This window comes from Anolis carolinensis, chromosome 1 (assembly GCF_035594765.1).
Source record: "Anolis carolinensis isolate JA03-04 chromosome 1, rAnoCar3.1.pri, whole genome shotgun sequence".
NCBI classification, from domain to species: Eukaryota; Metazoa; Chordata; class Lepidosauria; order Squamata; family Dactyloidae; genus Anolis; species Anolis carolinensis.
Window position 1 is genome coordinate 161,628,509 of NC_085841.1, and position 72,089 is coordinate 161,700,597.

Genomic DNA, 72,089 nt, shown 5'->3' on the forward strand with positions numbered 1-72,089 from the left:
TACAAGGCATGAATCTTATAGTCTGTCTGCAAGGAGGATAGTCTTTCTAATAAGGGGATCTAATAAGGCATAAGCTGTTATTTTTGACCCCATTTGTTTCAATAATACTGACAAAGAGTGGCTCCAAAGTTGCATGTGTATCCCCCACATCTCCCCAGTTGTTTCTGTGGCCTTGAGTTCATTCAGATTCCCAGACTGTGTCTCTCAAATTTCTTGCAAACCTGTAAAGCAGGGGTCCCCAAACTTTTTAAACTGGGGGCCAGGTCACGATTCTTCAGACTGTTGGAGGGCCGGACTATAGTTGGCCACCAAGCAATAATAATAATAATAATAATAAGGATTGGAAGAGACCCTTTGGGCCATTGAGTCCAATCCCCTTCTGCTTTTGGGCACCAAAAGCACAAGCAAAGCACCCCCTGACAGATGGCCCCCAGCCTCAATGTTAATAATAATAATAATAATTGGAAGAGAAGAAGAGAACCCTTGGGTTAGCCCAACTCCCTTCTGCCTTTGTGCCGTGGGGGCCAGATAAATGGCTTCGATGGGCCGCATGTGGCCCCCGGGCCTTAGTTTGGGGACCCCTGCTGTAAAGTGATCCCATCCTGAAAAACTTTACCACTGAGTAATATGTTGACCATGTATGAAAGAAATAATAATGATAATGATGATGATATAATCATGATTTAAATGTCATTTCAAACAGCTTCTTTTTGGTGACTATAATTTGTATGCTGAGCCCACAGTGCATCATATGCATATATAATCAAAAGGAAGTTTCATTGAATTAAATATGATGCACTCATATCTCCAGGCAAGTGTACATAGGAATGTATTAGGGAAGCTGATATACTGATTTAGAAAGTATTTTTTAATTATGGACCTTCAGTTCTATTCTGGTGGTAATCCTGTCACAGGTTTCTATCAACAAGGAGAATGTTACCATTGCCTTTTTCTGACCAAAGACCAATGTGCTATAGTGGTTTGAGTACTGGATTAGGACTTTGAAGCTATATCTACACTGATCACTTAATTTAGGGTGAAACAGAAGGAAATAGATTCATTGTGCGGATGATTATATTGCAAGTCCTGGAACCAGGTTGGAGATCAGATGGTGTCCTCAAACCAATTCCAGGATGCACATCATCCATTGCTTGATAGCCATAGAGAATGCATTTTTAAAACCCACTCAAAAGACTGCAGATGTGCAGATCAGCAGAGTACTTTGGGTGAACACACAGCAATTTGCGTTCTACACAGTTGCTTTTGCTGTGCAGTGTGGTCTATACTGGAGGATGCTGATGCACTTTAAGGGCTCTATATCAGAGTATCCATTGACTTTGCTTATGCTAGTTTAAAGAGCTTAAAGTATGCAGCAGTGTGTATTCATGGCATGCATTATGTAAACATTGCACACTCACATTGCCTTCCAACTGCATTAAATGGTCAGTGTAGATGTGCCTTGGGAGACTGGAGTGCAAATTCCCACTCAGCAATGGAAACCCATTGGGTGGTCTTGGCGATGGGATGGGGTGTGTTCACCTTCTGCCTGGGTGATTTGATTACTCTGCTTGAAAGATCCTCTAATCTTTCTGACATTTCCTAACAGAATAAACACATAGAAGGTTGGTTTTGGAAATAAACCATTTCAGAGTTCATGTTTAAATACTTTGCTTTATATGTAGAAAATTGCTCCATTAGAAAAAATACATTATAATGTTGCTCTCTTGGAGTTTTCTACATGTAAACAGTTGTTATCTAAGGGTGTGTGGGCAGAGATGGCTAAAGACCTTGTAAAACTACAACGCCCACGATTCTATAGCCATGGCAGTTGAATTAGTGTCAAATTACATTAATTCTACAGTGTACATGCACCCCTAGTCTGTATATTTCTGACTATGTTTCAAGTAGTGTGATGTGTATGAATTGGAGTCATGCTGGCAGGGTTGTAATACATCTGGATTATTCTGTATGTAAATAGGTCTCACTCTTAGACAAACTCTTCATTTACATATACATCTTTCACAAACATCTCCAGAAGAAGGCAAACAAAATATCTCATTTGGATCCCCATTCACATAGATCAAGACAATTGAGAAGTTTATGTGGAGCTATTGTTGCAATTTCATGGTTTTGTGCAGCTGAGATAACAAAGTAAAATCTGGAATGTACTCGCTCATTATTTGCTCTGCCAACTCAGGCATTTTTCCCGGCATACTCTCTATGCTCCTATCATCCTTTCCTAGCAGCTCAAGAAGAATATGAAGTACTCTAAAATGTATTTCAGTGTTCAAAATATGCGTGTTGCAAATCTTTGTGGTGTGATTTGGAGTGGAGTGGGAGAGCTCAAGCATTTAGACAGTAGCAATTCATTGTTAATCATTGTTAATCAGTTGATATAGGTGACTAATTTGGGTGGCAAGCATTTCTTTGAATATTCATCATCATTATATAAAAACTGTTACAGAGTTTTAGCCCTGTTCTCAATTTTGAACAACTGACAGTAGGCTGAAATGGGGATGTCAACACATCATTTGTAAATTGGCTCTCATTTGACTTTTGCTTCTTTTAAGTTGAAAGCTTGCATTAGTTTATATCAACTATAGCAAATATCCAGAATGGAACTAATTTTCTTTTTTCTAGGAGCTGTTAACCTATCTATCATACACTTTGCTAGGCCATCATCTGCTGTTTGCCTGTACTTTGCACACCCAACCCTATGTCTCTTCTGCCACACTTCTTTTTGTATTTATTTTTTCCCCCCACACAGCGGATCTTGGTCATGAAAGGATTATAGGGTTTCTCTGAATTGGTAAATGTTTCCATGCATTTTCTGACCTGCCTCCTTCCTTACCGTGTCCTTGTTGGTGCCACTGGCATGTGGATGGATAAACAGTTTGGAAAACAATGGGAAGGCAGCCTCAAAAATGCTCTTTCTGGTTCTCTGTATAAAACTCTACATTCCCTTTCAAAGCTTTCAACTGGGGAAAAAGTTCAACCATGATTTATTTTTATTCTTTAAAAAATGAAGCCTAGGGGCTAGTGAACTGATACTTAATTGTCCTGAAATTGTCTTCAAATGCCTCTCACAAAAACAAACAGATTACACTGGGCCAACACACATTTTGATGCCTCTAATGTTAGAAAAATGTCCGAGTATCTTTGACCACTTAGATTCCAAAAATGGCACCAGTTTCCCCCCATCAGCTCAAGTTTTTGAGATATAGAACATATGCCATCTACCAGTCCATCTGTCACCCACAGAAAACCATGATAACCATATCTAGGAAATAGAGCTGATGTGGTTTATCCAAAGCAGTTTTCTGAATCAACATCCCAAATTACCCCAGGAACAGGCCTAAAAACCAAGATAGCAAGATTTTTTGGGGTTGTGTTCTGTTATACATATTTTGTAGATGCAAGAAACATAAGAGCCTGTCATGCTGCCTAAAACCCATGATGTACCTCTTTGAATTAATGCAGTTTGAGAACATTTTAACTACCATAACCCAATGCTTTGGAATCATGAGAATTATAATTTGGTGAGGCACCATCACTCATTGGTGAAAGAGGCTAAAAAATAATAATCATAAAACCGTAACTCCCATGCTTTCATATTATTGAACCATGGCATTTAAAGTGGTGTCAAGCTGCTTTAGGTCTTCAGTATAAATGCATATCTAGTGAGACCATTGGTCAAGTTTTGTGATACCAATATAGGTTTTTTTTAGGTGAAATAGAGGACAGAACTCTTGTCCTTTTTAATACTTATGCAGAAGAGGGAATCAGAATAGGCATTACACAAGAAACCTGTTACCTCCCCCTAACTTGGAAATCCTATACTACTTGGAAAAAATCTCCAGGTGCCCATTCGCACCATGTAATCATACTGCTATTATTCCACTTAAACTGCCATGATTCTGCCCTATAGAATTATGGGATTTGCCTTTTAGGGCCTTTAGAATTCTCAGCCAGGAAACTCTTCTGGTGCCTCTGACCAAACTACAAACTCAGGATCCCATAGGAGGCAGCCAGAGCAGTTAAAGTGGAATCATACTGCTAATAACTGTGTACAGTGAAAAAGCCCCATGGTTTGAATCAGGAATTCCTTCTTAGCCCTCTTTGGAGATACCATGACATTCTGCATTGCAAAACCTGCATTGTACTACTGAACTACATCTGTAAAGGTGCCTGAGGAAAATGTCATCTTCATTTAAAATTCTTCTGTAACAGTAAGCATTTTAAAATATGGAAGAAGTTTAAAATAAAGCATACAAGAACACCAAAACCACTACAATATGGTTTCTTTCTCAATTCTAAAAAACAAAACAAAAAACTATCCCAGATGAAATAAGAACATCTCTTCCAGGAGAATGGGATTTGCTTGCATCTTGTGGTATAAGAAAAAATAAACGTGAAAAAGAAAACAGTTCCCTGTCTTTGCTTCCTTGGCTGCTTACTTTGCCCCAGGGCCAGATTGCCTGGCAGTGCTCTCTCCTGCTTTGGCTCATGTACTCACTGGTTTCCTCCCTTTTGGGTATAGGAGAACAAGGGGCCTCCCAGTCTCTGCAGCTGTTTCATTCCTTTTTTTTTCTGTTGTTAGTGGTCATTCCCTGCCCTAGTAGTATCTATCAGCCTAATGCAAGGCACCCATTTCTTTTTTGTGCTGCTACTCAGACATACAGGGAGCACACAAGGCTCAAAGAAGGAGGATACACATGGTGCAGCATGTTTCTTCCCCCAGTTCTCCTCTTGAGTCTGGGGAAGGTGGAATGCCTTCTCAAATCTCAGAGGAGGAGGAGACACATGCCACTGGCAAGTGCTCTCTAGAGAGTTCTCGGCAGTGGCGTGTCTCTGCCTTGGCCCTCCTCTCAGCCTGGGGACACAGTGTCTGGGGACATCATCGTATCAAGGCTATTTGTCCTGGGCCTCCACCACCAGAATGCCATAGCATAAAAGTTCCTCTTCTATGTCCTTAGACTATTTTCAGGTTAGTAAGTTAAAGAGTCTAAGGTGCATCTGTATAACCCATTTTTGAGGTTGTTATGTGGTCTGAATCTTCCACCAACTCTTCAAAGAACAAATCCTACTCCAAATCCACATTTTAGCTGCTTTGCTCTGACCCAATACAGGCAGTAGCTGGCTGGTTGGCAGAAGTGGGGATGTGGAGCAGTATATGTCTATGTCTGTATACAGCTTGATACAAAGCAATTAACACCATCTTCCACCCCCACCCACCCCGGGAGATGACTATTATTGTGCATCCAGCAACAGAAACATGAGCTGGATGCTTCTGTGCTGCACCTCACCTGCACTATTTACAGTCAGTCAGTGGCTATGCTGAGAAGATGGCTGCAGCAGCTAAAGGGTGGGTTATGTGTGGGTGTTGTGTTGTACTTCTCTTTGTGTGGAACTGTATGATACATCTCCTGATGGAGGCTTTGTATGGTTCCCACTGTTGGGACAAAGAAAAAAGCATCTCCAGTGGATCTCGATCTTATGGCAGGCATATTTAGATCATGAGTGCCCAGGGCTTTGTGAAATGTTAGCATTTGTTTTGAGTGTTTTGGCTTCTTAGAATAAGTTGGTGTCCAAACCTTGTGCTCTGCTCAAGCTTCAGTGTGGTTATAATTGTTCTGCTACACAGAACAAACTTATGAAGACATTTTAAACCAGGGACCACACAACAAGCTGTATACGAGCTGTTGCTCAGTGGTAGAGTTTATGCTATTGATATCCAAGGCCTTAATTTCAGTTACCAGTATTTCCAGATAGATATGGGTCCTAGAGAAGTGCACTTGGAAAGGACCAGGCGCAGAGCTTTTTCTATTTTTGCCCCTGCCTTATGGAATGCCTTGCCGCCCTATATGAGAACCATGCGTGAGTTAGGACCTTTTATCCTAGCACTCAAGACCTGGCTTTTTACTAGAGCTTTTAATCTATGTTAATTTTATTAACATTTTTATGTATGTATTTTTATCCTTTACAATTTTATCTTGTAAATTGCCTAGAGCATCGTGGATGGAGGGCGATTAATAAGTAATTAAATGATGATGATGATGATGATGATGATGATGGTGATATGGGAAAGCCCCCCCCCCTCCCCCACCTCCCGTGTACAGCAACTATTTGTCCAGTCTTGAACGGACACTAAGGACCTCATTACATTATCTTTGGGATTCGCCATGCATCGTGGCGAATCCATGGGGTCCCTTCGTGGTGTGTGGGGAACCAGTTGCCCCACACCCCGCATCGCCCAACTTACCTTGGATTCCATTCTATGTGGGAAGCATCTTCTGCCCGGCTTTCCCCCATTATTTTAAAGGCAACAAGGGAAGCCTCACGTGTTGCTGCAGTGATGGCATATTTTATTTATGTATTTAAAACATTGATATTTCCTCCTTCTCACTTTGAAGGGACTGAGGGAAGAGAACAACATACAGTATATACAGCAAACATTCAATGCCAAAACATAAAATAAACTATAAATATACATAAACACTAAAATCAGTTATCATCACATTAAAACAATTATATGTGGCACATGCCACTTGTTCTCCCCTTTCACCACGGAGCCTAGTCAGAAGTACACGTGCATTGTGCAATGGAATTTGTGGCAATAAGGAAGAACAAGTGATGCATGATGGGCAAAGTAGCTCATCTGATGAGGTCGATAGTCTGACATTCCCTGGCTTGGCAGAGGTACTATAGCAGAGACCTTCTGCTATTATAGTAGCCAGATTTAGAAAAGAACGTAAATAGTATGTATTTTTTTTGTGTCAGGAGCAACTTGAGTTGCTTCTGGAGTGAGATAATTGGCCATCTGCAAGGACGTTGCCCAGGGGACGCCCAGATGTTTTGATGTTTTACCATCCTTGTGGGAGGCTTCTCTCATGTCCCCGCATGGAGCTGGAGCTGATAGTGGGAGCTCATCCACACTCTCCCCAGGTGGGATTCGAACCTGGCAGCTTTCAGGTCAGCAACCCAACCTTCAAGTCACGAGGTTTTTAGTCCACTATGCCATCGGGGGGCTCCGAATAGTATGTATGCAGTCTGGTGACTTCATACTATCCTTCTTTCATCTACAAGCTGTGGTTGGAGAACCCTGGTGAAAATCTTTTTCCAGACTGGAAGCAAGAGCTGCTATTATAAAAAAAACATCTCCAATCCTTCCTATATCCATCCCTGCTGCATCACATTTAGGTAAAAGTGGGAGAATATTGTCTGAACCCCTCACCCTGAGCCGTTCCAACGTAATGTGAATTGGGTCAATCCACTTCAAAACTTAAATGGACTGATCAGATTCACTTTTGACCAATCCCGAACACTCCAAATTGACCTTCAGAATCTAGGATTTGTTCGAGGGCACAGTCTCCATTGCAATGGCAACGAAATGTAGTTGCATTAGAAGCTAAAGATTTTAATATCAAGGGGAAGACTCCCCCTCCATCAAAATCTTTTAAATAAGACGTTGTAAATTTCAGCCTTAGTTTTTCACCAAATTCAAACAGGATGGAATAATATTTTATAACAGACTGAGAAGGCAATATAAAATTAACTAAAGCTGGAACTGGTGCCTTACAAATATTTGGCAGATTTCCCTGGAAAGCCACATTTGAACATTTTTTTAATATATATTACAAGGCAGACAAGAATAATTATCTTCTCTTGAAGTTCTCCGAGTGAGAGAAGCACATTGTTAATGCCTTTTGAAAGAAAACAACACAGGCTGCCAAATAAGCATGTTACAGAATTTGCTGCTTTTCCCCCTTCTTTCCCCCAGTTTGATGACTTTAATGCTTGTGAAGAAAAATGCACACAGAGCAAAAGTGCCAAGAATATATTCTCCCCCCACCCCTCGCCCCTCTCTTTCTCTCTCTCTTTCTGCATACAGATACTAAAATGAAACCTAGCATGGAGCAGCAGATCCCGTATAGTGCTGAGCTGGGGAGTTTTCCTGGTTGTAATTCTCATTGAGCCATGAGTTACTCTCCTCTGGCCTCATCTAGATTCCAGGGTTATTATGAGGATAGAGTATAGAAGGGGAGATCCATATTGACTGCTTTGAGAGCATTGGAGAAAAGGATTATTCCCCTCAGATTTTGGATTATCTATATTTCCAATTATGCACATAATGATATTTCTTGGAGATAGGACCCATGGTTAAACACAAAATTAATTTATATTTCATATACACTTTACACACATAGCCTGAAGGTACTTTTATATGACATTTTAATACCTTTGTGAATGAAACAAAGTTTGTGTACTTAACCCTCAGAGGGTTCTCCTTCCAGGCAAGTATGTATGGCATTGTGGGCTAAGTAGAATGTGTCTTCTTATAAGCCAAGGGAGGTCATATTCAGTGAGAGTATCTTAAGCACATATTTCTAGAAAATGGATTTTCTTTTCATTTGACCTCATGCTGTTAAGCCTTTTCAAGGTTATTTTATCAATTTTTATCTGACAGATTTCAAGAGAAATGTTGTTCCATTTCTGTGTTCTGCTGAGTGAACAGAGGCCGCTGAGTGGTCAGTGCTAGTGACAGTCTCTGTATACAGCCCACCTCAAACAAAAATAGAATTCGCACATTGCTATTTTGCTGCAGTGTTGGCTTAAATTTTCCCAGTTCTTTCCATTCATTTTTGGCCAAGATTAAAGGCACTGAGTCTCCAAGCAAAGAACATGGACAGGAAGGAAATGGAACAGTAAAGAACACAGAAGTGGAACAAAATGTATTTATTACAGTTGCATTCCATCATTTCTCCAAGGAGACTAGGCAGCGTTCATGCCTACTTTTTGATACTTAATCTGTCTTTCCATGAATATATGGAGATTGAGCTTCCACTCAAGGTTTGACAATCCATTGAGCTTTCAGACTGATCAGAGATTCAAACCTTGATTCCCTCAATTCACCTTCAAACTTCTAACTATTATATCACACTGACTTTGACAGCAAATAGAGGGTACTACAGTAAGTTAGCTTTGGCTGGGTTAGCTTCCAGTTTGTTCCATTTTGAATGCCTTCTATTGAGAAAGACACCAGAAGGTGAGAAGATGGGCATAGTCTTCCCTGCCATCTCCTCCCACATTTTGGCTTAACACTTTAAAGCTTGGTGGGGTTCAGGTCTTTATAGCACTTGAATAGCTCATACATGAAGACATTTAGGATAGTTTTCCAGTTATTTTTAGTTGATTGGTTATTGTAGAAAATAGTCCCAAAATGGAACTTTTCCAGCTTCTTCTCCAGTGCAGTCTGATAAAATGGCCAATAGAGAAATAACAACCCACAGTACAGTGCATTTAAAGGCAGTACTGTACAGCCAGATCCCCTCCCATTTATAGATGTGGTGTTTGAACTAATACTCCTTCAATCAGAAACCACATCTTTTCCGTGTGTTGTCGAAGGCTTTCATGGTCTAATCACTGGATTGTTGTGCATTTTCCGGGCTCTATGGCTATGCTGCAGAAGCACTCCCTTCTGACGTTTCACCCACATCTATGGCAGGCATCCTCAGAGGTTGTGAGGTATAATGGAAAACTAAGCAAAGGAGGTTTATGTATCTGTGAAAGGTTCAGGGTGGGAGAAAGAACTCTTTTCTGTTGGAGGCCAGTGTGAATGTTGTAATTAATCACCTTGATTAGCATTAATGGCCTTTCCAGCTTCATGGCCTAGCTTCTTCCTGCCTGGGGGAATCCTTTGTTCAGAGGTGTTAGCTGCCCCTGATTGATTCTTGTCTGGAATTCCCCTGTCTTCAGAGTGTTGTTCTTACTGTTCTGATTTTAGATTTTTTTTTAATACTGGTAGTCAGATTTTGTTCATTTTTATGGTTTTTTCCTTTCTGTTGAAATTGTCCACATGCTTGTGGATTTCAGTGGCTTCTCTGTCTAGTTTGACATGGTAGTTGTTAGAGTGGTCCAGCATTTCTGTGTTCTCAAATAATATGCTGCATCTAGATTGGTTCATCAAGTGCTCTGCTATGGCTGACTTCCCTGGTTGAGTGAGTCTGCAGTGCCTTTCATGTTTCTTGATGTGTGTTTGGGTAATGCTGTGTTTGGGGGTCCCTATGTAGACTTGTCCACAGCTGCATGATATACAGATAATACAGATATTAGGGGCCGGGCTGTGGCGCAGCTGTTGAGCAGCTGCCTTAAATCACTCTGACCATGAGGTCATGAGTTCGAGGCCAGCCCGTGGCGGGGTGAGCACCCGTCAATTAAAAATAAAAAATAGCCCCTGCTCGTTGCTGACCTAGCAACCCGAAAGATAGTTGCATCTATCAAGTAGGAGATAAGGTACCACTTATAAAGTGGGGAGGCAAGATTAACTAATTTACGACCTGGAATGAGGAAGTGCCATCAGTGTGGATGATGAAGCAGCTGCTCCCCCCTGTGGCCAGAATCGAACATCCCCTCAGAAGAAGGTTAACTTGCCTCTGCGTGTGTGTCTCTCAGTCTCTGTTTGATGTGTTTATGGGCATTGAATGTTTGCCCTATGTGTGTTATAATGTGATCCGCCCTGAGTCCCCTTCGGGGTGAGAAGGGTGGAATATAAATACTGTAAATAAATAAATAAATAAATAAATACTGTAGACTCCTGCAGAGGTGAGAGGATCCCTCTTGTCATTCGCTGAATGTAGCATTTCTTGGATTTTCTTAGTAGGTCTCTAGATAGTTCGTAGGTTGTGTTTCTTCATCATTTTGTTTATGCAGTCAGTGGTTCCCTTGATGTATGGTAAGAACACTTTTCCTCTGCGTGGATCTTTGTCTTTACTCTTGTGGCTTGTTCTTTGCCTTGCAGCTCTTCTGATGTCTGTGGTGGAGTATCCATTGACCTGTAGAACATCTGAGGATAACTGCCGTAGATTTGGGTGAAACGTCAGGAGATAATGCTTCTGGAACATGGCCATACAGCCTGGAAAATGCACAACAACCCACATATTTTCCATCTCACCTTGTGGAAAGGCCCTGAGCTGTTTTTTAGTTCTTTAGTAAAATTATCTAGTAAATAAATATCTTGGACTGCAGTCAATGTTGTTTGTGCCTGTGGGAGGACTGTGAATCCTGGATGGTGTTTTTCCTGTATTTGACTGAGATTTTACAATGACATTCCTTCTTCACTCCAATCCAGTAAGAAGAGGCACTGCTCCCTTGACCCAGTCCAAGAACTTTTTATCCTTCAAGGACATCAGCCCAAGAGAAGGGGCTGACATTCAGATAGCCGTGCAGCTGCAGCTTTGGCAAAGATGCCCTAAGGTTGTTCTTGACATTTGGAAGTGCTGTCTGCAGCCCTGGACAAAGATCAGGTCTGCAACACAGTTTACCCTTTCCCTCTTGGGCATGAGCAACAACGGCTCTGAATGCTTAACATGGCCACCCTGCTGCAAAGTCCTAATATCAACAATCACTTATGCTATTCCTGCAAGTGTGAATGAAAAATCTCAAACTTTTTCTCTCTACTGTGCAAGATTACAAAATATTTTGGTAATGTATATGTTTGCATTTGTGGGTGCATGTAAAATGGCCACCACTTCCTCTGATCAACCAAAAATCACATCCCTGTATTGGTAGTCTTTCTACATGCACTTGCATGCATCTGGTCAACCATTTATTTTGCTATTGCCACTAATCTGAAGTGTAAAACCTGGATATTGCTCATTTTAATGGTTGTACACATCAGGGAGTTTTCTCAGGTATTACTTGTTACCTAGTAGGCTTGTCCGATCGATGGAAAAAATGTTTCAATTCTCGTTTCTAAAGTAGGGGGTGCCGGCTCTTCGATATAGAAATTATTTCTTAATTTTTCACCCAAAATTTTCGGATATTTCCGAAAATTCGTAATGTTTCTAAAATGTTTCTAAAATGGCGGACGCGCATGCGCAATCGCCAAAAAACAGGACACTGGGGAGGACTTTTCTGGGGGTCTCCCACCCTCATTTCTTGAGCTATTCTCATCAAATTTGGTACAGTGGGAGAACACATTCCACACTCTTTGCTCAACAAATTGCAGAATGTTTCCTGTCTCCTATGATTTTTGGCGAATTTTCATAACTTTTTATAATACACTATTTTTCAATATTTGAAGAAACCTGTTCCTGGTTTGAAAGTCTTATTTCCTGTTCAATTGGGTTCTTATCACTGTAAAAGTCCCTCTTCTACTTGTGTAGACTTTGGATTAGAAATGCAGCACATGCCAAGCAATGCCTTGACAGGATTGGCAACGTCCTTTGGAAACTATAAATTGCTGTGGACCCTCTATTGAATCAAATCAATGTCTGACTTTGTGATTGCAGAAATAAAACTCAGCCCAAGGCTTGGGAATAGAAATGGAGTGTGAGGGAAGCAATGCCTTGGCGGGTGCCCCACGTCCTTTGGAAACTATTTCTTCCAATGTACCCTTTAGGTTTGAAAACAATGTGTGTCTTTGTGATTGCTGCAATAACACTCAGCCCGGGGGCTTGGGATTACAAACGGAGCAGGAGGGAAGCAATGCACTTGCAGGAACGCAGACGTCCTTTGGAAACGATTATTTTCAAGTCCCCCCCCCCTTTCAGGATTGCAAAGAAGGGCTGATGTGGTGATTGCTAAATTCCAAAAAAGAAAACAGAAAGGCAAAAGGTCTCCCTCAGGAGTAGATGGAAAGCACCCCAAGCTCAGCACTAGCAGGGACGCAGACGTCCTTTGGAAAAAAAAGTTCCCTAAAGCCAGCCACAGCAAAGACTCTGCCCCAAGCCCCCAGCCAATTTCCCCCCAAAAAAACACAATATCGAACCAGCAACAACAGAAACACTCTACTGCCAGTTAGCCCTCTCTCCCCCAAACAAGCAAGCAGCAGCTTCCCAGCGCACACCAAACACCCTCTCTCCTCGGTATCCCAACCCAGAATGGCTTGGGTCGGCTGCGGTTGGGGATTTTTATAGAGAATCTCCACGTGGACACGGAGGACGCTAGCCCCCACCTTTGGCAGCCATTGTGGAAGACTCTGATTGGCCAGGGAGCGGCCATGTTAGGCTGCGCTAGGCTCCCATTCATGTTAGGTTGCAGAAACAAAAATAAAAATAAAAAATAATTTTTAAAAAATATTAAAAAAAAATTTGGAAGGAAAAAAATTAACGAAAATTTTAAGAAACAATTAGAGAATGGGCCAACGATGGTTCGAATTACATTGCCAGTTGCGCCCAGGGAAAACGTTTCAATACTCGTTTCAAAAAACGAGAACAATCTGAAATAATTACGAAATGAGAAACATAACGAATATTTCGACAACCCTATTACCTAGGGTGCATCTACCCTATAGAATTAATGCAATTTGACACCACCTTAACTGCCATGGCCCAATGCTATAGAATCAGGGGGTGCATAGTTTTACTAGGTCTTGAACCTACTCTGTCAAATAATTCTAGTGCTTCACCAAACTACAAATCTTGTATTCCATAATATTCAGTCATGGCAGTTCAAGTGGTGCCAAACTGCATTAATTCTACACTGCAATATACCCCTTGTTGTATGCTGAGCAATACTTGCTGACATTCTCACTTCAACACTGACTGAATTTTTCACCAGTCAAAGTCCAAGATCCATCTTAATTTTCACTCTGGCAATCCCCTAGATCCAATTCTGTTCATGTCATTATGAATGGGTGTATCTCCCCAAACTCTTCTTGATTTACCTCCACATTTATTAAGATTTTTTTTCTGAAGAAAGCAAGGGGGAAAAATTGGATAGACTGATCTAAAAGTGTGCCATGGGGATACTGTTGTCCATTCTGGGTAGCAGTTTTAAAATAGCCCCATGGAAAATATTTCTCCCATGGTCTTCTGGGATTGGCACCTTTCCACATTAAAATTCAGCAAACTGAGTAGAAAAGGCCTCCATGTGCGCTTCAAATTAAGGACTCAACTAGGACTGGGGACATGGGCACCACCCAGGAATCACACCATCATTGCATGCCTGGCAGGAACAGTTTGACCCAATGGAGAAGAGGAGAGGGTTCTTATACTTACACGGCTTGTGTAGAAGGAATCTCAGCAAGTAGAGACTGTCATTTAAGTTCTACTAAACTAACCTCTTCTATAAACTTAAGGGTTGTAGGAAATTGGATCATTTTCATCTTTTCTCACTGACCATTCAAACAAGGAAACAGGTAAACACATGCCCATAGCTACCACTTCCTCAACCTCCATTTTCCATACAGGAAGATAAAAAGGAAGAGAAGTGATGTGGTTTTGGTAGAGTTTAGAAAAGGTGTTTTGCTGAACTACAACCCCAAGGGCTATTGACCAGACCACAGAGGTAATTGTTCTGAGCTATGGTTTAGCTTGAGGTGAGATGCTGATCATATTTTAATTACAGCAGAATTAAAAAATATATTAATTATACCTCTTATAGGGAATCAGCATGGAGTAGTAGTCTGAGTGTGGAGGTACAACTATGGAGAACAGTTCTGGTTTGAGTTCCCACTCAGTCATAAAACCCACTGGGTGACTTTGGGCAAATCTACATTCTCAGTCTCAGAAGAAGGCATTGGCAAACCTCTTCTGAACAAATTTTGCCATGAAAACCCTGTGATATGGACACTTTTGGTCACCATTGATCAGAAAACCTGAAGACAGAACAACAATACCCCATACCTTTTACCTGAACCAGAATCAGGAAAATGTTGTTGAGACTACTTGGAGTTGTGCAATGAGCTGTCAGATGGAAGAAGAGTGCAGGATGACTTCAGCCAACACAACCACTGGTAAAGTTCTGATCTGCAAGATCCTTGAAAAAGCCTTCACATACACAACCCCAATAGCTGGAGAAGGGAAGGAACTGGACATAGCTATGGAGTGTGATTAGAAACTGCTTTTTAGGTAGGAATTTGGAATTATTTTTGGATTACAACACCAGAAATTCTGGCCATGCTGATAGGGGAGGGGGGAATGGTGGGGATTGTAATACAGAGTGAGCATTCCTTATCCAGAATTCCAAAATACTCCAAATTTTTAAATTGTCCACATGGGTGACTGAGATAGTAACAACTTTGCTTTCTGTGGCTCAATGTAAATAAGCTTTGCTTCATATACTTTAAAAATTACCTTCATTCTATGTGTATAAAGTACTAGCTGTGCCCGGCCACGCGTTGCTGTGGCAAAATGGTGGTGGTATTGGTTAAAAATTGTTATGTAATTTTTATTTGACATTATTTGCATTTTTTATTAATTTTATTGTAAGTTATATTTTTATTTATTATATTTTATTATTTTCTTGTATTATTTTTAGTTATTTTCTGTTATTATAGTATTTTATTGTATTAATTTTTTAGTGTTTTTTATTATTTTTTATTGGGTTGCTAGGAGACCAAGTTGGAGGAGCTTAGCCTTCTAACTGGCAGCAATTGGATAAAAGCAATTATTCCTCTCTCTCTAATTAGGACTTTATTTTTCTTTTCTTTTTGTTGTATCAACCTAGAGGCGTGGATGATGGGTTGTGTTGTCAAATTTCGAGGTTGGGGGGACTGTAGTTTTGTTGTTTTGTGGATTGCCGTGATGCCATCACTCTTTTATATATATAGACATATGATACACAAAAGAATGTCATGTTTAGGCTTGGATCCCAACTCCAAGATATCCTATTGTGTACATATATGCAAATACAGGCATTCCAAAATCTGAAGAAATTCAAAATCTCAAACATTTCTGACTCTGAGCATTTCAGATATGGGATACTCAACCCGTACAAGAAATTATTTTCTCCAAGCTATAGGAATATGTGTGCTTAAGCATGCATGGGTAAAGCCCTTCGCTGGATCAAAGCAATTGGTGGGATGTGGCAAAGCTGAATAAAATTTTTTTCCTCTTTTTTCAAACTGGTATAATTTGAACCACAGTAATTTTAATTATATGGCAGAAGGGCACAATGGAATAGACCACATGTAACTTAGTAGAACCTGATCCTTTTTTGTGGTCAACTAAATAGAATGAGCACTCCTGTCTATTAATGTAATCCATCATTCAGTTTCTAAGCTCTATGAAAGAAGGGTATGCATCTATCTTTGAAAGGTGTTCTTCCCTCCTCCCTATCCCAGCTAGAATGTTATCCTCCTATTACTGGTTTCTAGGGGGGCACTTAAGGGGCTCAAGTACCATGTAGATACTCAGCCTTGTTGCTCATTTTTGTGCTGGGAAACCAGAGATTCTACTGTTATTCTGGAACCTTTCAGCTTTGGAGCTGCGGTGGTGCCACTCGGTCGGCTACTGTAAAGAGAGAGAAAAAGAGAGACGTAACTCCCCTTTTCCCTTTAACATGACAAATCAGGCTGGAAAAGCAAAATGTTCTGAAATATAAATTAGAAGAAAACAAACTACAATGATTAATTCCCAAAAATAATAATAATATACATCAGTGTATCATTTTATAGCTGATGGAAAATGAGGAGCAGATGAAACTTTGGAGGCCCTGGGCATAATTTGACAGAGCTGGTGGCTCCTTTAGGAGGCCAGAATTGTTCTGCATTTCCATGGGGTAAGAAACATTGTGTTTGTACACAAACACAATCTGGTGATGAAAGAGATTGCTTCATTCCCTCCCCGGAAAGAATGGGCTTTCACAGGGGATTTTTCCTGCTATTCACAAAGCCAAAAGATTTCTGAGAGGCAAAAGTACATGCTAATGACTTACTAACTTTTTAAGTCAGCTAGTTCACTTGACACAGGGAAGTCCCCTTGCCCTGCACAGTTTTGTTATGCAGCATTCTGGGTATTGTATTTCTGTCTTAGGTTTCTCACTTGCATTCTGTTTATCCATGGATGCATCTACACTGTAGAATTATTTAAGTTTGATACTGCTTCAGCTGCATGGCTCAGTGCTATGGGATCATGGTAGATATAATTTTATAAGGTCTTAAGCTTTCTCTGCCAAAGAATGCTGGTGCCTCACCAAACTCCAAATTCCAAGATTCCATAGCATTGAGTCATAGCACTTAAAGGTAAAGGTAAAGGTTTCCCCTGACGTTAAGTCCAGTCATGTCTGACTCTGGGGGTTGGTGCTCATCTCCATTTCTAAGCCGAAGAGCCACCGTTGTCCATAGACATCTCCAAGGTTATGTGGCTGGCATGACTGCATGGAGCGCTGTTACATTCCCCTCGGAGTGGTACCTATTGATCTACTCACATTGGCATGTTTTCGAACTGCTAGGTTGGGAGAAGCTGGAGCTAACAGCGGGCGCTCACTCCACTCCTGGGATTTGAACCTGGGACCTTTCGGTCTGCAAGTTCAGCAGCTCAGTGCTTTAACACACTTCGCCACCGGGGCTCCATAGCACTTAAAGTGGTGCTAAACTGCATTAATTTTACAAAGTAGATGCACTACATGATTTCCTGTGAAAAACCCCAAACCATTATTTGACACAGCATTTGTCATCCTCAGAATCTTAACATTGTTTCAAAGTTAAGAAGGTTTCTGTGCCACATTTTAGTGTAGAAATATTCAGTGGGCTATATGTCTTATGCTCAATGGATTGAAGGGAAACACTCCTTTGACTGGTCTCACCCACCCTTGTTCTGGTATCCATATTCTGGGAGCGTTTATGTCAATGGGATAGTTAATCCACTCCAAATTTTAGATTTAACTATAAAGGAGGTATCCAATGTGAATTTGGCACCCTGGACAAGTTTAGTCTAAAACCAAGATTGGCCACTGGTTTACTTGCACAATGTAAGACCTTGGCACAGAGTTTCCACACTGATGGTACCACTATACTCTGTCCTGAGGTACCAGATGTCAAGACTTGTTCTCCAGTCTCTGAGTCCATCTACACTGACCATTTAATGCTAGCTTCCAACTGTGGCAGTTAGCTAACACTCTCCCACAAAAGTGAGCAAAAGAAAGTCCTCTGTGGTTTCTGTAATCACCATCCAGTTCCCAAATTGGTTCCAGGATTTCCTATGTAATCATCTGCACAGCGAAACTACTTTCTTCAATACTGGCTTGAAACTGACAAGTAATTAGTGTAGATGGAGGCCCCTTCCAACAGCTGAATAAAATCCTACTTTATCTGCTTTGAACTGGAACATATGATAGAGTAGACTCGATAATCCAGTTCAAAGCAGATATTGTATCATTTTCTGCCTTGATATTCTGGATTATATGGCTGAGTAGAAGGGCCCCCAGTCTTTTTGTCCCAACTACTTCTGTTGCCAGGTATAACTAACCTTTAAGACTATCTAGCCAGTGTATTTCATCCCCTTCTCTCGTGTGCCAGATTTTGGCTCTCAGCAAATCTGACAAAACCCATTTTGTTGCAATGAGATATCATAACAGCACCAATTTGTGATCAGAAACCTAGAGCTTGGAAAAACTGCTTTATACTAAGAATTCATTAGCCATACTGGTTGGAGGATTCTGGGAAGTATATTTAAAAAAAACTTTCTGAAATCTGCAAAAACATAGTGCTAGTCTATGATACATCAGCTGCGCCCTTTCTAGGAGGACCTAAAGATGGTCTTGTATGCTCTGGTGTCCTGAAGGCTGGACTTCTACATTGTGCTTGACATTGGGCTAACTTTGTACCAAGTTGGAAATTCCAGTTGGTTCAAAATTCGGCAGCAAGATTGGTTACAGGAATATCCAGGAGTGAGCATGTTACATCCATACTAAAGTCACTTCACTGGCTGCCAATTAGTTTCCAGGCAAAGTAAAAAGTGTTTGTTTTGATATTTAAAGCCCTACATGATTTGGGTCCAAGTTAACTGCAGTATCACCTTGTCAGTATCACCTGGACACTTAGGTCCTTTGGGGGATACTTATTCCAATCAGACTTTCCAACCAGAACACGAATGACAACCATAACCCAGAGGGTCTTTTCGTCTGAGGAACAATGAATTTTCTGATTGTGGAACAACCTGCCAGAAGAGCTCCGACACCTAAATTAGCTGTCAGAATCTAAAACATGTTTGAAGACCTATCTCTTCCAGCAGGCCTACCCAGCCAGTTTTAATCATAAATTTTAAACTTGTATCTTTTTAAATCTTTGTTCTGTCTATTTTAATATTTTGTAGAAATATGTTTTAATATGTCTATATTATAGAATGTTTTCGATGATTATGTGTTTTTAGTAACCCCCCTTGAGCCATAAGGAGAGGCGGGTAAGAAATAATAATAATAATAATAATAATAATAATAATAATAATAATAATAATAACAACAACAACAACAACAACAACAACAACAACAACAACAATAGCTTTATGTGTTGGTTTTGTGTGTAGCTTTAGCCAAAACCAAAAAAGAAAGAAAGTACGTTTCCTTTAACTGTATTTTTCAGAAGATGAATGTGGTTCTTTGAAAAGCAAGCAAAAAGAGTTTGGCGACACACAATTGCCCAAAATCTCCAGGAGACTGTGCTCCATTAGATGATTAGAAAATCTGTAATGATCACACACATAGATCTAAGGGATTGGAGGCACACAGCTGCAGTTTCACAACGTTGGCTATATTTGCCATCTGTCTGTAACCAAGCGCGTTCTTGGCTCAGGATCCTGCTTCTCAGCGCTATTATTGCATCGTCTCCTCATCACCTCTGCCTTGCGTTTTCTGAGCAGATTATTGCAACATTAAGAGAAATAAATAACCAGAAAATTATTAAAAGGCAGAGACAGAATTTCTGTGCGGGTCTTTCCTTAAAAGATAGCAGTCTTCTTGAAATGCAGATCGATGCAGGGAAAACCAATGTAATCTTGTTATCTGATACAGTGAAACAAGAGAATGGTTGTTTTTTAAAAAAATAAAAAAATTAAGTCTTGGCCAGCTAAAATGGTACTTTTAGAAGCTTGTAAACTTCCAGAAATGTAAAATGATTAATTGTAGACTGCCTGCTTAACCTCTTCTGTTTGCCTATGGGTCACAGGAATGTGTGCTGGTATGCAGTGATAGGAATTAGCTAATTGTAATCAATTAAGTTATCATTTAACTTTTAAAAATTCTCACAAAAGGGTCAACTTCTTTAAATTCCATTTTCAACATAATTGATTACAGTCTCAGCCTTAACATTAATTTACAGATTTTAGTTATTAGTTTTGAAGTTGTGGTGCCTTCAAGTAATTTCCAACTTATGGTGATCCTAAGGCAAACTTATAATGTGATTTTCTTGGCAAGATTTGTTCAGATAAGGATTGCCTTTGCTTTCTTCTGTGACCAAGAGTAACTGATCCTTCCCCTTTCCCATTCTACTTCTGAGCATTTTATATCTATAAAAATATAAGTAAGTTGCAGAAAAATATGAAATCCATTTGGAATAAATACACTCATTCTCTCCACCAAAACACCCCACAGGCAGGCCCGTAGCCAGGATTTTGATTCGGGAGGGGCTGGGATCTTGGTTCGGGGGGGGGGGGTGAGTCTGAGTGGGAGAGGATCGACCCTAGCAAACCTTTTGTATCGTTATCCCAATACCCCCATGCATATGGGATATATTGAGCATGGTGATCAGATCATGATATCAATAAACATAACAGTTTAAATAATAAATGTAAGGCCTTCTTGCTGACCACCTTGAGAATTTCGGGGGGGGGGGGGCTGAAGCCCCTCAAGCCTCCCCCCCCGGCTACATGCCTGCCCACAGGAAAACAAGGAGACTGAAAAAAGGATAGCATAGATGGCATTTTTCATCTTCGTTGTAATGAGATGTTTAGTGCAGGCTTTTAACTTAGACGGCAATTTAACAAAACCATTATAGTTAATTTCCCCCTTCTTCTAACATAAATCTCAGTGAATTAATTTTTCTAGGTTATGAATGGTTATACTCAGGAAACATTTTCTACTGATTTTCTTATCTCTGCTAATTGGAGGAAAGGAGGATCTTTCTAGACCTCTATACATTAATATAGTTGCCTTAGGATTGCAAGGAGGCAGCAGCATGGCATAGAAGGAAGGGTAATGTGCTAAAACCTATGAATCCCAATGTAGCTTAATGTCTTCAAGTGGAATGAGAAAGAGTTTTACTTTACCCATTGTAAACAATGAATCTCTGGCTTTCTCCCTCTGAGAGACAGAAAGAGAACATTAGATTTCCCTCAGTCTCTTTCATGGTCTAAAGCACTGGTCAGAGCCAGCCGTAGGTATTTTTCAAGTGTAGGCAAACAGAATTTTGGTGCCCCCTCAAACCAAAAAGCATTGGATAAGCGAAAATGTTGGATAATAAGGAGGGATTAAGGAAAAGCCTATTAAACATCAAATTACATTAAGATTTTACAAATTAAGCACCAAAACATCATGTTTTACAAGAAATCAACAGAAAAAGCAGTCTTGACTGCGCCCCCGTATGTTTTGCGCCTGAAGCGACTGCTTAATTCACCTCATTGTTGGACCGGCCCTGGCACTGGTTACTAACTTTTGGTCCTTCTGTTGTTTGGAACTTCAATTCCTAGTAGCCCCAGCAAACTTGGCTAAATGTCAGCAATTCTGGGAGCTGAAGTCCAAACACTCAGAGGTCCAAAGGTTGGAGACCATTTGTCTAAAGGGTAATGATTTATGACAGTGACCACTTCTTTCCTTTCCTTAGCAGGCAGGCAAAAGAGAACCCTTTCATGGGTACCTGCTTCTTCTGCTATCTCTTGAAAAAAAAAGCTTCCAAATCAATTTCTTTCAGCCAGTTCACCATTTCATTGTGCTAACAAGAGGCCCTTCCAGATAGGCCTTTCATCCGAGATCTGTCTCGGTTTTATGGGAGGCATCCAAATGGCACCTCTGGTAAAAATGAGTTAATGTGGAGTAAACCAGGGTTTTCCAGTTTACTCTGCATTAATTAAATATCTCATCAGATCTGGACCTTAATGAAAGATCCAGCTCTGATGATGTATTGAGCCTGTGGAGATTGACTTCCGGTATGGTGTTCTGCAATACTGGGGGGGGGGGGGGTCAATACCCACAACCATCTCCCCCCCCCAGCCCCCAATTTCACCCCTAAAACTTACTCAAAATGGGCTGGCTGCCACAGAGCTGCTCTGGAGAGTCTTCCTGATGGAGAAAATTGTGCCTAAGGAGATGGAATGGGTGAGGAGGAAAATAACTCTTCCCCCTCTCCTCCCCCTTCTGACATGCCATTTTCTCCATCAGGAGGACTCTCTGGAGAGGCTCTGTGGCTGCCAGCCCCTTTTGGGTAAGTTTTAGGGATGACGTTGGGGGCTTTGGGGTGGCTTCATGCTTCATGACTCGCGAAGGCATGTAGCCACTCCTCCCCAGAGAAAGCCTCGGTTTTGATAAGGGGTGGGGGCTAGAACCCGTGTGCAAGTGGGTTATTTTAACCTGTTTCTGTACAAGTTTAAGCTCTGTCTGAAAGTGCCCTAGGGCTTCCCTCAGCAAGATCATAATTCTATAAGGCAAGGTAAGTAAAACTGTAATGCCAGACAATGACCAGGTACAGCACTACTAGCTGCCATTACCATACCACAGTCCATATATCTTTTGAACATGAAATAGGAAACTTCTTCACTTCTACCCATACATGATTTTTTTAAAAATCAAAACCTTATTGGCTTATGTTTTCCTGCTCCACGTATGCCCCATATTTGCCTGATTGCTCGGGTGACACTTCCCACATGTGATGAGGGAAGCATCACCACAAGGGAGTGGCACACGGACCTGCCTTCACCTGGCTCATGTAATAAGGTCATACGTTAAATGTTGTCACTCTTATATTCAGGGAGGGCCTATGGCTATGACTCAGTGGGGTCCTGGTTAAAAAAAGTAATACCAACCAGATCTTAAGAGGGAAAAAAAATCCAAACTATGACAGGTGGGTGGTTGTAGCTGCAATTTTAATATGAAACAATGTCATATTTTATCAGAACATTGTGGGAAATTTATATGGCAGCCTCACCCAGCAACACAAAGCTGCTGAGATTAGTATACTTGACTTTTTTAAAATAAATAAATAAATAAATGGATAGACTATGTTAGATCTCTGTTGTGCAGCTGTTAAAAATGAGGAACCTAAAGAAAAAGAAGAAAAAAAATGCACTCCTGAATCCGTATTATATTGTATTCACCACAAAATAATACTAAAAGATTTTTAAGAGTGAAAATTTCACTGCAAAGCACCTTTCCGATGTGCTGGCCAACAGCTCTCATACTCACAAGCCATTGATAGCCGTATTCACCATGCCTGCCCTGCCAGTGATGCGATCTGGGAGAGAAATTCAGAGGCAGCAGTGACATTGCCCTTACTAACTTGGGATTCTTTTCTCCCAGGACTATTTGTGCCCATTGCATGCCCTCTGCACCCCCTAAACTAGCACAGTGGCATCAAGTAGAGTGGAGGACCCTGCCCGATTTCCAACATGCAAAAAACAGAAGAGCATACCATCTTGCCCCTCAGGGCATCAAAATGTCTTTGACCTATTCTTATAATAGATGTGGGCAACTATAGCTAGAGACTGCATTAGTACCCTGGGAAACTGCACCACCTTGAAAAGAAACTAACTTTTGGGACTCCAAGTGCCTTATATAGGGGCATTGAGAATATTTTCATCATGTGTTTTAGGCTTTGCTTGTCGATTTTAGACTTAACGGATGGCTTCTTTTAACAAATAGTAAGGGAAAATCACTTTCTGGTTCCATCTTATTTTTTTTTAAAAAGGCCTCTCTTTGACTTAAAACGGTCCAGAAGGTTGTTAAAACATTGGGTCTATGAAAACAGCCATGAAGTTATGCAGTTAGGCTGTGACTATATTTTGCCCACACCTGCTTTAATGCTTCATAGGGAAGAGGTGCATATTCTTGCTAGACATGATACCTAGGCGAGGAACATAAATGTGGATGGTGAAACCAATTCCATGCTTAAATTGGTCTTTGCCATTAGTTTGCAGCTTTGATTTGACTCCAGCTGTGGAAGCAGGGGAAAGCGTGTGAAAACATTCCTAAGGTAGAGCTTAGTTATGGCCGCATGCTGCTGAGGAATTCCAATGGGTAACTGATATTTTGGCTTAGAACCGCTATTGTTGTAACCGAATATGGAAGGGCCCCTAGCATTATCTGCAAAAGAGATACCACCCCCATAATATGTTGTGCTTTGCTTAGTCTTTAAACAATTAAGTAATTACAACCGGAATGGGAACATTTGCATCAAAGGAGCTAAAGCAGTAATTTCCAAGTAATATTGTTTTTGATCAAGGGAGAACAACACCCTTAGGTATATCCACCAAAGTCATTATGGGCAAATGCCAGGACTGGTTTACATTTTCTTCTATTATCAGAAACAAGAGTTTGTTTTCTCTGCATGTTTTTCTGAAAACAAAAATGCCTGGAAGGGTGTTGCCTGCATGGCTATACTGATGCATATGTACAAGAAAATGTAATTAAATCTGCCATTGAAATTTTTTTAGAAATTATGTTTGAGGCTAAGTAGCAATATCTTTCACCAGGATGAGTAGTGCATTTTCTGTGAATAGAAATGTTTTACGCAGGACCATGAGGACAGTACCAAATATAAGGGAGCTCACTAAGCAGAACTGATATGTGAAATGCAGGTGTGCACCATAGGTAGGCTTTTATGCGTTTCCAAAAGCCTTTTCTATAAAGACAATAATACCTTTCATTTTTACAATGTCATAGTTAACGCTGAGCCAATGGTGGCATAGCTATTTTCTTTTTAATAAACTTGGTTTCTCAACAACCTCTTAAAACAATAACTCCAAATCAGCCTCCCTTTGGTGATACCCACAGTTTCATTTATCCAAATCTGAAAAATATATAATCTCTAGGTATTTTCTAGGTCCTGAGCACAACTTGGACCAGAAGTTCATCATTTCAATAAGGTCCACTTTGGCTCACAGTATCTTGTATCCAAGTCTAGAAACATATACCTTGTAAATGTGGGGATTGTACTGTAGTGACAATATTTGCCCATCACTAAAGAACCACCACTGTCTAAATTAGCTTCTGTGATGTCATTAGGTGGCCAAATTTGAGAGTATATGTAGTATTTTTGTTAGCTGAAATGAAACATGAGATAACTTCAGAAAGGAGATCCAAGAGTCAAAAACACAGAAAGGATGTTGCAACACGGTTATTATGGAGTTGGAATGATATTGTATCAAAACAGTGATGAAAAGGAACATTCATGTACCATTTTGGTTGAAAGTCAGTTCTTTCAACCAAAATGTCAGATGAATGATTTAATCTCAAAATCACCAGTACTGTTTATATGCAGGAATTACAGTAGAGTCTCACTTATCCAACATTCGCTTATCCAACTTTCTGGATTATCCAACGCATTTTTGTAGTCAATGTTTTCAATAAATCGTGATATTTTGGTGCTAAATTTGTAAATACAGTAATTACTACTAAGCATTACTGCATATTGAACTACTTTTTCTGTCAAATTTGTTGTATAACATGATGTTTTGGTGCTTAATTTGTAAAATCATAACCTAATTTGATGTTTAATAGGCTTCTCCTTAATCTCTCCTTATTATCCAACATATTCGCTTATCCAACGTTCTGCCGGCCCGTTTATGTTGGATAAGTGAGACTTTACTGTATAAAGAACAGAAAGATGGCTTACACTGTCTCTGTTTTTCTTATGACTACCAGTTATCAATAGGAATAATGTATACAGGCAAAAGTGAGCCAGTGTTGTTGTATGGTATCTCATTGCATAGAAGTAGCCACCCTATCTCAGTGGCTGAATTATGAATTCTTGAACCATTTTTACAATATTTGGTGTTAAATAGTAACAAATGGAAAAGTTAGGTTATCCCAGGATCTTGAATTTTGCTTGCAGTTTTTACTATCTGCTCCAAGATGGGAAAAAAGTGAAAGACCACGAATAGAGATTTTGACAATGCATATTTTACAGTCATGTATCTAAATGTTTATGTAAGATAACAATATTCAGTCATTTTAGAAATTGAGTTTTCAAGACCTGAGCAAGGCAGATGATGACAGGGGATCTTAGGTCTCTCTCATTCATAAGGGTCATCATAAGTCAAAGCTGATGCCAAATGATAGCAATATTTTATAATTGTCAAATTTGAATAATAAATCTAAGGGTGGGGATTCAGATGTAATGTCTTTTGCTTAAAAAAACTGGCAAACATAACTGAAAGCATGTTGGCTCATATCTAATATTCTTCTGGTAAAAAACATTTTCCTCAGGATATATTCTACCAAGGTTTTTCAGGGCTTCAGTGTACTAATTTAGTGGATCCAGTTCCTCCACTGGACATGACCACATACTCTCCTATCAGTAGATATACAACAGAAGAGTGTAACAAGGTGACACATGACTGTACTTTCAGTGCCAGTCAAATGCCAAAAGGTGAGATTCTCAATGGTACCAGTTGGCATGCTGTCACATGATGGAACTTAATCATTTACTGTTTTTTAATATACTCTATTAAAGTTTAAGCCCTCTTTCTTTTAATTGCCATGTTCTGAAGATAAACATACTCTTTGTTAAAAGTGAATCTGTATGAGAGAACATAATGGCTTTTAAAAAATATTAAAGCTTCTAGGTTTACTTTAGTTGAAGTTCCTGGCTTGTTTTCACTGGATTAACACCCCACTTTCCTACATAACTGAGGAGGATATACTAGGCTTGCCAACTCCCGATAGCTCAACATATTGAAGCACAATGAAAAATAGTGGGTATATAAACCATCTAAAATCTTTCTTGTCCTACTGGGGGCATAAATACTGTGAAGGCATCAGATCCTATGTGATATTGGAAAGTAAACAGGATTATTATTATTTGGAAGCCCCTTTGAGGGATTGTCACCTTGTCATGGAGAGAAGGCTTGTGTGTTCCAGTGAACCTGCGGGTGAAGCCATCAAGAGTCATGTGCTCCTAGGTGGACCTGGCCTCCCTTCCATTTGCCCCTTCCTTCTTCAGCATTCTTTGCCTTAGTCATGTAGCGAACAGAAGAATCCATTTTCTGTTCTATCAGACATTTTCTTTAATAAATATTTTATTTTCCCATAAGATGGATTTTGATATTGATTTCAAGCAGTTAGTATCAAAGGTAACAAAAGGAATATCAATAATAGGTACATGGACGGAGACAAAACAAGAAATACATGTATGAGATATTTAAACTTTCAGATCATTCATCTTTTCATTATTTTCTTTGTTTTATCAGTATGCACAAACCCACACACACAGAGATCAATTTCAGATGTCCTCAAAGTTGTACCTTGTACTGTCTCTTGTTTAGCTTCTCTTGTGCTCTTTGTTAGAGAAACCAGGTAAGGGATGGAGTTCATGTCAGGGTATTGTGTATTGTGAAATGTTAAAATCAATCTGGGTTGTTAGAAATGCCTTCTGTGTTAGTTTTCGGCAAGGCATTTCAGCAGTTATGGAGTTAATGAGAGTCTGCTATGATTGACGTATCACAGGACCAATGGGGTCAAGTTTGTTTTGACCGGGACTTACTTCTTGTCCTGTGGAATGCAGAGGAGTTTCTTCAGTGTGTGTGAGTGAGTTGCTTCGGAGTGAGCACTCATGGAGGAAGGACTGAATTGCTCTATTTGTATATAGTTATGTAAATAAAGCTAATAACCGTTGGATTTTCAACCGAACCTTCGTCTGCTGGAGTGTTTTGACCAGTGCTGTTTATCCACATGGGAAGACAGTCTGGAGAAGGAGGTGAGACTGGGATGATGTTTTTGGAATACACTCTGCTACCCATCATCCTTCCCCTAACAGTTCAGACTTAATATGAGGGAGCTTTTATGGTAGATACAGGAATGGATCCCATCTCCCAAACCCATTGGCTTAGCCTTACTGCCTCTACATTGTGGAGAGGTGGTATCATAATGGTCTTCTCACACCTTCCCTTTGTGATGCTGTATGGCCATGTAAATTGACAATGGAGGCATCTGTTATATTAAGGGACCTATTAACACTGGTAAGCTTCACAACTACCATTTTCAAGACCACATGATCCAATGAACAGAACAAAGTCTGAGAAAATCAGAATTCACCTTGAAATCCTTAGTATTAGTGAGTATATCATGCTGAGAATGATTTATTGTTGTTGTATAGTAACAAAACTCCTGAAATATGGTGCTCATGATTCCCAGTCAACACAGTCCAGGTTGGATGGGCTGTGTCCCTTATATAAAGGACTTTTAGATATTTTCCCCAAATTCTGGAATACCTGCATTAAAATGTATTTACATAATGAGATATCTAGGAGATGGATCCCAAGTCAAAACACTGGATTTTTAATTTTCACTTTATGCACATATCCTGAGAGTAATTTTAAACACAATATTTTGAATAATTATGTTCAAGAAGCAAAGTTAGTGTACACTGAATGAGCAGAAAGCAAAAGTGTTGTTATCTCAGCCACTCATGTAGACAATTTCAGATTTTGGCATGTTTCGAATTTCAAAATTTGGGATAAGGAATGCTCAACCTATGTTCCGGGCTTATAAATAATATGCAGTATATCATTCTTCCATACAATTTGTTTGCAAAAAGCCATACATCTATCCATGTGAGAAGAATGGCTTTGTGGAGATTTCAGGTATGAATATATGCTCTTTAAACTTCCTGACTGATTGTAAATTGGGGTCAAGTTTGGCTAAATATTGACTGAAATGTAGTAGTGTTGTCGAAGGCTTTCATGGCCGGGATCACAGGGTTGTTGTATGTCTTTCGGGCTGTGTGGCCATGTTCCAGAAGCATTCTGGAATGCTTCTGGAACATGGCCACACAGCCCGAAAGACATACAACAACCCTGAAATGTATTAGTGTTTAAAGAAATCCAGGACCTGATTCAGTAAGCTGATCCATGCAAACTCCAGCTGCGCCCAAATAGAATCCAGTTGAATTTAAACATTTGTTTTAGAATGTTGAGACAAAGGCACACGATCCCTTATTTTGGAAACAGATCATAAACTTCAATCATGTGGACATTCTTGGAAATCACAGCATGGGTTTGAGAGGATGAGGTGTGTGTGAGAGAGAGACCCCTGAAAGCTCTGTTCATAGCTTTCCTATATGTTAGAACTGTGACGTTACTTAGCAACATTTCCCATACTTCCCTCCCTCTTCACTTTTAAAATGCTTGTTAATTGAAGGAATAGGAAGGTACTTTTTAGTCTACAATCTCTAGAGAATTGTTAACAACCATAGAAAACCTTCAACCCTTCTTTTTAACAACTTTCTTTTAAACCACTTATAAAGTAAAATTTCAGAACATGAATTCTATATTTTCACTGATTTTTAAATTGACTTTCCTCCCAGGGTGACTTTGGTATTTATGCTATTTACTGTCCTGTGCATTCAACTCACTTCCAACTTATAGTGACCCTACCATAGGGTTTTCTTGTCAAGATTTCTTCACAAGAGGTTTCAACATGATAGATTCATCTTAAAGTCACTATAAGTTAGAAACAACTTGAAGGCACATAACAAAAACAACAATGCCAACCCCAATTCCAGGATCCCATTGGTTGTTGCTACACCAGTAAAAGTGGAATAATAGAGCTATAATTTAGGCCCCTTCTACACTGCCAAATAATCCAGATTATCAAAGCAGATAATCCACATTAATATAAAAATAATATAAAACTTTATTTATATCCCGTCCTATCTCCCCAAGTGGACTTGGATATTAAGACAAAGATACTGAAAGTAATACATTCTGCAGTTTTCTAGATTGTACTACGAATAGAGGAGACAACTATTCTGTGCTATCCAGCTTTCTAGCAGGAAAAGTAAAGTTGCCATTGCATACCCTGTCCTGAACCTTAGTTTCAAACATATCTGTTGATGATGTAAAAGTGCTCCAAACTGCCTCCTACTAAAAATATATATATTCTAATTTCCCCTAATCGAAGAGTTGGGAAGAATGACAATGCCATGTTCTCCTTCAAAGAAATGCAGTTCCAGAAAAGGTGCATCTACACCTGTGGGTCCCCACATGTTTTGGCCTTCAACTCCCAGAAATCCTAACAACTGTTAAACTGGCTGGGATTTCTGGGAATTGTAGACCAAAATACCTGGGGACCTACAGGTGAGAACCACTGGTCTACACTGTAGAATGAATGCAGTTTGACATCACTTTGACTACAATGGCTCAATGGTATGGAATTATAGGCATTTTGCAAGGATTTTAGCCTTTGTCAAAGAGTGCTGCTGCCTCACCAAACTACAGATCCCAGGATTTCATACCATTTGAGTTATGGTAAAGTGTTGTCAAACATTTTCAAGCAGTGGATGTTGGAATCCATGAATGCAGAATGTGTGGATGCAGTGGGTCAATTGTATGGCATCTCTAAATGATAACTGCACTAATACAATCCTGTACACATATGCACTTCGTATGCCTATTTCCCCCCGTTAAAACTTTATTCATGTTCTTTTGCATTTGTTTTTCTAAGTATTGTTACTGTGGACTGGGTGAGAAGGTATATACAAATGTTGCCAGAACAATTTCTTCAAGATGTTGTTCCTTTACTTCAAAAGTGTCTGAGAAGAGAGTCAGTGCTTCATAAAACCTTCTGGGTATGATTTTGCTTAAAGGTTGATTGTTTCATAGCCACCCCCCCCCCCAAAGAAAGCAAGGATCAAAACCATGAATCATAGTCCATGCTTGGACCCAGCTGTGGAACAGAGTTTCCCATAGGAATATTCTCATGTCTGCTCTGGCTGCTCGCTGGCCTTGCCTATAGTGGAAATAGTCAGCCCAGAAAAAGAAACATACACTAATAACTGGCTTGTGATATGGTTGTCAGCAAGAAAGCAGAATGTAACTGCAGATGTACAACACATCTAAACCTTGAGTAAAAAGTCCCACACATATTTTCCAAGATACTGTACCTCTTTCATCACTTATATAATCTTTGATGCTGCTTATGTTTGGAGTGATCCATTTAACTATCTCTGGGGGATAATCCATTAATTATTTCTGACCAGAGACATTTTGTAATGATTTAAGAGTAGTGGAATTGATGGTTGGGCTTGTTCTCCTTGTGAATTTGTCTCCATTTGCTGTCGGGCTCAGCCACCTTCTTAGAAGAGGAGAGGCCAAAGGTGAACTGTGTATCTCTGTTTAAATTCTCAAAGATGGCAGTTTATTTATACCCGCAGCTCTCATTCTGCTTTTGTTTCCTGTCCCTTCTGCTCAAGAGTTTTTCCAGCAAATAAAGATGACACCTAAAGAGGGCAGATCATATTTGGCTTCTAAATTCAAGGTAATGAAATAGTTGGAACCATCTGAACAAAGCTGGCCGAAGGTGGTTCTTTGGCCCCATCTACACTGGACATGAGAGAAGCCTCCCACAAGGATGGTAAAAACATCAAAACATCCGGGCGTCCCCTGGGCAACGTCCTTGCAGATGGCCAATTCTCTCACTCCAGAAGCAACTTCGGTTGCTCCTGACACGAAAAAAAAAAAATCTACACTGCCATATAATGCAGTTTGGAACTACATTAAATAGCAGCATAGATGGGATGCAAAACCGGGATGGGGACATGCAAGTCATGGGTCATATGAGGACCCAATCCTTGTTTGGACCCTAAACCTCCAGGACACCCATGGGTCCCCCATGTTTCCATTTAACTTTTTGTTGGAAGGGGATAGTTACGCTGTCTTATACAGCTGTAAGTTTCCCAGCAGAAGAAGAATGGACCTTTTCTTGTTCAATGAAAATGTGTGCTTTTCGGTCAAGCTTGTACAGGGTTCTGCTTCTGGTGTCATTTTGCATACAGAGGCAGATGCCAATGAGTGTGCAAGAATGCATGTATTGATGCATAGAGATATACATTCAATTACATATTTGAATGTTTGTTCAGTTGCAGAACTTATATTCAACACAAAGATTGTAAAGCACAATTACTGTTTTTTTTAAAAAAATGTTACGATGTATATGACAATGTGGGCCTGTGATAAACACCACAATACTAATTCCTATCCCTATACTCACAGATCTGTGGCTGGATGTATTGTCCATGTAGTTTTCTGAAGTTCCTCTTTAATGGCTCATGAAGAATTGATTTTTTAAAAGATTAATAATTAATTCCCTCTTATTACAATTATAGAATACTTCTCCCACAACATTGGCATGCAATGCTTTCTTTCCTGAACTGAGGTTAGAATTAAGTTCATTTCAGTTGGATCCCAGGCTACATCATCAAGCAGGTTTTTCCCAAGTATATGTGGGCAGGTGTCCAGACAAACTCGGACACACTGACCACTACCTTATTTTATGAAGGACCCTCCCAGGCAGGCCCCAAAATGTAGCTCCTGCCAGAGATGTCCAAACAAGGCCTCGGGTAAAATCGAATTAATTCAGAATAACCACGGTTATTCCGAATTAATTAAATACTCCATTAGTCCCAGGCCTTCCTGAAAGGCCTGGGTCTAATGGGTATTGGGACTGTGGGGACTCACTACCCTGGGGTCAGTCCCCACAGCCATCTCACACTTGGAGCCCAAAAGTGCAAGATGGCATCCACCCTCTCTCTCGAAGCCCCCCAAACTAGCCTTAAACATTTTAAAAATTACTGGGCTGCCGATAAACTGATTTGGGGTTTGTCTAGAAGTGCCCAGAGTTTGCTATGAGAACCTGGCTATTTTTGGTCACATCTGTTAATGTCAGAATGGAGCACCTGAGGAATTGGTTCTCAACCTGTGGGTCTCCAGATGTTTTGGCCTTCAGCTCTCAGAAATCCTAACAGCTGGTAAATTGGCTGGGATTTCTGGGAGTTGTAGGCCAAAACATCTGGGGACCCACAGGTTGAGAACCATCAGAAGAAGCTTCCACAACTGCCAGATGATAGAATGGAGTGGCCAGTGAGGAGGAACAGGGGCAATACAAGGACAAGCCATCTTCTTCCCTTGTGCTGATCAGCGCAGGGGAAGAGTGATGGTGATGGTGTCTGTCGACAGGAGAAGTGGACTGAAATAGCCATCCCACATCTTTACTGCATTGATACCTGTCTTTCCTCCACTTTCTCCTACTTTTCTCTGTTGGGTAACATCTGATGCCTGATGATAGGTTTAGGGCTCTTTTTCCATGAGCTACAGAAACAGCGGATTCCCACTGGAAGTGCTCTGATATAATATGATCATTTTCGTGGGACTTCCACGGCGCTCCATTTCTGACACACATGACATGGGGCCCTAAACCTATGAGATAAAGTCCTAAGTCAAGAAAACCTGGAATTCCCATCAAAAGTCCCTTTGGATCATGGAGACAGACAACCGTGGATTTGTATTGAGTCTGGATTTTCTTCTCAGTATAGAAATACATCCTGTACCTCAAACGGAACCCTCAAAATAAGGTAAAAGTGGAAGGGATAAATTGAAATACCACAGAGACATTTGATAATCTTCCCTTCTTTTCAGAGCAATACACACAAAATATCAATTAGCACAAGTTATACGCAAAGTTTTTTCATAATTTAAGATTTTTTTCAATTCAGTTATGATTTCATATTATTAAGAGAATTACAGTCAAGATTGGAGTCTGTGGGTGACAAATTTTTAGTTTCAAGTTGCAACATCCTTTGCTTCTTTCATAGTAAGGTTACAAAGAAGGAAAAAAGATTGGATGGACATGTAAGAGAATCAGCCTTTGACCATTGCAATGGAAAGAAAGACCTGTAATGGTGCCATAGTAGCCTCTTGTCAGTAGAACCCTACATAAACAGCATTCCCGGTTTTTGATTATTCAAATGCCTTGGATGTCTCCCAGGCCATGCAAATAGATGCAGTTGAGCTGTATTTATTTTCTTTGGCAAATCCTCAAATATGAATAATATCCACAGTTCCCTCATCTTTGCTTCTCATCAGCATGGAAACTTTATAAAATTGGAGCAGAATTTTTGTTTTACATGGCTGAAGCATGCTAAATATGCAAGCCAAACAGAGGTTAGAAATGACGAACTTCACTTTTATAGCCCGGTACATATTGGTATCAATCTATTCCAACTAGAGTAGAACCTCTGAAACAATGACACTCACATAATTGTCTATTTTAGCATGTAGTTATGATCAGCAATTAACCATTAACCTAAAACCATTAACCATTAACCTAAAAAATAGATTTTTTTTCTTTCAGTCTACAAGCTAACCAAACTCAAAATTAAGGGATCAAAATTCTAACCAGAACATAATGAAGCCAATACGGCTTCATGATGCTAAGGTTTATGATGCCACTTGAAAAGAAAAATGCTACAAAATATGTATTGTTTTTTAAAAAAAATCTGAACAGAAAGAATGGATACAAATGCCAAAGCAGGTTTTTGTTACAACAAAAAAATTACATCCTGAAGCACAAGCAGTATGGAACAAATTTGATTACCAGTGATGATCAAATTGAAGCTGAGCTTGTTTTGAGCAGAACTGGGCAAAATTTGGACATTATAATATTAGATCAGTGTTGGCAGCTGTGTGATGTGCAATCATTTTTCAATTAGGCCAAGTTACTATTTTATTATATTATATACTATGGTACTTTGTTCAAATAATTCCAAAAGAAATTAATTAATGAAATACAGCCAAATTTGTTGACTTTGATTTGCTTCTGAAATTTTTATTTAACACTATGCCCATAATTACAGTGCAATCTGTATATCTAGGGGGATATTTTCCTAGACCGCGAAACATGAAATTACAGATGATGTTAACCCTATTGAAATAACAGGGTCCAGTGTGAGCATGCCATAGAACCACACTGGAGGATGTTGAAAATACCTAGAGATAATTTTTGAGGTGGGGGAAGACATAGGTAAGTGAAACCTTAGGTATATGCCCCAAGGATATTAGGGGCTGGGGGTTATACTATATCTGGGAAGTACACTCAATGACTGAAATACAAAATACAGCTGAAGGTCTCCTATGAGTAGTAGGAATGCTGTGCTTGTTGATGGAATGATCAGAGATGTCTGAAATGTGCTAGCCGGGAAGTGTTGTGATGCATAGGGCACTTTTCCCCTTTCTTGTTCATGCTTCCCCAGGTGAGTTTCCCACCTCAGTAGGGAGATGCCTGGGGTAAAAATGGAGCTGGGGGGATTTTCCATTTCAGCTTTAAGTCAATAATTTTTACCAATATAGGTTGGTGAAGGCTTTCATGGCTGGAATCACTGGGTTGCTGTGAGTTTTCTGGGCTGTATGACCATTGCCCACACCAGATGTTTTTCAGCATTTGGATTCTCTCAGATTTTGGAATACCTGTATTTGTATATACATAGAGAATGTAGTATTGAAGGAAAGGGTGTTAGTCACACATCCAGTGCCCCCTGAGTCTCCTCAAAGGCTACTTCACCACTGCCAGACACCTAGCACAGAAAAGAGAAGAGGAAGGAGGAAGAACAACTTTGCTTACATAAGGTCCCTGAAAAAAGCAGACTTTCCAAATGCTTCCTTGGCAGTTAGCACACTTTTGTCCTATAGGATTTGAAAGAGAGAACTGGCTTCATCTCACTGATCAACACAGCCGGATCATGAATACCAGAGTGAAGGAAGGATTCTGAGGGCAAAAGGAAAAGGTGAGTGATAGGGGCCCAAGGGCTGCAACTGCAGGGTTAACTTTGTGAGGGGTGGAAACAAGTGGAAACCAGCTTCTGAAATGTTGCATGAGGCTAAATGTGGCACATTATCTGAAGAGAGAGGGAGAAGGGCACAAATCAAGGAGGGATGGAAGTAAGCCTGAGGTATTCCAAGAACAATCTATTCCAATGAGGAGTTGGCTTTGGACTCCTAAACTGTAAGCAAACACACACAGAGACCATCTGTTGGTCAGGAGATTGAGGGCTGCTGAATTATAGGGTGTCTAATTGGAGGCTTTATTTGTTTCTCTTATATAATTGTAATCTATTATTGTAAACTACTTTAGTGACCCTCTGATCAAAAGGTGGGGTATGCATCAATAAGACGGACCACCATCCATAAAACTGTGATGCCCATTTAAAGTTCTCATGAAACTAGAACATGAGAATAATGTATACATAATGAGATTATCTCTTAAACATTATGGGGTGGCAGTGGTGATAGCTCTGATGTCAATGAGTAAATGAGTTTACTCTGGGTTTTAGTCTTAACTTTGAAGGAGCTATTCAAAGTGTTGGAGTTTACACCTAAATAAGATGAATACATCGAATATCTCCTTTCAAGTTCAGATTAAAGCTTGGGGCAGATTCATTTCTCCACAGGCATTAGAGGCAAGTGCTTTCACTGATAACAAAGGTACAACAGTATTGTCTTTCAGAAAGGAATGTAACATCTAGAAATTTTTCCTTCTAGTTTATCAAGTAATGCTTAATTATTACTCCTAAATCATTCATTTTAGGGGCCTTACTCTGATTGTTAGCCCCATTTAGAATAGATGTAATGCATCAACAGGAACTGGATAAATCAACAATTATGATTTGATTTATCTATTCCAATTAGCTTGAACACATAGGGTTAGATCTGAAGTCATGTGAAGAGACTTAAGATTTTATGGTAAGAGGCAGGCAAACTGGCATTGCAGCTGGACCTTTGCTGTGGTTCCTATTTCATGATCTCCCTACCAGTCTGCTCTCTCTCTGCCCCCATGATTCTCTTGTCCCTCAGTATTGGCAGGAGAAAATGTGACAATAGGTTCCAGTCCTGCAATACTCCATCTGTGGCAGAAGGTTCCCTATTCTGCAGTTTTAATTGTGTTTTATTTGGACTGCTATGTCATTATCTGAGATCTTCCAGGGAGGCCCTTCTCTCACCTCCATCTCAGGCGCAGTTGGAGGGGACGAGGGAGAGGGCCTTCTCGGTGGTGGCCCCTTGCTCTGGAATTCCCTCCCCAGGGAGATCAGACTGGCACCTTCCCTGTCTGCCTTTCGTAAGGACCTTAAATCATGGTTGTTCCAATGTGCTTTTGAATGAATAGTCCATTTAGATACCCAACTTGTTTACAATCATGGCACTTTATCCTTGTCCCTCATCCTTGTTGGTTGTTAATATTTTAATAAGACTTCTCCCTGCCTCTCCCTGATCATTACTATATTATCCCCGAGCCTCGCTCAGAGTCCCGCACAAGCTCACCCCTGCACATATTGCACTTATCCCTAGGTTTTAAGTCACTGATATGTTTTTATGTTGTTCTATGTTGTTTTATGCTGTATTTATACTATATTGTTATATTGTTTTTAATAGTGCTTTACATGAAAATTGGGGTGGGGGGTTGTACAGCTTTCAGATAAAAACTATTTGATGAGCTTACTTGATCTGATTCTAGAAACAGATGGGTCATCTCAAGCTAATTCCAGGAGAAAATTATGTTTTTGCTTGTGAACCATCACCTCATCTGAAATCAGAAAACAACACCAGAAGGGGCTTTCTATGCTTGGCAATATTTCACATGGAAAATGTAAGGTGTAGCCAGGCTTACACATGCCCATTCTAAGACTGCTGGATGTGGTTTTGAACACTTTGGAATGCAGTACAGAGTTCAATCCATTTGTCTGTCTGCTATTAGGATGAGTGGCTGGACACCATCTGTGATCCCATTAAGGTTGTGGGTGTGTAGACATGTTTCAGTGCAATCAAGAGAACAAGCTGAAGTCACAACAAAGAATGCTTGAAGAATTTAATCTTTGTGAATTCCCATTCAGCTTGCCCTTATCTGCTCTTCTTGTCTCTCTCATGAATGGGTGAAATAGAATTCAGTTGCCTTTCATGATTCACAAAAAAATAATAATTCTGGAAACATTCTTTGCTCAGAAGCGAAGCCAAGTGCATTTTAAAAGTTGGATCATAAAAGCACCTATGTAAAGGAATTGGCTTTTTGAAAAGTGAAAATATTTGGCACTTTCTTTTCTGGTTGTAGGCTAGGCTCAAGTGAAGGGGTTCCAAAGCAAGTAGCAAGATTTGGAAGTCATAAACAATTCAGACTGTGTTTCACAATGCTTGAGATGGAGCTACAAATGTCTTCTGGATGAGGTTTTCTCCTATTTAGGTTTATATATTTCTGTGCTGCTAACTAGCCTAAGCATTCTGGGTGGTTTAAAAAATAAAGCTAAAAATCATACAATATAAAACCATAATAATGTAGCTATCCCTCTCTTCCAGTTTAGGCTGTCAAAACAATAAAGAAAAAGTAAACAAACAAACAAAAACCAAACCAGTAGCTGCTCAAAATCTTCTAATTAGTCTGGATGATAGTAGTATTCAGAGTAGCCCATGATTTTAATGTAAGCGGTTTATTTTGAACTTTAAATTATTTATCCAAACTCTTGGATCGGACATGAGTTTCTTGGGAAACTCTCTTGAAGTCCAGATGAAAACTCAGAACAGATTTACCATCCCACTGATGCAGAAGCTGTGATTTGTTACTGAATTATCCAGTTTTCATTGTATAAAAATTTGTTTAATCTTCCACTGCTCTTTGACTTCTGTATATTTGCATCTACTACTTGCTTGTTTGTTTTCACTTTATGATTCTTTTGAAGTAAACTGTTGTTGTGCATGAAAATGCATGCACATTGAACTACAATGTGTTTTATTGCTTTGATAAAATGATAACATTGATCTTCTGGAATTTGTTATTTGTTATTCTCTAAAACCAGAATAATCTGAATTTCCAAAACTTGAATTCATAGAAATTCACCAAAACCTGAAATCCTAAGTATACAGAATAGGGACGGAAGTCTAATTGAGTTCAGTTGGACTTGATCCTGAGTAATGTGTCAGCTTATGAAGGATTCATTTCACTTGGTCTTTGTGTAGCTATGAAATGTTGTTGAATCAGGTTAAATTATGCACCTGTTAAATGATAGATTATGCAAAGCTCCAATGTGTTTAGGATTAAATCAGCCTTGTTATTAATTTGGTCTCTTTTGTTTCATTTCAGGAAAGCTCTTTTAATCTCCTTTTTATGTAGATTGTCTGTCAAGTGAAATCTTCACAATGATGACAAAAAAAGTAGACAGAGGGCTACAAAACTTCTCTCAGGACAGATGGTGAGAGCTGAACTGTAATGCATTTGTTATTGATCTCAAGCAATGGGGAGAAGGGATTAGAACTGTGTACAAAAATGTGGAACTGTGAAAATCCTACAGGAGGCAAATGGGGCAAGGTGGGGGATTCCAGAACCATTTGGGTCTCTTGCTAGCTGAGCAAACCATTCCAGACCTAGGATCAGACATGGGGAGACATCTCATAGATGTAGCTATTCTGCTTCATATCCCAGTCCATGTCCTGGTTGGGCAGGATCAAATAAGGTATATTAAATCTGGGGGGAAAGCACACAGATTATCAGCAATTTACCAGATAGTGATTAGGGAGACTCTATGTTCTCATTCAATGGAGTGAATAAAGGCTGTGAAGTCTGACCACAACTTTGCTAAGGTTCTTCTGCTGGAGGTCCAATAGAAAACATATTCAAACATGTGCAAATTAGTCAGTAGTTGATAAGACTTTACTGAAGCTTCAACATTTATAAATTGAAATAAGATATTATAAATGTGAAAGTTATACATCTAATATTCTATTTATTTCTCTAATAAATGTTATGGGGGCATTTTAGGCTGTGTCTATATGGGCCAAATAAAGCAGACACATCTTACAACTGCTAGGGGAGTCCTCAGGATGTATGGCAGTTTTTGCAGCAGAATCAGTGCTTCAAATCATTCATCCAGAAGAAGGGAAACCAGAATTTTTGGGTTTTGAGGTATGGATAGGTAGATCTGGACCAACCCATTGTCCACATATCCAAGAGATCCTCTGCTATGTTGCTAGCTAGATGCCGCTCCTCAGCAGAGCCTTGCTGCTGGTGTCACTTCTGCTGATCACATGTCTGGGCACCTTCTTGTGTCTGCATCAGAAGCAATGTCACCAGCAAGGCTCTTTCTGGGAAAAGCTTATGGCTAGTCAAACAGTGGCAATGGTAGATCCAATGTACTTTCAGCCCATCCATCTGTATGGAAACGTTAAGGTTCCAGGTATGCTTCCATACTGCATCCATGCAGTTCTGGAACATATTACTCTGGATTCTTTGTGTAGATATAGATGCAGCCATAGAATTTTTAAATTTCTTCTTAACGGCTCTGGGTGCTATATAGTGTCATTGCTTAAATGTACAAGAACAATACATCTGCCAGGATTATGCCAACTAGCACCAACCAGCAGAACTACAACAAAGTGAATGGTGAGAGGTCATGTGACAAATAAGGGCAAATTAAGTTAAAGTCAAAAATATGATGAGGGCAAATGATGATGACCTCAACGAATAGTGAATTCATAATTTTATAAGGAAATCCAGGGGTGGGGGTAGGACTGTTAAAGGAATACTTCTTTCTGATAATACAAAATATTTCTTGAAAAACAGTAAATAGTTTATCCTCAATTTTTTGACTTGAATACAATTTCAGGAATTAGGGATTGAAAGAATATTTGGAATACTAGATAAATAGTTGAATATTGTGTTTCCTGAATGCTGAAAACCCCTGTTGAACACAATCCATGTGGCATTTGTTGACAGAATAACACAGAGAGCTGGCTGACAATAGTTGGAAGCATAGCCTAAATCCAATTACTAAGCCCAGTTAGAACAGACACATTGAACCATGGGATTTAGATAAGTGTTGATTTATTGTTTATAATTGATATAAGATCTAGTTGGTACTTCCAACCAGATTTCTACTGGTTGGCCCAACCAGCCAAGTACTATCTAGACTGGCAGACCCTTTCATCTTCTATTCTTTAGCATTTTAGGCAGTCTTCTGTCCCAGACATATGCTACCTTATCTTTTACACACAAGATGCTCAACTCTGAACTTGGGTCCTTCTCTTAGCAAAAGATATACTATTCACACTGAGTGATATCAACTCCTTAAAAATTGTAGACCCTTAGCTTTAATTTGACTTATGCCCATTTATCCGTACAGCAAGATCGCATGTCAAAGTAATGTAACCACAGAGATGGATCTAAATTGGTGAAAATTGCAGACTGTAGCCCTCAAAATCATTTCTAGCTCTGTGCTGGTTTCTCCAGGCTCAATTTGGTTTAGAGCAGTGGTTATCAAACTTTGGTCCTCCAGATGTTTTGGACTTCAATTCCCAGAATTCCTGACTGTTAGTCAAGTTAGTGTGGCTTCTGGGAATTGAAGTCCAAAACATCTCGAGGACTAAAGTTGGTGAACCACTTAATTAGAGATGCATTCCCCTTCAAAGACCTTTTTGAAACAGGCTTTAGAGAACAGAAAAAACTGCCGGAGTGATTCAAGCACCTGAAATGGCAGAAAGAAAGCTTCTCTGTGAGAAGTCAAGGCAACAGTGGTCTCTAGAACATTTACATCACTATATCTTCTACTTCTGAAGGATAGTCTGGGAAATCAATCTATCAGTCAATTCAAAGGCTGTTTATAAATGAGAAATAATTACCCAAGCACAAATTATTCCAGTATGAAGATAAATTAAGCCCCAAAGGAACAGCCAGAAACAGAGCATTCATAAAGATAGGAAAAGATCTCTCTCTATGATAAAGATGTTTGACCTCATTTACTAAATCCCATGAAATGGAGTGATTTCATAAAGTTTTCAATATTATGTTTCAATGTTTCAAAATTCCCAACAACCAGGAATGGGTTTATTTCCAGTCTACGTTGCTTTCACATATTTTTGCCCACAAATCAATTCCACTCTTTTTCCATTTGAAAAAGATCCACTTGATAATTCATGCTAAAATATGTGTTTATTAAACAGAGTTTTATATTTATTTTCTCTCAAAATATGCATTTGAAACATTTTTGCCCTCAAAACGCACATGGCAGGGAGTATTTTCTCTCAAAATAGACATTTTAAAATCTGGACTAGTCTCCTTTCATTTTGATTTGTGGATTTTGCCAAAGTTGGGAACATTCTGGCCTAACCCCCAAAGTAAAGAGGGAAATCATAACAAAGGCCTTGTGATTTTTTCTTTGCTTCATCTTTAAAATATTATCTTTCCTTTCTTTTCTGTTTTGTCCTTCCCCTCTCCTCCCCATTCCCCTCTCCCTTTCCTTTCCTTTCCTTTCCTTTCCCCTTTTCCTTTTCCCTTTCATTTCTTTCTTTCCCTTTCCTTTTTCCTTTCCCTGCCCCTTTCTCTCCTTCCTTCCCTCCTTCCCTCCTTTCTTGTTGCAAGCTTTCTTCCTTCACAGAGTACCTTTTAAAAGTAAGTCAGCAGCAATCTTTGGAATGTTTCATGACATCAGAATATTCAGCGAGTGATTGGGAAACTAAGCAGTGATCCACACACTGAGATGTTGCACAACTTGCTGTGTTCCAGAATTTGCAAAACTTGAATTCTTAAAGCATCATCAACAATGATGCTGAGGATCATAGTGGGAAGAGAAATATCTACTGTAGATCTTAAAATGAATGCATTAAAAGAAGGCAAAAGAGGGGTCACATAATTATCTTGAGATAATTGCTATATTGAAAAAAATGGGTTGATGGGTCCTAGAGACAGGGGAATAAAGTTCCCTTTGAGGTAAAGAAAGGCAGGGTAGAAATGTCAGGAGAGCACAAACTTCAGTGAGGAAACACTATAAGGAAAAGTGAAACAAAGCTAGTTGCTATTAAAATTAAGAGCCTGGGAAAGCTATTTTTAGATAGGGAGAGTTTCCACAATATGTAAGGAGAGGTGACTTGAACATGCTGACTGGAGTATTATGAAAACTTGGTTGGATCAATTTTGACACAAACACACAGATACCTTTTTTGACATCTTGACATAGGCCTTTATCACAAGAACTCACAATTCCACTACTGCATTACAATTGATAGCAACTACATACTGTGTTGAGCAGCTTCAATACCACACTTCTCTTCATCAGCATATTTGCACCAATTTGTCGCTTCTGGTTGTTTTTAACTTTGTTTGCGTTTGTGTTTTCAAATACATTACAACATGTACCCTCGGTTCACTTCTGACACGATAAATAAATATCAATTTGTCAATTAGTCATCTCACTATTGTACTTCTGCTCAACTTCATAAGCCTGCTTTTCCGCACTACTGATATTACTTAATTTTTAATCATTATTTTATTTTAGCACAATTCCAGCATTTAAAAACAAGAAAGCAAGTATAAATATAAAATATTATGGTAAACAGCTAGCTTTGGAATAGTTTTGTGTGTGTATATCAGGAGCAACTTGAGAAACTGCAAGCCGATTCTGGTGTGAGAGAATTGGCCATCTGCAAGGACGTTGCCAAGAGGATGCCAGGATGTTTTGATTCTTTTTTTTACCATCGTTGTGAGAAGACTTCTCTCATGTCCCTGCATGGGGGGCTGGAGCTGATAGAAGAAGCTCATCCGAGCTCTCTCCAGGTTGGATTCGAACCGGCAACCTTCAGGTCAGCAGCCCAACGTTCAAGCCATCAGTCCTGCTGGCACAAGAGTTTAACCCACTGTGCCACCAGGGGCTCCTTTGGAATAGTGAAGGGGAAGGGAAGGGGAAAAAAAGAAAGATAATTGATGCCACTTTACTGCCTGTATGCCAACATAGAAGTAGAAGGGACCTAGTACACCAAAGCAGGTGGTGGAAACATTGCAGGAAGAGGAGCTACTGATGGTCAAAATAATAATAATAATAATAATAATAATAATAATAATAATAATAATAAATACCCCACTTTACCTCTCGAAGGAGATTCAAGGTGATGGTTCAGCTGCAGTGCTAGTTTGCCTGCCTCTTGAAATAAAGTCCTTAATGCTAAAACCTTCTTTGTGGACCAATAGAGTTTATAGTGAAATGAGCAGCAATGATGTGACATCATTGCATCATTGTCAATTCTTTTGTCACAGTTTATGTGAGAAAAAACAGCAAAAACATTTTCATAACCTTCTATGCTCCAGAAGAGATAGTCAGGGAAATCACAATAAGCATTGTTAATCCATGTTTAAAAATATTCAAGAGCAAACTATTAAACTGCTAAAGTGTGTATATTGCATTGGAGGAATAAAATTGCTGGTTTTGTTCCCTGGCATGTAAAGAACTATGGTTTAATTTCTTTAGGCGACATAGCTCTCATGCCCCTTGGAGAGTCATCTCGATTCTGGGCTTGAACAAGAAAAATGTCAGCCCTAGAGAATTCTCCCTCGAGAATCATTTATTTATATACCCTGCCATGTAGGTTTATAAGCAGAACTGAGGAATGCACGGAAATGTGCTAGGAAATACAAAACCATTCTTAGCTGGAGTACATTTAAGGATATTTCTGTTTCTATATCAAATCATGTGCTAGAAAAACAGCCAACAAACTTGGAATTTCTTCATTACTTGAGGGAATACAAATAGCATTCCATTGTTTCCCCCTCCTTCCCAAAACTCCAGCAGAAGTTAGAAGGTTAGTTTAAAAAGTAATTAGATGCAGTTGTAGTTATAGCTCTGAGGCATTTCAAATTAGTTACCAAATATTATTACAATTTTTTACATTTAGAATTTTTCAGATTTTAAAGAATAAATCTGTATTTTTCACAAAAGTAAATAAAATAAATTATAATGTGTATCTATCTACACTATAGTTTGAAACCACATTAACTACCAATGTTGTATGGTATGGAATCATGAGAGTTGTAGTTTTACAAGGTCTATAGCCTCCTCTGATCCCATACTGAACTGCACATCCCAGGATTCCATAGCATGGAGCTATAGCAGTTAAGGTGGTGTTGAACCGCATTAATTCTACAGCGCAAAGCCAACAATTGTCATTTTAAAAAATCTGCAATCTACTAGTCTTGATACAGAACACATCCTTCTTTGGTCTGCCTAAGCACTGTATGAGCACCTACAACTCAGGCTGTATTCTCTTGGGTAGATCCATCCTTAATAAACCTCATAGTTTTGTCTATCTTTTCTCTAGTGGTGAGGCTCAAGACCATGTTCAAACCATAGCAGCCAATCTACTAGAGCAGAGCTTTCCAAACATTTCATGTTGGTGGCACATATTTTAGATATGTATCATTTCACGACACAGTCATTCACTTTTCTTAGCAAACTGGAGGTTTAAACCAACTCTTTTTATAAGAGATACAAACACATACATAATTGTAATAACAATGATAAAACATACCTTATCTTATTTTATTTATTTTGTATCAAAAGCATTGCATACATTAGTATAAAATTGTTAAAAATAGAAGGAGCACAAGTGGCTAAATATCTTTTGATCAGAATTGGGCAACAGTGACCGCACTGTTTGTAGCCTCAAACAATTCTTCCTCTGTGCATGAGGCAGGACAAGCATACAGATGCGGAGTTGTCTGGTCTGCTCCATAGTCACACAAGGTGGAGGATTCTTCTAGGTAGTGCCATTTTGCCAGGTTGTCTTTTGATCTGCCAACTCCACTTCTGAGTCTGTTCAGGGACTTCCAAGTTGCCCATTCTTGGTTTGTCCCTGGAGGCAGACCCGGGGGGGGGGGGAGGCATCTAATTGGGATTTCCTGGTTTAGCTGCCCAGAGGGGTACTCTTCCTGTTCCTGGGGGAACGTTAAGAGGAGTGGTGGTCCTTATGAAGCTTTTCCTTGATTTGAGTCTACTGGGAGGAGGCGGATAGCCATGCAGTGGATGGCTTTCACAGTGTTCAACCTTATTGCTCTCACAGTTAGCAGCTATTTCCCATCGCCCATCGGGGGGGGGGGAGGGGGGAGAACAATGCTAGCTAGCTTGTAGAGTTTATCAACAGGTGTAAGTTTAAGACACCCATTTTTATTAAATATCAATGAAAGGTTTTCATGAGATATGGTTCAAAAGCATTTGCTTTTAAACCGTATCTCATGAAAACCTTTCATTTATATTTTTAAAAAATATATACTTTTTTTGCCTACTTTACATAGAGGTCTGTCATTATATTCATGTGACACACTTACACACTGCAGGCGACACACTAAAGTGTCATGACACACAGTTTGGAAAACTCTGTACTAGAGGGTTAGACATTTAGAGGTGCCATAGCATAAGACTTCCTTTCCCTAGTTTACATACTACTAACTTCCAGAGGCAAAGGGTACACTTACATTGCAGAATTAATGCAGTTTCACACTAATTTAACTGCTATAGCCCAGTTCAATGGAATCACAGGAGTTGTAGTTTATTGAGGCACTAACCTTTTTTGACAGAGAAGGTTAAAGACCTTGTAGAACTGTAACTCCTATAATTCTATAGTATTGAGCCATGGCAGTTATAGTGGTGTCAAACTGCATTAAGTCTACAGTATAGATGCACCCAAAGTGGCTCAGAGAAGAGATGCTCTTGAGACTATTTTCATGCATGTTTATGAGCCAGAAGGTCATATTTAGATATCTCATTGAATTCATATGTTTAACTCTGAATGCAACAAATGAAGAAGACTTTTGGATTTATCCAGGGCTTTTTTATATTGTGTGTATATACCTTTATATATCTAGCCTTTTGTTCTGAAAGATCTCACGAACTCACTGGCTTTTGAATTTCTTGTTTTCATTATCACTTTGAATCTGACAGTTGTATACAAAATCTTTAAAGTAAAATATGAGGTGATAAACAAGATATGAATAAATAATATCAAAACAGATATTAGGCCGAAGTGTACTAGTGCCAAAAAAAGATAATATTTAAACCTTAAAGAATAGCATTGAATGCCATCTTAGAATAAGAAACTGATATGGAGGAAAGGAACTTTTCCAGGTAAACAACCTATCTCCTTGTATCCCTGGCATAGTGGCACCTTGTTGGAAAATGCATTCCATCTGTAATAATCAGAAGGGGAACTCCAAAGTTCATCTTCACACCTTGCCCCCAAATATTTGGGGAACATACTTTCTGTATTCGCTAACACCAAAACTATATGAGTGCACTGCTTATTGACTGTAGAGTCAATCATTATTAAAAGGAATTTGGAGACCCTAATGGAAACATTCCCAGTTAGGGAGACAAAACTGATTAAATCATTATCTGTATGTCTGTTCAGAAAGAACACATTTGGATTACCTCACTTATGTAAAATTATATGTACAGATTGACTTCATTATTTGCTAGGTCAGATCTAATTGATTTCAGTAGATTTTTCATGATAAGAAGAAAGATTTTCTGCAATGTCCTTTTGACACAGAAACCTAGGCTGTCTTCCTGCAGTGAATGAGATATTTTGGAACATTAAATATCAGGAAAATGGTTGTGGTCTGACATGACTGTTTTATGCCCATGAAACTATGTTCTACCTCATCCCCAAAGGCTCAAGCCCACAGGGATCTGTATTATGTTAAGACATAGTAGCTACAGAAGATGTTAATGCTGGATGCATTCTGTCCATTGCCTCCTCAATTGCCTCATCAATAACAACAACAACAACAACAACAACAACAACAACAACAACAACCTTATAATATGCCACCATCTCCCCAAAGGGACTCGGGGCAGCTTACATAAGGACCAAGCCCAGTATGAACAAAAATTACAATGTAAAACACAAAACATATAACAAATAAACAATGTAATTAAACAATTTAAAACCGGAAAAGTAAAAACATCATAAAAACACACCAACCGACAACACAAGTAGTATTTGGAAAAAGTGGGCATGTTCCAATTTGAGAGAGCAGGACAAGGGCTTGTGCAAAACGAAGACTATAAGGCTGTGGCTGGGAGTAAAATGCTGAAAAACAAATGCTAATATCCACAGTTTGGAAGAGCACGGTTCTTCTCAATATGCCTTCTTTTTCTCTCCTACTTTCTGGAACTCCACTTGATGGTCTCACAAATCCTGGAAATAGCAATTTCTGATTCCCAAAAACACAGTGGGCAACGAGTTTATTACATTTTAGATTCTTCACACAGAACACTGTTCTATCTATAATGATAAGTTCTTCATGCTGTAACATTATGTCCACCTGACAGTCATTCCTGATCTAAACTTCCTACCATAGTGGAGTTGCCTGCTCAACTATGGATTGTAATAAACTTCTAGGAGCAGTGACATTACTCAAGATTCTGTAACAAAAAGAATTGGATTGTGTTGTGGAATAAAACTCTCTAAGCAGTTTAGCCATATTCCTTGCAGATATGTTTGTTTATTTATTTAGATTGCCCTAAATAAAGAGATATGCTTGCTATCTTGAACTTAAGGGAGAAGCTCCATGAATATATTTTTAATCAAAGTGTACACCAGGATAGGCAGGCTATTAATAATTCCAAATTTTCCCACTGATTCAGACTGCACAAACTTGACCATGATAGGGCGATCTACCTGACTAGGCTCACATTTCCAAAACTTAGGCAAGCCTTCACAGCCCTTCGTTTTCAAAGTATGCCCACAGCGGTGATTGATGGTAGATACATGGGCACCCTCTGGCTCTTCATTTATGTGTTTGTGGGAGCCCAGAAATTGAAGATTTGCCCCGCTATTTGTTTTCCTGCCCTCTGTATTCTGAGCCAAGAACTAAAATCCTGGGGCCTATTCTTTATCACCTTCAAAACAATACTGTGTCAGAAAATATTTTCTATCTTTTGGCTGACACTAACCCTGTGGTCACTCACAAGGTGTCTCTTTTTGCCCTGGCAGCACAGAAAATTCAGGTAAGACTGATTTCTGAAATTGCAGTTGACTGTGCTGGGGATGCTTTTAACTAATAGTGACTGCTTATATCCAAGGTGTTCCCTGCTTAAGTTTTAATAATACTGTATTTTAATGGTGTATCTCTCCTTTGAGATATGTAGGATTTTAATGATTTACATAGGATTTTAATTGTGTAAAAAAAGGTAAAGGTTTCCCTTGACGTTAAGTCCAGTCATGTCTGACTCTGGGGGTTGGTGCTCATTTCCATTTCTAAGCCGAAGAGCCGGCATTGTCCGTAGACACCTCCAAGGTCATGTGGCTGGCATGACTTCATGGAGCTCCCTTACCTTCCCGTCGGAGCAGTACCTATTGATCTATTCACATTGGCATGTTTTTGAACGGCTAGGTTGGCAGAAGCTAGAGCTGACAGTGGGCGCTCACTCCGCTCCCGGGATTTGAACCTGGGACCTTTCAGTCTGCAAGTTCAGCAGCTCAGTGCTTTAACACACTTCGCCACCGGGGCGAATTTTACTTTTTATATTTATTTAATAATTTGTTTTTCATGTATTTATTTGTTTGCCTTATATGTGAAAGACCTATGGTCTAAGCATCGAACAAAACGAATTTAGATTGCTCAGTTTGCTCTCACTTTCAATTGGCTTCAATTGCTTCAGTAATAAAATCACTTGGATAAATCTGACTAACTATAGCAGGAGTCTCCCTAAGATCTGCGGGCTGGATGCTCTAAGTCTGGGTTTCATAAGTCTGAAACGACTTGGAGGCATACAACTACCATAATCCTAATTCAACCTCATCAACCAAAAGCAGGCCCACACTTCCTATTGAAATACAATGGAAATTATTAAAGATTCAATGATAAAATGGTCTAGGAATGTGGGCAGACCGATAACTATAGATGAATGGAATATTATATAGAATAAAAAGATTAAATTATGCTACTCCACAGATTTAAAGGAAAATTGGCTAAAAACAATACACAGGTGGTATATGACACCCAAAAAATTAGGATTTATGTATAAGTATAGAGATAATAAATGCTGGCTTTGCAGAGATCAGGTTGGATCATATTTCCACATGTGGTGGAATTGTAAAGTAATTAAAAAGTATTGGAGAACAATCCACATGGAATGCAAAAAAATTTGAAAAATAGAATTTGATTGTAGACCAGAATATTATTTATTAGGATTATATAATTTTAAAGAAGGGGGAGACACGATATCACAGAAAGAAAAAGATAATAAGGAGAAAATCTATACTTATGTTGTAACTGCAGCTAGAATAGTACTAGAGAGAAATTGGAAAGGTAGGGAAAACCCTACTAAAGAACTGTGGTTGGAGAAGTTAATGGAGATTAAAAATATGGACAGATTGACTTTTTTGATTAAAAAAGCTACCGGGATACCTATGAGAGAAACGAACTGGTCACTTTTTGAAGAATACCTTCAAGAAACTTTGAAATGAAGAAATTACGTCAACTATTGATAGAAGTTAGAAGATTAGAAGTTGACCTAACCTAATAATAATAATAATAATAATAATAATAATAATATCAAAGCTGCACAATTCATAAAGAATAAATTATTTTTTAAAGATTACCATAAATGTTTCTTGCAAGTGGATTACTGGCAAGAAAATGAGCATCAAGGCTGATTTCGAGACCGCTCACAGAACGCTCACTCTTTGATGTCAGGAGACATCTGGCCATTCTCATCCTATGTTTAAATAAGTGCCTTTACCCATTTCTATGCTAATTAGGAGCTTTGAATATATTTGCTATCCAACTCCATTTCTACATACTTTAAACACATTTGAAAGATGGAGTCTCACGGAGAATGGCCGGAAGTAGTTTAGTGTCCCATGATGGGTTTTTAAAGTGTGTAGAAATTGGGGGATCCTACATCTGATGAGGTCCTGAGTCTATCTCATTATTTAAGGAAGCTAAACTTTATTAAGAGTAATATTTTTCAATAGAAAGCTAAGGCTGTCACATTCTAACTTACTAAGGTAAAGGTAAAGGTTTCCCCTGACGTTAAGTCCAGTCATGTTCAACTCTGGAAGTTAGTGCTCATCTCCATTTCTAAGCCGAAGAGATGGCATTGTCCATAGACACCTCCAAGGTCATGTGGCCGGCATGACTGCATGGAGTGCCGTTACCTTCCTCCCGGAGCAGTACCTATTGATTTGCATGTTTTCAAACTGCTAGGTTAGCAGAAGCTGGAGCTAACAGCAGGTGCTCACTCTGCTCTCTGGATTTGAACTTGTGACCTTTTGGTCTGCAAGTTCAGCAGCTCAGTGTTTTAATGTGCTGCACTATTGGGGGCTCCACTCTAATTTACTAGCTAGGCTGAAAAGAGAGGGAGCCATGGCTGACCTCTGCTTTTGAAGCAAAGGCAAGATATCTTCTTCTGCCTAGATTATCTACAGAAATTTAAGAAGAAGCAGAAAATGTGATGCCAGTAATTCCAATGTCAAAAGGAAGCTCAGTAGAAAAAAAAGTGACATTCCCTCTTGTTTAAAATTCAAGAAATCTGAATATATGATGACTCCTCCTGTGGGCCATGGGCTGATGAATTGTACTTTCATTATAAAGAAGGAAAAATCAGACAGAGCTTGTTAAATATTACTTTTTTTAACAGAATGTCCCTGTCGGCATCATCGCTGGCCTCTGCTAGCCATTCTGACTGTATAAAAATAGCTTCCTGCACAAAAAAATGTTGTTTTGAGTGGGAAAACGATATGTTTTTTTGTGCAAATTGATTTTTTAAGTCACCAAATATGAAAAACTTCAGAACTACCATCCTATAGTTGATAATTTTTGATAGGTGTCACAGGACTTTATCACACAAGGCAAACTAGCATTGCAGCCAAACACTTCATGTCACTGTGTGCATCCTGCTGCCAGTTTGCCTCCCTCCCATGACTCTCTTGTCCCTAGCTAATAATGGGTAAAACCCATCAATTGCTCCCAATCCTGCAAAATTTCTATCATCTACCTTGGTGTGATGAGTCCTTTCTACTTCTGTACTGGCATGCCAGCAATAACTTTACAGCATGGGTGGCATTCTCTTCCAGTCTCCCTCTGTCTCACTATCCTCAAGGTGGCTGCTTTCATTGTATTTTGGACATATCATTGCCCCCCCCCCCCCTTTTGAAAAAGGAATTTCAGAATATCATCATCATCATCATCATCATCATCATCATCATACAATAAAAAAACAATAAAGACTAAAGAACCACAGTCGTGCAAGAAAGTGGGGTTACAAGGATGTATAGGAAAGTGGGGCTACAGGGATGTGCAAAGTACGATCATAGAACTACCTATCAGCAAATTGATACAACGGTGTTACTAAAAAGAAGTATGATACTGAATGTGCTGAAGAAGTCCATATGCTATGTCAATAGAACTCCCTGCCACCATCAGTGCAGCTTTACTGTTGGAGCTCCTCCACCCTCTCCCATGCCCTGTGAGAACAGACTCCAGGATTTTTTTGCACCAAGCACTGTTACCAATAGATCAGGAAAAATGTGGCTCCTTACTTCCACATTTATTGCTTTCATGGCAAATGAAACCACACTAAAATAGAAAGCTGTTCTGCTGTTCCTTCCACCTATCTTTTGATATGACCAAAGTGGAGCAGACAGATGTGGGGCAAGTTATAGGCGAAGAGACTGATGCTTCAGGCAGCAGTAGATGGGTATGTACTGGATGTTTCCAAAGTTTCTTGAAGAGATTGAGAGGTGGGAGGGAGGAAGGATAATCCTTTGCTTTAAGGCTGAGGACCTTCTCACCTCCTCTGAATTTTTTGCAGAATGTTAATCTTATAAAGGGACCTGTTGGCCAGGTAGATGGGATTGATGGGATTGAAGTACAACAACATCTGGAGATGGCCATAGTATGAGGGCTATCCACAATGTAGGTTATGTTTTGGATTTTAAAAAGGACATTTACCATATGCAGCTGAAAGACACATCCCAATATTACAATCTCAGGTAATCCCCACTGAAATCTAGGCACGTCTCATATAGATAAATGAGTTTGAAAAGGTCTGCCCCAGTAAATTTGCCGCCTCTCTCCTCTGTTTCCAACAATGGGGGTGTGGCTGGCAGCGCGGTGTTTTGGCTACGCTGCAGGAAGGGAGAAGGGGGAAGGGCTGAGGACACAAGCGGGGAATTTACTGGAGCAATACTTTTCAAACTCATTTATCTATATGAGACGTGCCTACATTTCAATGGGGATTACATGAGATTGTAGTTTTGGGATATGTCTTTCAGCTGCATATGGTAAATGATTTCTCCTATACTTTGTCCTTTTTAAAATCCAAAACGTAACCTACTTTGTGGATAGCCCTCGTATTTCCACATCGCTGCCCTGTGTGATGTTTTTCAGATCAACATTACTGTTCACTCGTCCAAAAAATACTTTCGCAGTCAGGTATAGTAAGATATGAGAACTATAGGTGCTTTATCTAACATGAGGGAAAGTCATTTATAGAGGACAATTTGTAAAGCTCTGAAGTATCTCCACCAGAATTTGTTACACCCCTCTGTTTTCATTTCTCTGTCCAATTCACATTACTGTGAAACTAAAAGAAAGTTTAAAAATAAATAAATTTGGAGACACTTTATGTATCTGCCACATCACATTTAGTGGAATCTTAAGCTTCCATGAATATCTTGAGTTAAAGAAAAGGGCTAATTGTGTATTCTTGGCAAGATGGTTTTATGGATTGTGATTTATTTATAGAGAACAACGTGGAATTGGCAAAGTGGCAAGCTCTTGATGGCATCTGGCCTACTGGAATGCTGAGAAAAAGAGCTCATTCTCTCTCTGTTTCTGTTTCATCCTTCCACATGCAGGAGTCCAGTTGGCATGTACATCACAGCATCAGAGATAACTGTGGATGAGATGCCAGGGAGCTGCCTACAATCGTAGCCACTGATCTTGACATGCATTACAACCCCATGCATTTGTACCAACATCTGAGTCTGAATGGCACGTACCTGCAACTGAGCATTAACTCAGTACATCATTCTGAGTGTATTCACAATTCAGTTTTATTATGTCTGCAATGTATCACCATTCCTTTCCTCACTACTACAAAAACTATTTTTTCTTGTGAGGGATGTTACAGCGTATGCATTTATATGCTTTCTTTGACCTTGTTTGTCTTTATGATGTTAATTGTTTTTAGCAACAACAATGAAAATATTTGTGGTCACAAAACAAAATAAATTGGATTTCAAATCCTTTCGATGGGGGTATTTACTTAGTTTCATTATCAAACCAATCAAAATGTTGACAGAAGGGAAAATGTTGTTCTTTCTCCCTGGCTCTGCAGCCAAGTTAGAGGTTTAAAGTGACTTGAATGTAATGTAGGGTCAATCGCAAATGAGGATTTCAATAGATGTATGCCATCCTTTGCTCCCACAGGTTCAAACAGGTGTAACATCAATAGGACCACCACCATTCCCTGGACTTTGAGAGAAGGGTCTTTAATTGGATGCTGTGTTCAGGGTCAACAACAAAGTGCCTAAGGGGAGAAAAAACTACTTCCATGAGCATTTCTTGTCTTTGAACACTGCCTTTTGAAGTTAAAGGTGGTGACATCCTCAAAGACCAGAGTCCTAGTGCTTTCATGAACATTGACTTAGGCTGGCTCTCAATGTGCATTTTCTACAAGTAACACAGGTGGGATCTTGTGAAGAACTATTGCCACCTGCAATCAAAATTAAATGTTTGGCTGCTGAAACAGGACCTAAAAGATGGAAGACTAATTGCAATACTGGGTGATAAAGTTATTAGCAATTAGGCTTCTTCTGTCCTACAAAACTCCCAAAACATGTTTGGGAAGTGGTTCTACCACTCATGGAAGATTATGGAACCATTTGAGCTTCTCTCTAAGTGCGACTAAATGCAGTCCTTAACACTCAAAGTTGCAAGTATTCCTAATTGCAAATGGTTGTGCAATAGGGAACATACAGTACACTTTAGGTTCCAGACTGGGCAATGGCTGGTGCAGAAGTGCAAGCTAGCACAACTACATGGGTATATATTTATAGAATGCTAAATAGGATCTTGGCTCCAGTGACAGAAATTGATATGATTTACTGAATACATGCGCTGGAGAAGTTTACAGTATATAAATGTCATGAAGGCAAATGGTTGCAGAGGACAGCATATGGTAAACGAATAGCTATATAAGAGAACAGTGGATGGGTAGGTGGATCGAGTGAATCAAAAGCAAGTAAACTTTGACCAAGTAGACTGGAGAATTGTGATGACTCATGGGCCATGTAGTCCCGTTCCTGGTACTATTGAGGCAGATGAAGAGGAAAACTTGGGTTTCCCACCGTTTCAGCCAGAATTGGAGCCCTTGCAGCTGCAAGATGTTTGCCCACAAGAAGTCAGCCAAACAAACCTTGAGCAGAAATCTCCCCCATTTTCTCGCCGTCTTTATTATAATCAAGATAGAAGCGCTCGGGAGGCGACTCGCCGGAGCGCCAGGATAGCTGCCAGACAATTAGATGATTAAGTCTGTTTCCCTTGGGAAAGTTTAAGGAGTCCTGCATCTGGACACAGAATAGGTTTCGTTTCTTGTTCCCCAGAGAAAGTGTTCTTTGGCGGGAAAACAAGATCCTATATAGGTGTTTGGCCGTAAAGGAATCCTTGCGGAGTCAATTCGTCGGCAGGAGGAGTGAGATCGTGTGTAGACTTCGTACTCCAGTTCCCAGATCCCGGATCAAGTTTCCAGCCCAGCCTTGTACCATGGACTTCTATGGACTCAGTTCTTGATTCATGTTTGCCTTGCTTCAAGTTGGTTCTTGCCAAGTCTCAATTCTTGCCTTGCCTTGCGTTTTAAACCACGGACCTTGCTTCTCAGATTCAAGCCTTGTTTCCCAGTTTCCTTCGGATTTACTTTAAGCCTCAAAACTATGGACAGTTCCCCACACTATTGCTTGCCAAATAGTGTGTGTTTCGGTGAAGTGGATTATAACTTTGGACTTTAATATCACATATTGGACATTGTTTTTCTGGACTATATTTGACCTCTCCTGAAAGGTCTACTCCTGAACTATATTCTATACTTGTTTTTACTGACTTTATATATTCCGTTAATAAAGATATTAGATAGATTCTGGCCTCTGCGCATGGTTATTGGTGCTCTGCAGCCTGGGTCCTGACAAGAATTTAGTCAAGGCTGAATGCTGGCAGAAGACTATGAGCAAAGGCTGAAAACCCTTGAGATAACACCTTGACAAAACCTGCATTGGTTGGGAAAGAAAATCTTGTGGCATGCTTTAAGACAGAACTCTGACCAGAGTCAGCAAGAGGCTGTGAATATTGAAGATATAAAAGATGTTGGACTAAATCAGTGGTTCCCAACCTTTGGGCTTCCAGGTGTTTCAGATTTCAGCTCCCACAGCTGGTAAGCTGGCTGAGATTTCTGGGAGTTGAAGCCCAAAACATCTGGAGGCCTAAAGGTTGGGAACCACTAAATTGAAGACTGAAGGAAAAGCCAGCTAGTGTTGTATCCAAGGATACAAACACCAGTAGCAGCAGAATTAGGAAAACTATGGGCATCCAGTTAATGGGCTGTATGGGCTGGGCTTGCTGTATTGTCAATCATTCTGTTTCTTACCACTGCCAGCCTTCAGTGAAGATACCAATTTGTTTTTCAGTATCTCTCCAAAGCTGTTATTTCTCTCTCTGTGTCTCCCATCTTACTTTATTACATCAAGACTCTTTCCAAGCATGCCGTAAGGCACGATTGGAACATCCATCAGGAGCAGATCATAAATGCATTTTCATTGTGGAAGGGGGAGCCTTCAATTGTGCAGAAGTGCAGAAAATACGATTGTGGCTCAGATTCAAAAGTGAAGCCTGAGAGTAATAGCTTTGCCCCAAGCATGGAATTTATTACGGGCTGGGTATGCCACATAAGCTTCGATCCATCTCCTCCCATCTCCTTCTCTTCTGCATTACACAATGGGTGGTCTCTTTTTGCTCAGCCTCCCTGCTTGAAATCTGGCTGCTGCTTTAGTGCGCAAACTCACTTGCTGGCTCCCTTTAACTCAGGCACCTGCATGCCAGACATGGCTGGCTCCCTCTGTGCAGAAACACAACAGATCTAACTTTGGGAAGATCCAACAGCCTTCAGAAAGGAATAATGCTGAAAAGGCGGCATATGACTGAAATATACATTAAGTTGAGAACAAATACATTTGGCTTGTCTTGCCATTTATATTTAATCAAAGAGAAAAGCATCCATTTCCAGTCTTCTAGGAAACTCATATGTAATTGTTTTTTAAAAATATTAATAGGAAGAGCATCTGCAGTGGGATGGGGCCTTGACCACTTCTTCTGGGTTCAACCTGTCATAGAAACTGAAGCTCCCTGCCAGCCCACCAAAGCCAGTCCTCATCATAATTTATGGGGCATATGGCTTTGGGCATTTTATGTCTGAAAACCACACAAAAGCACCCCATAAAAGCAAATACAGCCCCAGCCACACAGAGAAATACCATCAGTACTCCCAGATATTTCTATTTTCATCAGAGGTCGGTCTCCTCAAAATGGAAACATAAAATGATGTAGTGTCATTTCTGGAGGCCATTCTGGGACTCCATTGAAGACAGATGCATTTGGAAGCACTATTAGGAGGATTAGGGACCACAGTGGGAGTTGAAGGGAGAACATTTTCTACACAGTTGTCTACGCTTGGTCCCTTTGGAGATCTCTACAGCCAATGTTTGCTTTTTGAAGGTAAAGAAACAGAGAAAGGAAGAGCAAGTAGATGCACTAAGTCATCTCCCAACCTTTGGTCCTCCAGTTGTTTTGGACTTCAGCTCCCATAATTTCCAATAATTGGTAAAATGGCTGGGATTTCTGGGATTTAATCTAAAACAAAACAAAGATTGGAACCATTAGTCTAAACAACCAAATAGTGTTGTGATTCAGTAAGGCATTGTACAACTATTCCCACTGTATCTCCCCAATGGGTATGTGTGTGTTGTAAAGAAGTACTGGGAAAATAGGATGGTTGCAAATGAAAGGAGAAATCATCTGGGTATGCCCTGACCCCCAATAAAAATCACATGTTTGATCCAGGCTGTTAGCTCAATCAAAGCCTCATCTGGATTTCCTATCACACTCTATTTAGAAGGAAACACAATGTATTTGTATTTAATTTGTGACAACTGTTTTCTGCATATTCAGCCATACTGGTGGATTAGGATGGGTGGATTATTATTCAAATATGTGCCTTTTTTGTCTTCTTTTGTCTCAGTGTGTCTTCCTTTAAAAAAAACCCACCACCACCAACAACAACATTTAGAGTATGTAAGTGGTCACTCTCAAGTGAGTAACAGAATTAATTTGGGATTGCTACTTTCAGCTTCTTTTCTTTTCCTCTTCTAACTCCTACCATTGCCTCCTCCCCCTCCCCACCTCTTGGGCTAAGTGAGTGAGGCTTGTTTGTGAGACGGGTTTTCCCGAATTCTCACAGCTCTAATCTGGATGCCATTTAGTGTGACAGGCTCCTTCCCGGGTTCCCACAGCTGGTTAGTGTTTTGAATTCCTTGCTCATGAACTCATCTCAGGCTACATGGGCTAATGCTCAGAGCACAGCCTAAGGCTGATATCTTTGATGACAGAGTAATGGAGGAAGCTCTGTTGCTTTCTCTGTGTTTAGAAACCTATTGCAATTTGTGCGTTATTTTTCAAATATATTGTTGGGGGAAAAAATAATAACAGCAGAATAACTCTAGCACTTTGCAGAAACTGAAAGCATTTGTGGAGGTGAAATAAACCAATTAATCTTGAGAGAAGAAAGGCAAATAAAAAATCTCCAATTGTTATCGGAGTCTTTGTGTGTAGGAAGGCAGAAATTATTTCATTGATACTGTAGGCTGGCTATAAATATATAGTCACCCAAACCACAATGGACATCAGCCAATCATTTACAAAACAATACAAGTTTATCTGAAATACTTGGGATCAGATTTTGGAATACTTGCATTTTGCATATACATATTGGGATGTCTTGAATATGAGATACAAGTCTAAACATGAAATACATATATGTTTCTTGTCTAAATCATAAATATACATTGATAGTAATTTTATACACATTTAAATAATTATGTAACTATACCCATTGGCCTTTCTCCATCAGGTATCAGCCAACAGGTCTCTCCTCTTCAGATGTCATGACCAGAATACTTATTGGCAGCACAATTCCCAGAATCCCCCAGCTATCATGACCAATATCTATGAAGCTGAAAGGTGTAAATGGAAAGGTAATTTTCCTAAGCTCTGTTGACAAGTCAAATGAATTTTACAAGGTATGGTTTCATCCTCACTTACATTCCCATGAAATCTTGGCTGAAACCAGGCACGTACAATAAGGCTTGGTGAAAACTGCCCAAAATATTTGGCAGCCTCATATATAGGCAAGGATGCTTTGGAGCTTACTTTGAATAAATAAATAAATAAATAAATAAATAAATAACCCTCCCTCCCTTTACAACACTACCCAATTGGACAAGCAGTTGGTTATCACTTCAGCAGTGGATGACCTCCTATAGCATCTTTTTGATCAATAATTGCAACACACTTAAGCATTTTGCCTTTCAGTGTTTGAATTCTATGTCATTCACATCTCCAACTTGAGGCAACCACTTCACTCTTTTTATGACAGGTCTGGCCCCATCTAAATCCCAGAGTGCCCCCTACACACACACACACACAGACAGACACACAACTAAAAGAGAGAAGCTCAGTAGTAAATCTGCAGTATTCTGATCACAGCCATTTATAGCCTGTGATCAGAAGTATGTGCAGCCATAAAATCAATGTGGTGTATTTAGTTGCATTGTTGTCTTTTCTAAACCCTGGTGGCTTCTCTGTCAGTGAAGTAGTGAGTCATCTCTGGTCTTAGCACTAAATTTCAAGGAGCTGGTGCTGAAAGTATGTGAGGAGTAGAGTTCAATACCTTGCACAGTTACTTTGAAGTTCAGAGTAAAACCAGAAGCAGATTCACTGCTTCACTTGATGTGGAAGCCACACATTTGCATTGTTTGGAAGGGGTGAATCATATTGGTCTAGATGTTTTGAATAGGCCCTTCCACTTGTCCACCAGTGCAACTGTATTTCTGTTGAGGAGTTGTATTTTGTAATTCATCTTCCAGGAAAGTTACAGCTAACCGGAGCTGGTTTAATTGCCCAACTCTATGCAGGAAGCAGTCCATCTTTTAGGAAACATGGGAGAACAAATGTTTACTGACCGTGTAATTAATACAATGATTTGCTCTGTCTATTGGCCCTTAGCAATGTATTTCCTGTGAAAGTGTTGGATTTTTTCTTCTTCTAATGCACAAGTTCCTCTTTCACTTAGAGAAATGAGTTGTCTTCCAAATGAACAAATGATATATTAGAAGTTGAACTGGATATTCCCATGGGAATGGGTATTTTGCTCCTTTTTTTACAGCTAATTTCTTTCATTCGGCAGGTTCCCAGACACATCAAATGCCTCACATGGTAAGCTGTTAGCCAAGATTTATAGGCTTTATGAGTGTAAGTCCATGTTAAATCGTTCTGATAACATGAGCGCTGGCTGGCAAACTTCTCAGCAATTTTCATTTTTTTAATCATAAAAAAGGAGAGAGAGAAAGACACTGAGATCAAGTCTGGCTATCTGTAGTATTTCTGGAACATAATAAATGCCTTTCTCCTTGCTTCTGTAAAGATTTCACTGCTGAAATTTCCAAGTCAACAAAATATAATTGGATCACATGGTTGTCATGCACAATAGTGGCAAATAATGATAATTGTTATATAGTTAGAGTATTAAAAGGCCTTGTAGTTGGCTGAGGTAGTATTTAAGTGCATGAATGTGACTCTATGTGTACTTCTGGAGGTATCTACAAACATAAGGCTCAACCAAAACAGCTCACCTGCACCAAGCCTGTTCATCCCAGCTTTCTTTTTCTTACTTGATTTTATTTTTACATGCTTTGATGCCAAAGCAAAACAAAAAGAAACCCCCACTATTGAATTAATTCTTTTTAAGGTTTTAAATGGATTCAGTGTGGTGTAGTGGTTTGATCATTGGACGGTGGCTTTGGAAACCAGGGTTCAGTTACCCACTCAGCCATGGGCAAATCACACTCTCTCAGATCTTGGAAACTCTGTGATAGGTTTTCCTTAGAGTCAGCATAAGTTGGAAACAACTTGAAGGCACACAGAAAAAGTTTTTAAAAAATGTCATTAGAGTATAAATATCTTGTCAAAATTTGATTAGAACCCTTTTCTAAGACCAAGGGTAATAGATTTTAGTGACAGAAAACTTGTTCTCAATTACCTTTGGTCTTAGAAAAGGTTTCTACTTGTGCTCCATAAATACAGAAGAGTTGTGTCGAAATCAATTTACTAGTGTCAACCATAAATCAGTGGAACTTATATAATTGTTAATATAAAGTACAACCCCTGTATCTCTGGGAGATACATTCCAAGACCACCACCTCCTAAAACAATGAACAATAGTAAACTATATGTTTTCATTATACTTGGGTTGGATGCATAACATAGAATATCATTGGAAGACTACTTCACACACACACACACACACACACACACACACACACACACACACACACACACACAATCAAGAGAGGAAAATTGAGTATGTGTATGTGTAAGGATGGCTGGTATTCATGTACGTGCACACTACTTTCCTATCTTGATAAAGACCCAAAGCTGTTTACAACATTTAAAAGTATGACTTAAAATCTAGAACATACACAAATTAGAATAGAATTACACCTACAAATTAGTTAAAATAACTTAAAACACCTAGGAACTGTTAAAATAATCAAAACACTATACAACAATGGTTTTCAACCTGGGGTCCCCATATGTTTTTGGCCTACAACTCCCAGAAATCCCACCCAGCTGTTAGGATTTCTGAGAGTTGAAGGCCAAAAACATCTGAGGACCCCAGGTTGAGAACCACTGCTATACAGAGCAGCAGCAGGTGTTTGGGGGTCAGGTATCACCACTATGCCCATAACACCCAGCTCTATTATGTTTTCCACTTTATTCCAATGTCTAACATATTGGTTGAGAGGAAAGAAGTTGAAGATGAAGACAAAATGGACTAAAGGAGCTCCTGATAAAGCAGATCAGGGAATAGGGATTCAGCCTGTGTTGGATGGAGTTGCAGACCCTCATCTTGAGAGTACTCCCAGATTCAGCCCTATCCCTGGATTCTCAGGTTTCTGCTGCAGAGGAATGCAATTGCCTAGTTAAAGCTACTGTACCAGCTGCATCCATCCTTTACCACATCTGACTTGGCCATGGTAGCATATGTCTTAGTTACATCCTAACTGGATTACTGTAATACACTCTGCATGGGATTGCCTTTGAAAAGCATTCGGAAACTTCATCTGGCCTGCGGAGCTGCAACTACATTAGTAATGGGTGCTGCTTACAGAGAGCACCTAACTCTTTTGTTGCAACAGTTTCATTAGATGCTGGTCTTCTTCCAGGAACAATTCAAAATGTTGTTTTTGTCTCTATGTCTTAAGCTGGGGCTATCTGAAGGACGACTACTTCCCATATCAGCCCAACAAAATTTTAGGATCTGCAAGGCAGCCACTTCTCTTCATCCATCACCTTTACAAGGATGGCTGCTGGCAACACAGGCAAAGAAAGGCCTTCTCCGTGGCTGCTCCCACATTTTGCAGTTCTCTCCTTTGGATGTTAGAATGGTTCCTTCTTTGTTTTCCTCTTAGAGACAAATTAAGACTTCCTTTTGTGGTGGAGTGCAGGTGTTAATTAATTTTAATTCTGTTGTTTTAAATACCATTTTGATTTTGAATGTGCACATTCTAATTATTTGTGTTTTATTTCTTTTTGTAAACTATCTCAAGTTCCAGCCTTGAAGAAATGTGGGATGTAATTCAAGTGATGGATGGATTGATGTGGTATAACAATTTCTCTGATTAAGAATACAGACAAACCTTTACTTCTGCAGGCATGAGCACTGGAAAGAACAACAGCAAATGTACATTAACTGCTAGCTGCTGATGGAGCCAATTGGCTAATGCCTGTGATATTACAAGGGTACCACCCTCAGAAGTTTGGCAACTGTTTAAGACTCTTCCTTCTCCGTGCTTTAAGGGAAATGTATGTCTAAACAAGGAAAACTTTCTTATAAAAAGAAGAATAAGGGCATGAAAGTGCAACATACGTGGTTGCAGAAAAATGTGTGACACCATGGTATGCTTGTTGTACGAAATGGCAAGGTTGGGGGGGAAAACCAAAGATTTTGGGATATTTTACACATGTCCAACTAGGGATAGGTTACCTTTTGCTCCTGATTGTTTTTGAGAAGATTTCAGTAAAATTAACTTTATTTCATAATTCAGGGCAGGTTTTTAAAATAAAACCTCCCAAATGTGTGTTAATATAATTGACAGATTTGTTTTGAATACTCACTTCTTAAATTTCTGGGATGCATTCCTGTGTATTCAATCAGGTTTGTTCAAAATTAAGATGTTCACTTTTCTTCTGAGATATTCCCCTTCTGCAATACCTAGGGTGCAATGGCTTCCTTTCTACATCAGGAACAGACATCTATTTTCTCTATGGACCTTATTACATTAAGTGAAGGTTTTCTATGTGCCATGGTGAATCCGTGGGGTCCTGGCATGAAGAACCTGTCACCCACTCCCCAGATTGCCTGACTTACCACTGACCCCATCCCACGGGGGGAAATGTCTACTACCTGGCTTCCCCCCCATTGCAGCAAAGGCAACATGGGAAGCATACACTGCTTCCTCTCCCCTTTCATCTACATGGAGCCCACCAGTAGTAGATGTGTGTTGTGTAGAGGGCTCAGTGGTGAAAAGTCTGAGAAAGTACTGTATAACGGGCAAATCAGCCTGTAGGATGAGGTCACATTTCTGTCATGAATTTGGTTGAACTAGGGATGAATTTAATTTCAGTGCCTCTTTAAAAGACTTTCCAAAATGCAGACACTGTTTTGTGATTTTAATAGATAATAATAGACAACAGAAATGTAATAATAATAATTTGATATTGTAATATATTATAATAATATATAATAATGGATAATACTGTAATAATAATGTAATAGATATTATTATTATTATTATTATTATTATTATTATTATTATTATTATTATTTTATTCTTGTACCCCGCCCCATCTCCCCGAAGGGACTCGGGGCGGCTCACATGGGGCCTTGCCCCACATCACAATATAAAATCAAAACAAAAACACAAATTTACAACAATAAATCAACAATATCGGTAAAACAATCGAAAAGGACAATCTTACAAGATAAAATGTTAAAACAGGTATATCAAACAAGTCTGGGCCAAAAGGTGAATGTGTCAAGTCGGGGGGAGATAGTTACATAATTGACATAGTCAATGAAGTACTATAAATGACAATAGTGACAATAAGAGGGCAGATCAGTGGGTCTATTATTACATAGGCAGGCATCTTAAACCAACAAAAGTCACTCATCAAAGACTTTCCGGAAAAGCCAGGTTTTCAGATTCTTCCGGAAGGAGAGGAGGGTGGGGGCCAGCCTAATCTCCCTAGGGAGCAGGTTCCAAAGCTGGGGGGCCACGACAGAGAGGCTAAAAAAGTGGAATGTGACAGAGCAAGAAATGCTTAGATGTACCCATTCCTACCTCAAAATACAGCTGATATAGGAAGAAAAAGAAAATTCCAGGGACAATAATTTTCGGTCTCTCCAGATACTTCTAGACACAAATGAATCAGTCCATGTTGAGTCTGTCAGTAGCTCAATTATTCAACCATAAATTCAATTTTAGTACCATTGCACAGGCCTTTTCTTCCAAACCACCTATACAAAAGTCTTGCCCAACCTTCCTTATTTTTTTGCAATATGAGTTTTGCAATATGAGTTTTTGAGCAAAGAATTGATGTATGTTTAAAAGTGCAGAATTCAAAGGATAGCTATTAGGCTTGTCCGATCGATGGAAAAAATGTTTCAATTCTCGTTTCTAAAGTAGGGGGTGCCGGCTCTTTGATGTAGAAATTATTTCTAAATGTTTCACCCAAAATTTTCGGATATTTCCGAAAATTCGTAATGTTTCTAAAATGTTTCTAAAATGGTGGATGCACATGCGCAATCGCCAAAAAACAGGAAACCGGGGGGGACTTTTCTGGGGGTCTCCCGCCCTCATTTCTTGAGCTATTCGCATCAAATTTGGTACAGTGGGAGAACACATTCCACACTCTTTGCTCAACAAATTGCAGAATGTTTCCTGTCTCCTATGATTTTTGGCGAATTTTTATAACTTTTTATAATACACTATTTTTCAATATATGAAGAAACCTGTTCCTGGTTTGAAAGTCTTATTTCCTGTTCAATTGGGTTCTTATCACTGTAAAAGTCCCTCTTCTACTTGTGTAGACTTTGGATTAGAAATGCAGCACACGCCAAGCAATGCCTTGACAGGATTGGCAACGTCCTTTGGAAACTATAAATTGCTGTGGACCCTCTATTGAATCAAATCAATGTCTGACTTTGTGATTGCAGAAATAAAACTCAGCCCAAGGCTTGGGAATAGAAATGGAGCGTGAGGGAAGCAATGCCTTGGCGGGTGCCCCACGTCCTTTGGAAACTATTTCTTCCAATGTACCCTTTAGGTTTGAAAACAATGTGTGTCTTTGTGATTGCTGCAATAACACTCAGCCCGGGGGCTTGGGATTACAAACGGAGCAGGAGGGAAGCAATGCACTTGCAGAAACGCAGACGTCCTTTGGAAAAAAAAAGTTCCATAAAGCCAGCCACAGCAAGGACTCTGCCCCAAGCCCCCAGCCAATTTCCCCCCCAAAAAACACAATATCGAACCAGCAACAACAGAAACACTCTACGCCCAGTTAGCCCTCTCTCCCCCAAACAAGCAAGCAGCAGCTTCCCAGCGCGCGCCAAACACCCTCTGTCCTCGGTATCCCAACCCAGAATTGCTTGGGTCGGCTGCGGTTGGGGATTTTTATAGAGATCCTCCACGTGGACACGGAGGACGCTAGCCCCCACCTTTGGCAGCCATCGTGGAAGACTCTGATTGGCCAGGGAGCGGCCATGTTAGGCTGCGCTAGGCTCCCATTCATGTTAGGTTGCAGAAACAAAAAAATAAATAAAAAATAAATTTTAAAAAATATAAAAAAAAAATTTGGAAGGAAAAAAATTAACGAAAATTTTAAGAAACAATTAGAGAATGGGCCAATGCTGGTTCGAATTACATTGCCAGTTGCGCCCAGGGAAAACGTTTCAATACTCGTTTCAAAAAATGTGAACAATCCGAAATAATTACGAAACAAGAAACATAACGAATATTTGGACAACCCTAATAGCTATGTTTTATTGTTTTCTGTATCGCTTAAAAATATCATTTTTCACATTGCTTTAAAATTTAAATTCCACCTTTCTCCCAATTTTGGAACTTATCAATCTCAGCTATAATGCTCATCATCCACAACTATAACTTCCATTACCCCTGACCACTAGCTATGTGAGATGGAACTGGTAGGAGCTGAAGTCATATAGTATTTGGAGAATCACAAGGTCCCCAGACCTGGACTATATTGTCATTTCCATCCATTCAATTGACAAATAATTAGGTCCTAAATGTGCTCTTCTTTCTCTCTCGCACATTCGTGGAATGTTTTACATTTAACTTCAACATCATTACATGAAGAACATGGGTGTTATATATGTTCTACATTTTTCCATAGGTTTAATTATATTAAAAGCTCTTCTGTGGTTATGTAAAAATCTTCCCAACTGGAGAGAAATTACTCTATGTAATACCCAACAGCTATTACATTTGGTTTTACTGCAAGCAATAATTGCTCACATTTTCTAACGAGTGTGTAATCAACACATTTAAAAAAGAAACTCTTCTCATTTAACTGAGAATGAGCTTGTCTTCATTTCGTTGTGAAAGGAAGAAAGATGATGCTGGCTGCTTCTCCTGTTCTAAAAATAGAAACTGTTCCATTTTATAGGAAAAGGAGCAGCACAGGCATCAACTAAGTACTGTATTTCCTCGATTCTAAGAGATATTTTCCCCATATAAACATCTCCTAAACATATACATATACACATACATATACATACACACACACACAACATACACACCCCGTATAAATAAAGCTTTTTTCATTGGTGATACTGAAATTGGTGTACATCTTACAATGGATGGCAGCTTAAAATGGATGAAATGTGGGTATTAAAGAATCAATTTTGTAATTTGTCATTGGATATCCAACACAGGTTTGTGTCTGAGAAAACTGGCTTCTTTCATGACTGCGGACAAGGAGTAAATGGACAAAACATGTGGTTCCAGCCTGATGGAAATCCACTTTCTCGCCATGCATTCCAAATCAAGCACACTGCCTAGCCAGATTAATAACCGGGGCGGCTTACAGGGAGCGCACCCCCCCTCCCCGCTAAGCCAGCTCCACTGGCTGCCGATATGCTACCGAGCCCAATTCAAAGTGCTGGTTTTGACCTATAAAGCCCTAAACGGTTCTGGCCCAATCTACTCCTCCTACAAACCAGTAAGATCACTAAGATCATCTGGAGAGGCCCTGCTCTCAGTCCCACCTGACTCACAGGCGCGGCTGGTGGGAACGAGGGACAGGGCCTTCTCGGTGGTGGCTCCCCGGCTGTGGAACGCCCTCCTGGAGATATCCGACAGGCTCCTACCCTGCTGGGATTCAGAAGGGCTGTGCCCAAGCTTTTGATGAGTAAATGACAAAGTTTACATGGCCTGATTTAAGGATGAAGCATGGGGATCTCGGAAGAATGGAATTAATTATATATACGTTTTTTTGGTTTTTATAATGTGTTTTAACAATGTTATTAATGGGTCTGTTTATATTGTTTTGTTTTTATGATTGCATTTTGGGAATTAAATTTTGCCAATTTTTGTAAGCCGCCCTGAGTCCCCTCGGATGAGAAGGGTGGCGTATAAATGTTGTAAATAAATAAATTAATTAAATAGTGTCAATGGGGAAGAACAAACAAACCAGTTTAAATAACTGCAAAACATGAAAGCTGAAGACCTGCAGCTTGGCTAGATAGGACTGAAACTAGAGAGAGTGCTTAACAAACAAGGCACAGCTTTGACTGAAGGTGAAACAGGATGAAAATGTAATAACATAGTGACTGCCTCTAAGCAATTTCACTGAGCACCACCATGAAAATGCAACTGTAAAAGAAAACTATTTTCCTTCACCTCAATTGTATAGGTTAACCTTCCCTAACTTGGCATCCTCCAGAAGGAAGAGATTTAATGACCTCATCTTTGGTAGTTGTCATAGGACGCTTTCTCCCTAGTTGAGCCACGGAGCCTCACACCACCCATCAGACAATGCAGGCTCACTTCTGGCAGGGCTCTGCAGCCCAATTGGAGTGCAAGCATCCTACGACACTGCATCCAGAACATGGAAGGCTCCCCATGTTCCATTTAAAACAATGGGCCCAGCATGTCAGGAAACCACCTGGTGACATTCCCCACATGTGATGGGTAGCATTGCTGCGGGCCAGGATTGCCCCACTGCCTCGCTGATTCATCATGGAGGCTGGTGAATTGCCCTATGGGCCCTCATCACATTGATAACCACACCCATTTTCAGCTTCTGTAGACTATCAGTGATCCTTGTCATCATCACCCAATGTGTCTGGAGGGTTCCAGGTTGGGGAAAGCTGATGAAGACCTTCAAGTGAGCTCTATACAGAGTCAGGTAGAATAAGTACTAGTTTTCCACATCTTACCCTTTTGCTGTCTCAATTTCTTCCTGTTAGTGTGGCAACCTATGAAACATTCAACAGAAGCTGTGTCTTCTGCAGTAAGTACTGTACTTCTGTTGTAGAGGCACTTTAATTTAGCCTTGTATTGGCACACTGTAATGAGACTTTCATTCACAGAGACATCTTTTCTATGCTATAAATAATCATGACTAGATCATACCTGAAACAAGTTCATAGGAACTTGGACCAGGCAACTGTATGGGTTTCTCTTTCAAAAACTGTATATCAGAAACCCAGAAGCCTTGCTGAGAACTTGGAATACATTCATCCCTTCCAACTGTCCCAATTTGGCAATGAGAGTCCCAATTAAATGTCCCACTTTTCTATATGTTTTTAGAATGTTTCAGTTTCTTTCTTTTCTGCATACTTTCCCTCTTTGTCCTTGGCCTACATCTATTGCTGCAAAGTTAACTCATCTGGAGGGAGAGCAGAAGAGGGGCATGATCATGTTCTTTCCAGTAGGCTCAGGTAAAATGCTTCTCTTCAATAATATAATAATAATACACGTTATTTGTATGCCCCCCCCCCATCTCCCTGAGGTGACTCGGAGTGGCTCAATGGCATGTCCTCATTAGAAAGACTGGTTATTTTGATCACCTACTGATGCTGCATGGTCACATGCATCCCAAATGTCATCTGTGACAATCTCACTCCTTATGACCACCAGCTATCATGATGACTCTTTTCCTAGGCAATACTGTTTAGATTTTAGGACTATAACTCCCCAGTCATGCATATGAGGTGATGGCATTGTAGTCCAACACATCTGGGAAACTGATCTCAATAAATGACATCCTTTATTCTACATATACAAAGAAGATCAATAGCAACATTTCATACTTGATAGGAGCTGCATTTTTTTCAGATCATATTCCAGTGTCATTTCGCAGACTGGAGGAATGTTTTTTTCTCTGTAGCAGACTATGTCCCACGGTAACTTCATGTGCCTCTATATGTGTGTTTGTTCTTTGGTTAAAGAGGTCACAATGTAATTAAGGCAGTATGCATAAAGCAACCCCGTAAGCAAACTTCCTACACCCAGTCCCATCTTTGCCTTATTATCAGAAGTGATAAAACCTACAGTAATGGTGCCAGAGGATTAAACCACTTGATCTTGTCAAGGCATCTTCTGTGACAGATTTGCCTTGTTGCAGAAGCCTCTCTTGCTTATCCTGCACACGTGATAAGTCAAAACCTGTTCAGAGGGTGAGAAATCTTTCAAGCACTTTCTTGAAAGAACTCAAAGAAAAAAAACATGAAGACTCCAGCATGCTGTTGGAGTGTTGGTAGGTGGTCTGTGCACACTGGGTCATATAATTTCAGAAGGGAGGGTGCCGCCATATGGTTCCCATCTTGAAATTTCTCAAAGCCTTCTTCATGCTGACTCACAGATCCTTGTGAAGACTCTGGGACCCCCCTGATGGGTAAGTTACTAGTCAGTGACTTGGAAGCACTTTATTGACAACGTATGTCGTGACAAACAAAAGGAGAAAGAAATTATAGTTTTTAAATACAGTAGAGTCTCACTTATCCAAGCTAAACGGGCCGGCAGAAGCTTGGATAAGCAAATATCTTGGATAATAAGGATGGATTAAGGAAAAGCCTATTAAACATCAAATTAGGTTATGATTTTACAAATTAAGCACCAAAACATCATGTTATACAACAAATTTGACAGAAAAAGTAGTTCAATACACAGTAATGTTATGTTGTAATTATTGTATTTATGAATTTAGCACCAAAATATCACAATATATTGAAAACATTGACTACAAAAATGGCTTGGATAATCCAGAGGCTTGGATAAGTGAGGCTTGGATTAGTGAGACTCTACTGTATTGGTAGTTCATTAGGGCCATTCTAAACATTGTGAAATAGCTTTTATTTTTAACATGGTTTTCTATGCAGTGAGGTACATATATTCCCATTCAGTTATCAATGCCATGACAGTTTGTCATGAAAGGTACAGTCCAACAAGGGAGCTAGGACTAAGGACCTGAAGTGACAGATGTAGAAGGCATAGCAGCCACGTATTAGTTGTCTCCCATAGCCAAGAATAGGGTGAATCTACACCAGTAGAAAGACAACATATCTATCCCAAAGCCAGCATTAAGAGTCTTAATGAAGTAGAATGATTTCCAGGAAGAATCTGGACTTTTTACCCTTTAACTTGAATTTGAAATGTCAGAGGATATTACAAAGTTTGCAGGAAGCTCTGGAATTTCCTTGGTGTCTGTGGCTGTGTGAGGTGCTGGACAGATGACCTTGTCACATGGCCACCAGAGTCATCCATCATCTCATGTCATTGGGGTGCATGGGGACCCCAGTGTTCCACACCCCACATTGCTCCACTGCAGATGTCTCTGATCCTATGGGGGGAAGCGTGGAGTTTGTGGGTTCCCCTCAATGACTCTAATGGTAACATGGGAAGCCTCCCATGTTCCCGTGGGAGTAGCATGCGCCAACTCTGCTCTCCTTTCCCCATGGTGTTGTTCGATGGGAGCCGGAGGGCTCTGTCGGTGACCTGGGTTAAACCGGTGCATGCCACCAATTTTAGTCCTTTGTGATGAAATAGTGTCTTCCATTTGACTTGATCCACTATCCATCCTTACACTATTGCTATAACCCTTACCTCAACATAGGAAAGAGATGGATTGTCCTCACTGCCTAAGGAGCTCCTTGTAAGAGCAAGCAAGGGCAACACTCCACCTTATCCCACCCCTGTCCTTTCTCCTAACTGAAGGAACATCTAATATATAGAATAAATGCATCTTCACACCATTTTGCCTGCCGTGGTTCAATCCAATGGAATCATGGGAGTTGTAGTTTTACAAGGGCTTTTCTCTTTTCCAAAGAGTCCTGGGTGCAGCTAAAGAAGTGCCAAACAGTATAGATACACCCTGAGTTAGCTAACAGCTACTTACCTTTCCACTTTGATACCAGTCTTGAATAATGGAAGTAAGTTGATAACTAAAGAGGAAAGTGCAAGGAAGAGGAGAACAAAACTGGGACCTGAAAAAGTCCCTGATGTTATCTTAGACTTCATGCATTGTATGCAGAACCGTTTCAACAGTATTTTAAATAATACATTGCCTAAAACATGTAGTAGGGAGGAAATAAAGTCCAGTATTTAGCTGCCATCGTATTTGATATCTGTCTGGGTTAGAAATAACAGCATTTTCCAGTCCTTTTGGCCAGTGACCTCTTTTTCCATCCTGTCCCACTTTGTTGAATGTCACAGCTCCAGCATCCTTCCTCTCTGTCCACTTGCCTAGATATATGAATGGCATGCCCTGTCGGGCAATGTAATAAAGATCTTTTCATTAGACTTTCTATGTCAGATGGCATTTAGAGAGGTTAATATAGAGGGGAAAGATCTCGGAAACACATGGCATTTTCCCTTCAGCTATTGTTATGATAGCCTAGATTAATGTGGCTAGTACTGTATGTAACAATTCACAGGCGCATTTCTGGTTTGTCCAGACAGACAAAGGAATTAAATGATACACTTTTAGCAAGGGTGAAGCTTGAATTTCTGAGCAGTGTTGCATCATGTCATGTATCTCCGTTAACTGAAGCCCAAAGGAGTTTCTCACAAACAAGAAAAAGAAACCTCAAAGCTCTGCATTTCGGTTCTGTCTTACAGCTGTAACCAAGGCTGGCATTGCTACACATTCTTCTATTTTTATCAGTTTTACAA

The 72,089-nt window shown here is 39.7% G+C and overlaps 2 long non-coding RNA genes across 3 annotated transcripts; one reads left to right on the forward strand and one right to left on the reverse strand.

The window, feature by feature from the left end:
- Positions 1 to 15,853: 15,853 nt before the first annotated feature.
- LOC134295588 (uncharacterized) lies at positions 15,854 to 16,885 on the reverse strand. The gene is made up of 2 exons (XR_010002218.1): positions 16,664 to 16,885; positions 15,854 to 16,235 (listed from the first exon to the last, which is right to left on the reverse strand). It is a non-coding gene; the product is annotated as an uncharacterized LOC134295588 (long non-coding RNA).
- Positions 16,886 to 27,759: 10,874 nt separating this feature from the next.
- Positions 27,760 to 54,164, forward strand: LOC134292521 (uncharacterized). Of its 2 annotated transcripts, XR_009999764.1 has the most exons (4): positions 27,760 to 27,979; positions 35,388 to 35,482; positions 38,821 to 38,929; positions 53,364 to 54,164. It is a non-coding gene; the product is annotated as an uncharacterized LOC134292521 (long non-coding RNA). The 2 variants fall into 2 exon arrangements; XR_009999763.1 differs by lacking the exon at positions 38,821 to 38,929 and having other exon boundaries at positions 27,778 to 27,979.
- Positions 54,165 to 72,089: the final 17,925 nt, after the last annotated feature.